This window comes from Sus scrofa, chromosome 4, assembly GCF_054392235.1.
Source record: "Sus scrofa isolate SSC_HxYL_T2T_F1_AM1 chromosome 4, Sscrofa_HxYL_maternal_Yorkshire_Landrace_v2.0, whole genome shotgun sequence".
In the NCBI taxonomy this organism is placed as follows: Eukaryota; Metazoa; Chordata; class Mammalia; order Artiodactyla; family Suidae; genus Sus; species Sus scrofa.
In genome coordinates this window covers 55,904,416-55,976,504 of record NC_139386.1, presented here as the reverse complement: position 1 = coordinate 55,976,504, position 72,089 = coordinate 55,904,416, and the positions used below count along the sequence as shown (strand labels likewise).

General features: G+C 37.3%; 2 protein-coding genes across 7 annotated transcripts; both read left to right on the top strand.

Moving 5' to 3' along the window:
• The first annotated feature begins 13,861 nt into the window (after positions 1–13,861).
• Positions 13,862–26,551, top strand: LOC100522735 (solute carrier family 7 member 13-like). 6 transcript variants are annotated; one of them, XM_085021157.1, is made up of 4 exons: positions 13,862–14,650; positions 16,847–16,978; positions 22,859–22,974; positions 26,245–26,551. In XM_085021157.1, exons 1-4 carry the CDS (start codon positions 13,966–13,968, stop codon positions 26,341–26,343), a joined length of 1,032 nt encoding a protein of 343 aa, XP_084877283.1. In that variant the 5' UTR covers positions 13,862–13,965; the 3' UTR covers positions 26,344–26,551. The 6 variants fall into 6 exon arrangements, with proteins under 6 accessions (XP_084877283.1, XP_020944830.1, XP_020944829.1 ...); XM_021089171.2 differs by having other exon boundaries at positions 26,053–26,551; XM_021089170.2 differs by having other exon boundaries at positions 22,613–22,974.
• A 9,760-nt stretch (positions 26,552–36,311) lies between these two features.
• On the top strand, positions 36,312–52,300 carry LOC100156775 (solute carrier family 7 member 12-like). Its single transcript, XM_085021155.1, has 5 exons — positions 36,312–36,365; positions 36,792–37,113; positions 45,310–45,441; positions 47,555–47,916; positions 51,128–52,300. The coding sequence occupies exons 1-5, from the start codon at positions 36,324–36,326 to the stop codon at positions 51,401–51,403; spliced, it is 1,134 nt and encodes a 377-aa protein (XP_084877281.1). The 5' UTR covers positions 36,312–36,323; the 3' UTR covers positions 51,404–52,300.
• Positions 52,301–72,089: the final 19,789 nt, after the last annotated feature.

Here is a 72,089-nt window from a genome sequence, read left to right as displayed (position 1 = left end):
CCATAAATGGTGCTGGGAAAACTGGACAGCCACATGGAAAAGAATGAAATTAGAATACTTCCTAACGCCACACAAAAATAAACTCAAAATGGGTTAAAGACTTAAATATAAGACCAGATACTCTAAAACACTTCAAGGAAAACATAGGCCAAACACTCTCTGACATAAATGACTGCAACATCTTCTAAGATCCACTGCCTAGAGTAATCACAACAAAAACAAAAATAAATAAATAGGACTTAATTAATCTTGAAATATTCTGCACAGCAAAGGAAACCCTAAACAAAATGAAAAGACAACCCACAGAATGGGAGAAATTATTTGCAAATGAATCAACTAACAAGGGATTAACCTCCAAAATTTAGAAATACCTCCTATAGCTCAATACCAAAAAAGAACAACCCCATCAAAAAATGGGCAGAAGATCTACATAGACAGTTCTCTAAAGAAGACATAAAGATGGCCAAAAAACATGAAAAGATGTTCAACATCACTCATTATTAGAGAAATGCAAATCAAAACCACTATGAGGTACCACCTTACACCAACCAGAATGGCCATCATCAAAAAGTCTACAAACAATAAGTGCTAGAGAGGGTGTGGAGAAAAAGGAACCCTAGTACACTGTTGGTGGGATTGTAAATTGGTGCAACCACTGTGGAAAACAGTGTGGACATTCCTCAGAAAAATAAAAATAGGACTACCGTTTGAACCAGCAATCCTATTCCTGGACATCTATCCAGAGAAAACCATGACTCACAAAGACACATGTCCTCCAATGTTTACTGAAGCATTATATACAATAGCCAAGACATGGAAACAACCTAAATGCCCGTTGACAGAGGAGTGGCTAAAGAAGATGTGGTACATATACACAATGGAATATTACTCAGCCTTAAAAGGAAAGAAATAACTGCTTTTGCAGCAACATGGATGGATTTAGAAATTATCATGCTAAGTGAAGTCAGTCAGACAATGAGACACCAACATCAAATGCTATCACTTCCATGTAAAATCTAAAAAAGGACACAATGAACTTCTTTACAGAACAGATTCTGACTCACACACTTTTAAAAACTTATGGTTTCCAAATGAGACAGTTTGGGAGGTGGGGAGGTGTACTGAGGGTTTGGGAAGGAAATGCTATAAAATTTGGTTGGGATGATAATTGTACAACTATAAATGTAATAAAATTCATTGAGTAATTTAAGAAAATGAAAAGTAAACATTATTCAGCCATATGACTTAATGATTACCTAAATATCAAGCCTACATTACAAATGTACATGTCAAAAGTAGAACTAATATCTCTAATAAATAAATGAATAAATACTTATTTAGAAGTTACATATGTATATATGTTTTGTTTTTATCTTTAACAAGTTCACACTTACAAAAAATTTACAAAGACAGTAAAAACAATTCCCATGTAGCCTTCAATCAGATTATTGTTAACATAGGATCACCTTTGCTTTATCATTCTCTCTCAAATATATAATCATCTGAGAGTCCACTATAGACATCTTATCTCTTTACCTCTAGTTGTTCATACACTCCAAGGAAAAAGGACATTCTTGTAGACAAGTGCAATACAAGAGCAATACATTTAACGAAATAACATTGATACAATGCTGTTATCAAATGCACAGCCCACATTCACACTATATCAATTGTCCCAATAATGTTCTTATGCCATTTTTTCCCAATCCAGGATCCCATTCAAAATCACACATTGCATTTATTTGTCATGGATTTTTAATCTCCTTAAATTAATAAATTACCTCAACCTTTGTTTTTCATTACATTAGCATTTTTTTAATTATAGTCACTTTCATAGAGTATTCCTTGATTTGAATTTTTCTGAAGTTTGTGGTTAGATTCAAGTTATGCATTTTGCAAGGAATAACAACTAGTTGTTATTGTTCCAACACTAGTTAGTTAGGTTAGCTTTTAAAAAACTTGGCTAAGATGGAATTCTCCCATTTTCTCTAATATGGTAGCTTTTTTCTTCCCTTTGATGTTAGTAAATAATTTATAGGGAGAAACTTTAAAACTATTGAAATATTTTATTATCCAATTTTTACCCAAATTTTAGCAGCCATTGAGCATTTTTGTCTGAATAATTATGATAATTTAAGCAAAACAATTTTTAACTTCATTATTTCTTGTAATTTTATTAATTGGCATTGAATTGTGCAGAGTTTTTAAGTTTCTGTAGGATTGGTTCCTTGTAAAAACCTCTCTGTGAAATTAAAAAAAAAAATACTGCTACTTGGCTTTAAATCTGATTTTATATAGCATTTTCTTCAAAAATTTTTAAAAGTTCTTTCAAGATAAATGTGAAGTCCAGCAAGTATAATGTTGGTAAAGTGTGAATCCAATATTTGTTTTATGTTAAATTTTAAATGCCAGCATTCCCCCTTTTTAATTTAGCTGTATTTCTTGTGTTCACTGGTTAACATGACCTATAAGACACATTAACCACAGTATTTCTGAAAAACATGAGAACCTGAGTAAAACTATATTTCCTAAGATGAGCACTTGGTTAAAGCTTAGAGGAGCTTACAGCCTCCAAATCTCCACATTTGTAGATGAAGAAACAAAGTCCCCAAATGGACAAGGTAACATCAATAATTAATTAAAAAAAAAAAAAAAAAAAAAAAAAAAAAAAAAAAGGGAGTTCCCGTCGTGGCGCAGTGGTTAACGAATCTGAGTGGGACCCATGAGGTTGCGGGTTCGGTCCCTGCCCTTGGTCAGTGGGTTAACGATCCGGCGTTTCCGTGAGCTGTGGTGTAGGTTGCAGACGCGGCTCGGATCCCGCGTTGCTGTGGCTCTGGCGTAGGCCGGTGGCTATAGCTCCGATTGGACCCCTAGCCTGGGAACCTCCATATGCCACGGGAGCGGCCCAAGAAATAGCAAAAAGAAAAAATAAATAAATTAATTAATTAAATAAAAAAAAAAACTTCCACAACAGAGCTCTCTTGTTTTCCATATATTAAATTATCTAAAAGTCATGTTAATTAACAAAAATAAAATTTCACAACACAGATAGTTATATGAGGTCTTTTAAGAGTCAGTTAAGACAAAATTATCATGACTAATGACCTTTTGAAAACTGTTAAAATTGCAAAATATAGAGCACCAAGCTCCCAAAAGGAAATGGAATTTTTTTCCCAGGAAGCAGCACTTTCAGAAAAATAGGTGTGGGAACCTTGCTATCTCCCAAAGAGATAGTGAAACTCTCCTCACTCAACGAAGGAATCATTCCAGCTGTTAGGGCAGCATGTTCAGTAATATCAATGCCATCTGCTCTTGGTCATGCAGAGACAGGACAGGACAGCTTTTCTAGAAGTGGAGCACAGTACGTTGTTCTCTATTTTCTGACCCCCTTACTGTCTCAGCAGCATGAGGTACCTGCAGAACTTCACCGCCAGTGGAGTTTATTACCCAGCCTTTCTATCGCTGGTATTCTAAAGTAAACCTCCTAAGAAAGGATTTTGTTTGATGATTTTGCACTCTTCAGAAATTTTGATTTTTTTTTTTTTTTTTTTTTTTAGGTTTCAGAACATAGTTTAGGTCTATATGGGAATAACAGTTACCCACTTTATTAACTGGAATTGTGCTCAGTTAGAGGAGGAAAAGAGTTGGAAGTAGACTTGTGAGTACTCTCAGTGATAGCTTTCCCAATCTTCCAATAGTACAGATGACTTTTTTGCCTATTCACATCTGGAAGTCCTAGTTCATGTAGCAAGGAATTACATTTCTCTGGACTAGGTAGTTTTCTTTTTTATTCTTTTATTCACTCAAAATTATGTGTGTATATATATTTGGCTATGTTCCAGCATGTAGAAATTTCCTGAGCCGGGGATCAAACCTGTAATATAGCAGTGACAATGACATAGCAGGGACAAGTCCTAAATAGCTAAGCCACCAGGGAACTCTCTCAAAAATGCATATTAGGAATTCCCTTGTGGCTCAGTGGGTCAAGGATCTGGTGTTGTCACTGCTGTGGCTCCAGTTCAATCCCTGGCCTGGGAACTTCCACATCACAGGGCATGGCCAAAAAAAGTGTTTACTAAATGCCTACTATTTGCCAGGCACTTTTCTATGAGTTGAACAGTCAGAAAATGTCTTTGTCTCCACAGAGCTTATATTCTAATAGAATGATAGAGGGAGACAGATAATAAATAATCAAATAAATATATAATGTCTCAGGAGATAGTACTTGCTATAAATATACATTGAGCAAGTTAAAGAAAGAGAGTGACAGCAATAAGACAACTTAGATAAAGTGCTCAGGGAGAACTCTCTGATTAGATTACATTTGAGTAGAGATAAGAAGTCAGAGAACAAAACCTCAGATATCAGGGGAAATGTTCTTCAGGAAGAACAGCATAGCCATAACTGAGAACATGACTCATGGATCAAAGATCAGTAAGAAGGCCTTTGTAGCTTGAGCAAAGCAAGCCAGGGAAAGAGAAGTAGGAGATGAGGTTAAGGAGGGAGCAAAGAAGGGGTGGAAATCAAATCATGCAGAATTTACACTCTGGTGCAAAGACTTTGGCTACTACACTGAGTGAGATAAGATGACTTTTGAAGCTATATGATCTGACAGAACGTCTCTAGCTTTTGTGTTGAAAAGAAACTTCAGATAACCGAAAATGGAAGATGGGAGACCGATTAGGAGCTGATTGCAGTACTAATAAATGGCACATTGACTAGGATAGTAAGAGTGGGGTGGTGAGACAGGATTAGAATGTTACTTACATTTTGAAACTACAGTCAACATGGTGCCCTGACAGAGTAGATGTGAGATATGATAGAAAAGAGTCACCAAGGATTATTTAAAGGCTTTGATTTCAACATAATGTAAATGATTGAGTTGCTGTTAATTAAGATGGGAAGATGGTTGATGCATCAGGTTTAGGGGAGAAGAATGAAACCAAGCAGGGGCCTGTGGGTCTCCTGGACACAAGGCTTTCTGTGTCCCCCACTTCCTGTTTTTAGGGAATAAGCTTCAGCTTCCACGATATTCCCTGAGTCCCAAAGGCCAGGTTCAGACAGTTGCTAATCAGGGAAGAGGGAGGATGCAGAGATAAGGGAGGAAAAGGTCAAGAAAGAATAGTGCAGGAGTTTCCATCGAGGCTCAGTGGTTAGTGAACCCGACTAGTATCCATGAGGATGTAGGTTCAATCCCTGGCCTTGCTCAGTGGGATAAGGATTTGGCATTGCCATGAGCTGTGGTGTAGGTTGCAGATGTGGCTGGGATCCCACGTTGCTGTGGCTGTGGCATAGGCTGGTGGCTACAGCTCCAACTGGACCCCTAACCTAGGAACCTCCATATGCCGCAGGTGCAGCCCTAAAAAGCCAAAAAAAAGAAAAGAAAGAAGAAAGAATAAAAGAAACAGTAGTGCAGCCTTGGGGCAGGATCCGTCTTCCTCCTCAAGGAATATATATAGAAGAACATCTTTGAGTTCTTCTGCAGAATTAAAACCCCCAACAAATGAAAACCAGAGGGGAGGACCACCAGAACCAGTCCTGTGCCAATAAATACCAACTTTGAAGAAGAATGAAAGCTTGCTTCTGCACTGATCCTTATATATGGCCCTCTTTTCTACTCCCAAAATATGAAACCACATCCTATTCTCTCCTATGGGAAGGTACAGGTCTTAGGGCATTAGCCTGCTGGGGCCTCCTTTTCCTGGTGAAGCCATAAAGCTATTTTTTTCTCCTTTGCCTAAAATTCTGTCTTCGTGTTTCTATTTGACACCATGGACAGAGGTCCAGTTTTGGCAACAAGATCAAGTGTGCAGTTTGAGACATGTTATGTTTGAAGAGCTTGTAAAATATCCAATTAGAAATGGAAAATATACTTAGATAAATTAATCAGACTTTTGAGGGAGAAGTTCAAGCACAAGAGATAAAATTCACAAGTAGAAAGTATACAGATGGAATTCCCATTGTGGCACAGCAGAAACAAATCTGACTAGTATCCTTGAGGATGCAGGTTTGGCCCCTGGCCTCGCTCAGTGGGCTAAGGATCTGGCATTGCTATGAGAAGTGGTACAGGTTGCAGATGCAGCTCAGATCCCATATTGCTGTGGCTATGGCATAGGCCAGCAGCTGTAGCTTATTTGACACTTACCCTGGAAATGTCCATTTGCTGTGGTTGTGGCCCTAAAAAGCAAAAAAGAAAAAGAAAATAGGAAAAGAAAGTATATGGATAACAATTAAAGCAGTGAAACTGGAGGACATCAGCTGGAAAGAAGTAAAGAAAGCAAAGAAGAGCTCCAAAATCTGAGCTCTGATTAATTTTAGAGATTTGTGGGTGGAAAAGAATCAGCAGAGAAGATGGAGAAGAAGCCATATATGAAATGAGAGGAAAACCTGAAGAATGTAGTGTCCTGTGTCAAGTGAAGAAAACTTATCAAGGACAAAAGAAGGTCCACAAATGCTGTTAATTAATCAAGTAAAATGAGGACTTAAAATCTCATCATTGGATTTAGTAATGTGGAGACCACTGGAGACCTTGACAAAAGTTTATCTGGAGCAGTGGAAAGTAACTTAAGATTTCCTAAAAATCTTAGGAAAGTGAATATAAGAGAAATTAAGAAAACCATCCTCTTTACAATTGCATCAAAATGAATAAAACACCTAGGATCAAATCTAACCAAGGAAGTAAAAGACCTCACACTGAAAACTATAAGACGTTGATGAAGTAAACTGAAGAAGATGCAACTAAATGGAAAGATAGTCTATGTTCATGGATTGGAAAAAGTAGTATTGTTAAATGTCCATGCCATCCTAAACAATCTACAGATCAATGTAATCCTTCTCAAAATTCCAATGGTATTTCACAGAAATAAAACAAACCATCATAAAATTTTATGGAACCACACAAGACCCCCAAATAGTCAAGGCAATCTTGAGAAAGAACAAACCTGGAGGCATTATGTTTCCTGATTTCAAACTATATTATAAAACTATATTATTTAAAGGATAACCATATTGGTATAAAAAGATCTTTGAAACAGAATAGAGAGCTCAGAAATAAACCCACATATATAATTAATTTATGTATTAGAATATTATTCAGCCATAAAAAAGCATGAAATCTGGTCATTTGCCATGACATGGATAGACCTAGAAGGCACTATACCAAGTCAGATAGAGAAAAGCAAGTACCACATGATCTCACTTACACATGGAATTTAAAAGCAAACTCATATAACAGATTGGTGGGGTTTGGGTGAAATGGGTGAGAGCGGTCAGAAGGTAAAAACTTACACCTGTAAGTAAGTCTTGGGTATATAATGTGCAGCCTAGTAGCTATAGTTAATAATACTATATTGTGTATTTAAAAGTTGCTAATAGATCTTAAAAGTTCTCTTCACAATCCTGCTGTATAGCACAGGGAACTATTACATCTAATCACTTGAGATGAAACATGATGGAGGATAATGTGAGAAAAAGAATATATATATATATGTATATATATATGCATGCATGCCTGGATCCCTTTGCTGTATAGTAGAAAATTGACAGAACACTATGAACCAACAATAATGGAAAAAATAAAAATCATTAAAAAATTAAAAAGTAAAATAAATTAAAAATAAAATAAAAAGTTCTCATCACAAGAAAAAAAATTTGTAACTATGCATGGTGATGGATGTGAACTAGGCTTACTGTGGTGATCATTTCACAACAAAAATGCTGTACCCCTGAAACTAATATAACATTTTGTTTCAATTACATGTCAGTTAAAACAAAAATAAAAACAAAAATAGAATGCTTTGGCATATTTTTAAATGGTTCCTTCCCTCTTCCCCCGATGAAAGCCTAAGGTTATTTTTCTCTGAAACTCATTGTGGGGACCTAGTAGAGTTCCCGGAAGTAAAACTCACAAAAGTGGGAGGGTCATCCTATGGGAGCTTTATCTCTGACTTGTCCACCCAGAGCCTCCAGCCATTAATCAACTACATTTTATTTGGTCCTTATAGAATTTCTGCTCAGGTTAACTTATGATTCTCCATATCTCCTTTTCTGTCTCTCATCTTTGTGGGCAATAGTTTTCCCTTTGACCTCACTTCTCTGACAGATCTAAGAAGAGTTGTTCATTTTTCAGCTATTGCTAGGACAAAGTGAAGTTCTTTACGTGCCATACAAGAAACCAGAAGTCTCAGGTCCATATTTTAATTACGTTCCTGAGCTTCTTAGTCTGGGTGTAGAGTCCAGAGTCTCTTTTTGCTCCACTGAACTGTTCAAACAGCTTGAGATCAGCATCTTCTCCTTCCTGTTAGCAGTACTGTTTTACATAGATTTTCTGTACAAATCTATTCCCTAATAGGATGAGGCTGCATAGGAACCTTTACCGCAGGATCATTGCTTCCATTTTGCCCCCAAAGTTTCCAGTCCCTGAGACCAGCACATCTAGCACCCAGTTCCTGGGTATCCAATAAAGTGAATAAAAGTTTTCCTGACTCTCTTACCAATCCCACACCTATCTCTCTCCTGTTCCTCTACTCCCTGTCTTCTAATCACAATATTTGGCTTTGGTAACAACAATACAGAGAAAATAGTAAAAGGACACACAATTCAGCCTCCCACCATATCTCCAGTCATAGGTGATTCCACATGCAACTTTCATTATGAAAACAAGACAATTTAGAGAAAAAAGGAGAGGGTCTGCGTAACTCAAAAATGTGTTCTATTTCTCTGAACCATGCTTCTGGAAGGAACATAGACCAACAGACCAGACTAAGAATGAGGGCCTCAAAACAATGCCCACCTAAAATTCAGTATAAATTCCTCATCTGAATTATGGAGTGACAATAATAACAGAAATGGCTTTCGTGTCATCCACTGCATCATCCCCTTCCTCACAGATGCAATACAAATACCAGCACAAAGGTCACAGACATAGCCACTGTTAGAACAGTCTGCTTTCTTTCTGCATGAACTGATTCCAAATGAGCATAAGAAATTTCCTGGAGTTCCCGCTGTGGCACAAAGGGTTAGAGATATGACTGCATTAACTTGGGTTGCTGAGGAGGTGCCCGTTCTCTCCCTTTCCTGGTGCAGTGGGTTAAAGATCCAGCGTTGCTGTAGCTTTAGCTGCGATTTCAGTCCCTGGCCCAGGAACTTCCATATACCATGGGTGTGGCCTTATAAATAAATAAGTAAATAAGTAAATAAATAAATAAGTTTCCTGATCATCGTCCCTACACTCAAGCCATGGATTTTAAATAATGACAAAAGAATTTAAGTTCAACTGTGTCTAGGATCTTTGTCTATTTTGTATGCTGATATATACAGAGCATCTAAAACAGTGTACATACGAGGCACTTCACAATATTTGTAGAGTGGCAGAGAGGACACTGGTTTAATATACCAAAACTTGAAATCAAGATTCTAAAGATATAGCTCAAAGATGCATTCTAATAACAACAGAAAAAAAAATCTGCATTAATAAAGAATCTGGAGTTCCCATCATGGCACAGTAGAAAGGAATCTGAATAGTATGCGTGAGGATGCAGGTTTGATCCATGACCTCATTTAGTGGGCTAAGGATCTGGCATTGCCGTGAGCTGTGGTGTAGGTTGCAGACATGGCTCAAATCTGGCATTGCTGTGGCTATGGGTAGGCCAGTGGCTACAGTTCCAATTCGACCCCTACCCTGGGAACCCCCATATGCCATAGGTGTGGCCCTGAAAAGACAAAAATAAATTAATTAGTTAATTTTAAAAAAGAATCTGACTCCACTTTTTTTCATCTTTTTTTTTTTTTTTTTTTTTTTTTTTTCCCTAAGGGCTGCACCTGCGCCTTATGGAAGTTCCCAGGCTAGGGGTCGAATCAGAGCTGCAGCTGCCCGCCTACGCCACAGCCACAGCAACATCAAATCTGAGCTGAACTACAGCACAGCTCATGGCAAAGCCAGACGGTTAATCCACTGAGCAAGTCCAGGGATCAAACCTGTGTCCTCATGCATACTAGTCAGGTTCATTACCACTTAGCCACAATGGGAACTCATCTCACCCCATTTGGATGTCTGACTGTTGACAGCTTTTAAGTCCCACCACTTCCCTTTCCCTTTCTGTCCACTCCAGGACAATCTGATAAGAAAGGCTGGTTTTCCCTCCACTGGCACCAACAGGAACTTAAAATCACACAAGCCCCATCCCATTCAATTGGGAACTCTCACCTCAGCCCTATTTCCTAACCACGATAGAACACCAAGCTAGTAGCTCCTGCCTGTCCTCTCAAGACAGTTTTGGACCTGCTTAGGACCCTGCTCTGGCCCTCTGAGAAGTTTCATTATGATAATAATGAACCCTCTCCTGCCCTCTTAATGCAGGTCTGTCATCGTCAGGCTTGATATCTGAACCAAATTTTGGATGATGGGGTAGAGTGTCCATCCATGTCAGTGGGGTGACTACATCTTTGAAGATTAGTTTTTTATCTTTAAAAAAATCATGATAATTTTATGTTTCATTTCATAATGTACAAATATTTAGAATAAGTGCTTCAAAATAAATTTTGAATGCATAAATAAATGCATGCAAATTTTTCCAAAATTGGAGTTCCCTCCAATTGGATGGTTTCCAGTTGTGGTACAACTGGATCAGTGGTGTCTCTGCAGCACCAGGATGCAGACTGAATATTCAGCCCAGCACAGTGGGTTATAGGGTCCGGTGTTGCTATAGTCGCAGTGTAGGTTACAACTGCAATTCTGATCTGATCCCTGGCACAGGAACTCCATATACTGCGGAGCAGCCAGAAAAAAAAAAAATTCAAAATAAAAGTGCTTTGAGTAAAGTTGGCACCTCAGGAAGATGTATAACATTTATCCCATGGCTTTACCTATTCCCTGGCATACAGTTATCTGAGCAATGAGTATTTCAGTTTGAGAATCATGCAGTCCCATTCCATTAATTTATAAATTAATGCAGAGAATATAAAGGAAATTTCTAAGGTTAGAGTCAGCCAGAAGAAAGATCCTGTGACTCCAGTATGTCAAATATTCCCCAAATTAGTTTATTTTTTTATATCTCTAACACTCAAAATCTAATGCAATCAGAGGGTCTATATAAGTTGTTTCAGAAGCACAAAGATAAATAACAACTAGAAATTACCACCTTAGGAATTAAAAATATAGAGGCAGAATTACAAGTAAACCAAAAAAAAAAAAAAAAAATCAGCGTCTTTTCATGTACCCGTTAGCCACTTATATGTCTTTTTGGGGAAAATTCTGTTCATCTCCTCTGTCCAGATTTTAATTCCATTGTTTTGATTTTTTGCTATTGAGTAGTATGAGTTCCTTATATATTTTGGATATTAACACTTACCAGATAGATGGTTTGCAAATATTTTCTCCCAGTCCATAAGTTACCTTTTCATTTTGTTGGTTGATTTTTTTGTTGTAAGAAAACTTTTTATTTTTTGTCTGCACTCCTCACAGGTGGCAGTTCCTGAGCCAGGGATCAAACTCAAGCTACAGTAGTGACAACACCAAGTTCTCAACCACTAGGCCATCAGGGAATTCCAGAAACTTTTTAGTTTGATATAGTCCCATTTGTTTATTTTTGCTTTTGTTTTTTCCACATTTGGTGTGATATCCAAAAAAAATCATTGGTAAGACTAATGTCAAGGAGCTTATTTTCTGTTTTCTTTTAGGAGTTTTAAAATATCAGGTCCTGTGTTTAAGTCTTTGATCCCATTTCAAGTCAGTTTTTGTGAGTTGTGTAAGATGGGGGTTTAATTTTGTGTTTGAATATTCTATTTTCCCAGTACCATTTATTGAAGAGACTATTCTTTCCCCATTGATTACTCTTGGCTTCTTTGGCAAACATTTGTTGATTTTATATGCATGCATTTATTTCTGGGCTCTCAATTCTATTCCATTGGTCTATATGTCTATTTTTATACTGGAGAAAAATGTATAGCCTATCCCCAAGGGTTTTGCTTATAACTGTAGTAATATGTCTAGAAATCTTCAGAATACTGTCCTCATAGCCAAGACTTGAATTAAAGTCTATTTATTGGTTTTCAATTATCTACACTGTCAGGCCACTGCAATTGTGCACTTGTGAAAGAATGAAGAGTGAGGCTAACACAACACTCATTCATGACCATGAGTCAGACTTGAGGGTTGCATCAATCCTAACACAGTCCCTGCACAAAAGGAGGCATCTCTGAGATTGGATAAATGCAGGACCCATGAGAAAGGTCACCAAGAAAAAAACAAACCAACTTTCCTGGTTTATATTTTCTCTGAGTTGTTTCTTGGTTTCTGTGGCTCTATGGATTTATCTATAAGTAAAATCATAATATATGTATAAACATATATGTGAAATACATTGCACTTAATTAATTATAGTGAATGGCTGGGTGATCTTGGCAAAATACTTAATTTCTTATTCCTTAATTTCTTTATCTATCTGTATCACAAGTGGTTGATTTGATTTAATGAGTTCATATAAGCGTTAAGCACAGTTCCTGGTACATAGTATGTGCCAGGTAAATGTTAGCTATTATTAGTATTACCATGTTGAAGTTCACAACTGGTATATTAAAAGTTTTGGTCTATATATGTATCTTCTCTAAATAGGAAATTCTGGAGGACAAGGATCATTAATTCAACATATTTCTGAGACATACTGTGTACCCCGAGCTGGACCAGGTGCCAGGGTTAAAACGGTAAGTGAGATCCAGACTGTGTCTTAGTTATTCCTGTACATGCACTGTTTCATACAGTACCTAGCAAAATTCAAGTGCTTAAAAGAATGTACTGTAAGTCAATAAGTAGCTGAAAATATAGAAAAAAATAAATAATGCTGAAAAGATGAATCATACCCTTACTAGAGTATTGACCAGGGAAATATAAAACCCTAAATATGTGTATTAAGTGACCTGTTTTATCAAAAATTAAATCTAATTTGCAACTAACTATAAAATATTTTTAAAGAACCTTAAAGATGCTGAACACTCTGTTTATAACGTAGAGAGTGATAACTTAAAAAACCAAATTGTGGAGAGTTCCCACTATGGCTCAGCAGAAACAAATCTGACTAGCATCCATGAGGACACAGATTTGATTCCTGGCCTTGCTCAATGGATTAAGGATCCAGTGTTGCCATGAGCTGTGGTGTAGGTCACAGATGGGGCTTTCATCTGGCATTGCTGTGGCTGTGGTGTAGGCCAGCAGCTACAGCTTTGATTCAACCTCTAGCCTGGGAATCTCCATATGCCCCCCCAGGTGTGGCCCTAAAAAGATAAAAAAAAAAAAAAATTGTGAAACTAACACTTATCAATCCCTAAGGTATGTTAGGTATCCTAACATATATGTTAGGTAACAGCTTTGTATTAGTATTTGCGTCATCGATAAATTATCTTTATTCTATTAAAGAAAAATAAGGATTAGCAGTCCCATTTTTTAAGATAACAAAGTCAAAAATCATTAAGTAACAAAGATTCTCTGGTAAGTGGCAGATAGGTGCGTGTTCAAGCCAACATCTGCTAAAAAGTGGCAAATGGGATTCAAACCTTGTACTTTTTGTCATTCTATACAAACTTCCTTATGGTCCAAACTTAAAGAATTACCTGTTTAAGGATCAAAATTAAAGAGGTTACAAGTCCATATAAGAAAGCTTACTTGGAATTGTTCATCTCTCATTCTCAATTAGCTGTGTCTAACCTGTTTAATTGTGCATAACTTTTAAAATGCCTAACACATAAAACATTTTAACTCTAATATTGAGATCTCAGAAACTTTAGCGGCATTTAACTCACAAGTTAATTTTTCTTTATTATGTTAAGTGCTGTGACAAAATCTATTTGAGTTAGAGAGGAAGAGGAAAGCAAAGCACTTAACTCTAAGGATATTGAATGAAGCCTTTCACAAATATAACAGAATAAAAACTGAATTTATGGTAGCTCTTTAAATTAAGCTCCAGACTTAAGAAAATGAAGATGGGAGAACATATTCAGCTTCAACGGGTAATAGGATATTTCCATGGAACAATTTTTTTATTCAGTATCATAATAGGTGCAGGAATATTTATTGCTCCTAAAGGGGTGTTAAAATACTCTTTGCTCAATGTGGGGGTCTCCCTAAGTATTTGGACTGCTTGTGCCCTAGTGTCTGTGGTGGCTGCTCTTAGTCACGCAGAGCTGGGGACAACCTTCCCTAGAAGTGGAGCACAGTATTACTTCCTCAAGAGATCTTTTGGACCCTTTATTGCTTTCTTCTACCTCTGGATCCATCTATTTAGTACCCCAGCAGGTATCGCTGCACGTGTCTTGTTACTAGCAGGATATATAACACAGCCTTTCTATCCTGGATGTTTCGTTCCTGAGGTGCCAAAGAAATGTTTAGCATTGGCCATTTTATTGTGCTTGGGAATTCTGAACGCTCGAGGAGTGAAAGAGGTAACTTGGTTTCAGACTGTCAGTACAGTGGTGAAAATTACAGTTCTCTGCTTCATATCTCTAACTGGAATTGTGTTGTTGGTGAGAGGAAAGAAAGAGAACCTAGCCAGGTTTGAGAAAGCTTTCGATGCTGAAGTTCCAGATGCCTCACAGATTGCGGAAGCCTTCTTACAAGGATTATATTCATATTCTGGCTGGGGAGTCCTTGTTCGAATAGCAGGTAAAGTTATTTATTTTTAAATTATAAAAAATACCACCAGGCTATAAACATATAAACGGTTAAGCAGCCTAATTCGAAGAAAGAAATACTACTTTGTTTTGCTATAAGTGTTTTTCTATTGCTTTATCAGATGGGTGGAAATGCATTTAACTCTGTATAAATGTTTTCCAGTTATTTACAAATTAAAACAAGTAAACGCAAAACAGATATGGTTTAAGAACTCCGCAGAAATTGCATTTTTTTACTAAACAAATATTTTAATAGTCTTTACTTCCTAATTATAATAGATCCTATCAGAGAAAAAGAAATTTAAGTACAGAAGATGTAAATTAAAGATTACTGATTATCTTGTATATACACACATGTAGGGGTCACACTATACATATACTCATAACTATTATGCTTAAAGCACATAATGAGAATTCATAAATATTATCAAGTATAAATATTTTTAATGAGTACACAATATTCTATCATATGCAATTGGCTATTTTTCAAATATTTTCCCTTTGTTGGACCCAAGAGTTGTTTCCAGTTTTTCACTTTGATTGTATATTTATTGTTTCAATCAGCATTCTTTTACATAAATCTTTGTGGTTTTCTCATTGTTTTATAAGAAAAAAAATCTTAAGTAAAATTGCTAAGTGAGGCATACAATGTTTAGAAGTGTCTTCAGAAATATTTTCAAATTGCCTTCCAGAAAAGCTTCACAAATATGTCTATTAGTATGAATTAAAATGACTACGCTGGCGTTATCATACCTTCTTCATTCTTTAATTACTTAGATTTGTGAAAAGCAAATTTCAGTGTTATAGCTCACTTTTTATTCAAGTGTTTTGCTAATGTTCATGCCCATTTATACTTCTTCCTTGTAAGAGAGGTAAATATTTTCCCAGTTTATTTTTTAATTTTGTTTATAAAGACCGGAATTTTAATACTTATATGATCAATACTTATAGCTATCAATCTTTTTTTTTTTTTTTTTTTGGCTTTTGCCTCTTGTCTTTTTAGAGCCGCACCCGCGGCATATGGAGGTTCCCAGGCTAGGGGTCGAAGTGGAGCTGTAGCCTCCAGCCTACGCTGGAGCCACAGCAACACCAGATCACAGCCATGTCTGCTTACCTACACCACAGCTCACGGCAACACCAGATCCTTAACCCATTGAGTGAGGCCAGGGATAGAACCCACAACCTCATGGTTCCTAGTTGGATTCGTTTCTGCTGCACCATGGCGGGAACTCCACTATCAATCTTTTTATTTTTCATTTTTCATACTTGAAAAGTCTTTCTCAAGATCTAGGTAAATATGTATCTATGCTTCTTTCTCTAAATCTTTATGGTCTTTACATTTTACTTTTTCATGCATATGAATTATTTTGGGGGAGTTGCATGGTGTGAATTAATAATGTAATTTTATATCTTCCAAATAGTTAAACATCTGTGTCAATTTTGGTGTTGGCAATATACACTTAAATTTACTCCAAGATTTTTCTTATCTAAAGAATTAATCTAAGGAGTAGAAGAGCAGAAGAGGCTACCCTAATGTCCTAGAATATTGTGAACAGATTTAACAGACGACCTGTTCTAGGCCTTCTTTAACATGTATTTATAGTTCTAGAGTGTTGGCCGTAAGGTTAGAGAAGACTTGCTCCAGTTCTCCTGGCCTAGAATCCAGGTTTTCTGAGTTTTTGGGTTTTTTTAATCCAAGAGGTTCGTGTTGAGTATACCAGAGATATAACATTGCAACCCAGAATTTAGCACAATTCTCTTGCTACTAGAATCAATAATTCACCCAAGGTATAGTAAATAACATTCAACAAAAATGAACACTTGTTGTGTGTAGTCTTTATTTATTTATTTATTGCTTTTTAGGGCCGCGCCTGCAGCATATGGAAGTTCCTAGACTGGGGTAGAATCAGAGCTGCAGCTCCTGGCCTACATCACAGTCACAGCAGCATGGGATCTGAGCCGCATCTGCAACCTACACCACAGCTCATGGCAATGCTGGATCCTTAACCCACTGAGCCAGGCCAGGAATGAAACCTGCATCCATATGGGTACTAGTTGGGTTTGTAACCTGCTGAGCCACAATAGGAACTTCCTCTTTTTCTTATTATATATTTTATTGAAACTATGTTCAGAGCTTATATTATTAGTTATTTTTTTATGAGTGGCTTATTTATTTTTTTTTTTACAGGAGAACTGAAAAACCCTGGTGAGAATATCCCCAAATGTGTGATTACTGCACTTACCCTTGTGGCACTGATTTACTTATTAGTTAACATTTCCTACCTAGCAGTCCTGACTCCAAAGGAAATCATGTCCTCAGGTATGGCTACACAGAATCACAGAGAACACCTTCTCTGGTTCATTCTCCTGAATAAAAGGAGTTTCTAATAGAGACTGGATCTTTTGCATATTTTAAGGGAATTATGCTACCTTGATTCATGTCTGTTATTCATTTATTGATTTATTTATAGATAAAGTTCAAACGGTTAAGCATTCTCTTTTAAGCATATGATAATGGGTAAAATCTAGCAGCAAAAAATATGGAAAACACCAAGAATTACAAAACGGAAAAAGGCAGAACACAATAGATGAATAGAATAGAATGGAATGGAATGGAATAGAATAGAATAGAATAGAATAGAATAGAATAGAATAGAATAGAATAGAATAGAATAGAATAGAAAATATAAGAATACTTATAAAAATCCCTTGAGATATACTTTGTAAGGACATCATGAGTGCTCTGGGTTAACATCTGCCACCAAGAAACATAACTCATATGCTTTGTCTCCAGGCATCTTCCCAAATTCTATACAGAGCTTGAGCACTTAACTTTTCTATTACTGAAATAGAAATGAATCCTATTTTATATATAATTATATATATATATATAATTTCAGTTTACCTTAAGAATTATTCATATTTTCAGAATTTTTGTCTTTATAGTAAAGAAACTGACTTTTTCCCCTAAAAATAAATTGAAAGAGCCTCAATTCTCAATGGAACTTAATATATCTGGAAAAATATAATAATAAAGTTTATATTTTTTAAATTTTACATTTCTAGTTATCATAGGGCTCTAAAGAGAAAGGAAAATCAGTAGTAGGCTCTCAATAAAAAGAAAAAGAATGTCTAAGAAGATTTTAGGCAATAACTCTGAAACAAGTATAAGATTTATAAAGTAGATTGCAATATAGATGACAGTAATAGCACAAAAAAGGAGAAAGAAATGAGCTTCCTGGAGCTCTGTTGCCGTAGTTTACTGAAATTAACTTGAAATTGATTTTGATGATTATAAAGGTGCATGTTGTAATTACCAAACCAACTACTGAGAAAATAACTCTAAAAATATAGATTAAGAAATCAATAGAAGAATTAGTAATTCCCATTGTGACTCAGCTCTAATGAACCCAACTAGCATCCAGGAAGACATGGCCCCACTCAGTGGGTTAAAGATCCAATGTTGCTGTGAGCTGCAGTATAGGTCACGGACATGGCTCAGATCTGGCATTGCTGTGGCTATGGTTTCGGCCAGCAGCCACAGCTCTGATTCTACCCCTATCCTGGGAACTTCCATATGCAGCGGGTATGGCCCTAAAAAAAAGAAAAAATGAAATCAACAGAGGAATTAAAATGACATATTAAGAATATTTTTTTTGTCTTTTTTGACTTTTTTTTAGGGCCACACCTGCAACACATGGGGGTTCCCAGGCTAGGGGTCAAATCTGAGCTGTAGCCTCCAGCCTATGCCAGAACCACAGCAACACAGAATCTGAGCTGAGTCTTCGACCTTACACCACAGCTCATGGCAATGCCAGATTCGTAACCCACTGAGCGAGGCCAGGGATCGAACCCACATCCTCATGGATGCTAGTCAGGTTCGTTAATCACTGAATCATGATGGGAACTTCCAAGAATATTTTTTTAACACTGAACGAACGAGGCAGAAAAGAATAGAAACACAAAACGACCTAAGAGATAAAAACAAATAGTAAAATGATATATTTAAATACAAAAGTATCAGTAATATTAAACAAGAATATTTTATAAATGCTAAAATTCAATAAAAAAGCAGAGATTGTCACACTAGATAAAATCATCAGTCTAACTATATGCTGCCTAAATGATACACTTTAGTTTCAAAACCATACTTGAGTATAAAGTAAAAGGGTGGGAAAATATACATGCAAACAGTAACTATGAGAAATAATAGTGATATTAATAAGACAAAATAACTCTAAAACAAAAAAAAATTAGTAGAGACAAAGTAAGGCTTTTCATAGTGATAAAAGAGTCAATATATGAGAAGACAGAACAATTATAAATATATGCGCACCTAACAACACAGCCTCCAAATATATGAAGACATATTAATGTAACTGAAAAGAGAAATAGACAAATCAACAACTATAGTTGCAACTGTCAGTACATTGCTCAATAACCAGATAGAAAATCAATAAGGATATAGAAGATCTGAGCAGTACTCTTAATCAAACTGATCTAATTGACATTTAGAGAGCACTCCACCAAAGAGAGGAAGAATATACATTTATTTCAAGTGCTTATGGGCCATTCTCTAGGGTAAAACTAGAATATAAAGCAAGTCTCAAAACATTTAAAATTTACATCATACAAAATATTTCCTTCAACAGCAATAGAAACAAAATATAAATCCACAACAGAATATAATTTGAGGAAAATCATATACTTGGAAATTAAACAACACACTTCTAAATAACCCATGTGTCATAAAAGAAATCACAAGACTCTCAACAAATAGTTGTTGAAGAGTCTGAGATTTAACCCTAACTGCAATCTTACAAGTTAGCCTGGCACAGTTTCATGGATGCTGGCAATGGAGTCAAAGACTATTTATTATTTATAACAAGAGCTGTACCTAGAATATCATTTTTATATTGGTTCCCCAAACCTCATTTCCCACAAGGCAAAACAAAGAATCTAAGATCTTATTTCCACATAAGTAGAAGATCCACAATATTTTTTGCCACACCCACAGCATGCAAGTTCCCAGGCCAGGGATTGAACCCAAGCCACAGCATGACACCCCTTAACTGCTAGTCCACCAGGGAACTCAATTTTAAGGAATCCATTTTTTAATATATTTTATGTCTTCCTTCATAGGGAAGGTCCCAGGAATGGCTCTGAAACACAAAAGACCTGTATTGTCCTCCCATACTCATATTCCCTAGTGTCTAAATGGTCCCTCCTGGGACCCCACAATTGCCACTGTAGGAGGAATTAGGAAAGAGTGTATTCAAACAAGTCATCATTATCCTTATAATCTAGGACAATGTCAATCCAACGAGAGACTCCAGGTGCATGTGATAAAAGGTATACAACTGTCAGATTTTGAAAGGCCAGACACGAAGCACAGCTTAGTTTCAAGGGCCACAGTGGTGTGGTCAGAGAGGGCTGATCAAATTGAGACAGCAACATTGTAATCTGAAGATGTGTCTCTTGGAAGCTGTCACTTCCAAGAGACGGTCAAAGGTGTCATGTAGTCAATCTGTCAGGCAGGAGCAGGGACAACATCTTCTGTAAGTGGCCTCCCTCACTGTGAACAAATGGTCAAATCTTGGCAGAAGTCACAGTGTGACATTCAGTGTTAGCCTCCATAACAAAAATGTAGAGTCCTTTTCCTTATGTCTTGCACATGTTGGGAAGTTGTTACTATGTCTAAAAAGATGATGGATTCAGACATCAGTCATGGCAATCTGGATAGCACAATATCAATCAACAGTTTGATTTTAATTATTCTCACTAGAGAAGGAGCTCAGTGGACAGAACTTTAAGGCTATTCTCATAGACCTGGCCTTTCCCTCCTTGATAAACCTTGCTATATTTCTAATGACTTGCCAATGGCCTGGGTGTTTGTTCTGTCATTGGAAAAATACAAACTGGCAGGTTAAACACACCCATCTCTGGGGCCATAAACTATGGAAAGAAATTATGGCTGCTGATTGAATAATCTGATGATTGGTCACTCATTACTGAGTAGAATATATTTATCTATTTTCCATTCTAAGCAGCTGGTGCAGAGGCTCACAGCTGTTCACACTACAGTGTAGTGAGCACCACAGTGTTTTGGCTTAGTCAAAGCATCAGTGCACCATGCTCAGGCACTTATGGGAACCCCAATAATTCAGCAACTTTGCTTCAATTAGCAAACTGGGGTGTGGCTTACAATTTTTTGTGCAAAACCAAGATACCACTGCACCAGGCTAGCTACGTTCTTGACTATGCAATTTACATTTGATATGAGAAATTTGTTGAATTCCTCACACCTTGCTAGTAGTTAAGTCCAATTTGATGTGCTCATCCCCAAATGTCTGGAAAAACCACAACCAGGGCTATAGGAGCCACAATTGATCAGTTGGTAATAATCTACTGTAAAGTTCCTGCTCCCAATATATTCTGTCCCTGGACATAGAGGGACATAGTTATATTGAGATACTCTATCTTTTAACCTCCTCTGCTGCCTTTAAGTTTTCAATCAGGTCTGTGATCTTTCTCCTACTTAGATTCTATATTATTTTTTGAAGGAAGGAGAAGGAGAGGGGTTTGGAAGGAACTTCCATGTCCCACTTGTATACGCATATACCTCTACCTGAACAGGAGAATCACCTCTAGATATTTCAAGCATCTAAAATAGCAATACCAATAATATATTCAACAACAGAAGCCATGAAAATACAGTATTTTGAATTGGCACAAATTGTTTTATCTACAAAGGAACTTCTGTGGCTAGAGGCCTTCCCTTCTGGACTGTGAGTTCTGCCCAAATCCCCTTTGCTGAATCTAGCTCTCACTCCACAGTACTGGGTTCATTGATGACTTGGGACAGATATCTAAAAGCCTCCATAAAGTTTCCCAGCATGCTTGGATGGGTATAGCCTTCATGACAGGGAGACCTCAGTCATATCCCTAACCATCTCAAACGCCTGTGGTTGAGGAGGTAGAGGGGAAAGGCCATGGAAAAAGAGAGAGTGTCTTTGTGCCACTGAGTAAGGTATATTTTTTAAATCTTGTATTAACAAAACTGTCTCCAGAAGAAATAGAATATCTGATTAGATCTATATTAACAAAACAAAGGAATAATTTAAAATCTTCCCATGAATCAAATCCCAGGCCCCAGGTAGTATCAAACATACAAGAATTAAGGAGTTCCCACTATGGCGAAGTGGGTTAAGAATCCAACTGCTGTAGTTTGAGTTGCTGAGGAGACACATAGTTCGATCCCTGGCCCAGTGCACTGGATTAAAGGATCCAGCGTTGCCATAGCTGCTGCATTAAGTCACAGCTGCAGCTCAGATTCACTCCCTGGCCATAAAAAATAAATAAATAAATAAAACAATTAGAGAATTTAAAAAAAATGCAACTCCTAAACAAAAGCTTTCAGAAATCAGAAAAAGAGAGAACACTTCCCAATGACTCATATGGAATCAGAGGCAAAATAAATCTTTTCACAAAGAAAGAAAATTCCATGCAAACATTATGTATAACATGTATTATTCTACGAATTACAATTCAACAATTCTTAAAAACATTAGTAAATTAAATCCAGCAACATAGAAAAAAGGTTTCTACACCATGAACAAGTGAAGTTTATCATTGATTGGTTTAACATCCCAAAATCAATTAGTGTTTTACTGTATTGATATAATAATAGACAAAAATCAAATTTAAGAGATTCATAAAAGCATTTGACAAAGGCCAACCTCATTTGTGATTTTTAGAAAATTTAAAAAAAAACAGAGATAGAAGGGAGTGTCCTCATTTTGATAAAGGGCAGCTTCAACCTACTGCTATCAGTCTTTTGCCTTTGCTATAATTACAATTTAATATTTGTTAAGTCAATTAATTAAAAATACTATACAGTATAAATATTACATCAATTATATAATGAGTGGCTTCTCTAATTTTTTTTTCACAGATGCTGTGGCTGTCACCTGGATAGATAGAATAATCCCTTCCATGCAATGGGCCATTTCAATTGGTGTTTCTTCCTCAATAGTTAGCTCCCTTAATTGCACCCTATTTTCAGCATCAAGGATATATTTTGTGGCAAGCCAGGAGGGTCAGCTGCCTTTGATCCTCTCAACTCTCAATATCCACTCCTGTCCAGTTGTAGCTGTCATTCAGATACTCATCTTTGCCTCCATTTTAATTATTCCCTCAGACTTAATCACTTTAATAAACTATGTGGGATTCACAGACTGGATTCTACTAGGGCTAATGATGACAGGCTTGATTAAACTGAGATTCCAGGAGCCCAACCTCTCCAGACCTTACAAGGTAAATCCAACCTTAAAAAAAATTCCCTTCATCTTTCTAAAGAGCATTTTGTACTTTGAGTATTTCTTCTTATAGCTGCATGTAAAATTTGTCTAGCCCATTGTAAGCCCATGTTAGGGACATTTGCTCTAGAGAACAGATTTATTATTTTTTGTTCATAAGCATCTTAGACCATTTCCAATTGGAAACCTCAAGAGAGAATGCAAAGGACTGATCCCTGTTATTAAAGGCAGAGGATCCTTATGCTTTTTTTATAGTATAATACAACTAGGAAATTTTAGTCAAAAAGAACTATATGTGGTATGAACGTATAATGTTTGTACTGGATCTCAGTGGAATAGATTGACCAATGTCCAGGGCCAATGATTATTTGAGTGTACTACCTTAGATTACTTGTAGGTTTTTGCCTAGGATTTTTCAGCCTTCTAAATTCAGATGTCTGTCAACATACAAGTTTCTAGCTTTATGGAATTTCCCATTATTGTACAGTGGGAACAGGTCCAACTAGTGTCCATGAGGATGAAGGTTCAATCCCTGGCCTCGCTTGGTGGGTTAAGGATCTGGTGTTGCCATGAGCTGTGGTGCAGGTCCAAGATGTGGCTCAGATGCCGCATTGCTCTGATTCGACCCCTAGCCTGGGAAATTCCATATGCCTCAGGTGTGTCCCTAAAAATCAAAACAAACAAAAAACAAATGTTTCTAGCTTTAATGGCCAATATAGAAGAGCTACATTCTAGATATTTGTCAAGGAGTATAATTGCAAACTCATTCATCTTTCAAAAGTTATCCAGAGGCAGAATATCTATGAAGGATTGACTGAGAGATAAGTAATCTGTTCATTCCTCAAATCATCGAAATTTCTCTCTACACTAACCATATCTAAAATGCTTTACATAAGACTGTGGAAGAATTTTTTTCTTCTAATTGCCCATCCAACTATACTGTGGATTTAACCAATATTGTGTTTAATCAAATGGCCTCTGGCAACTCATTCCTACATTTACTACATTTACTATGATATATGTTTAAGTTATTCTCTGTCAATATGTAGACACACTGAAGAAAATTCTTTCTAATATGTATATTAGAAATACTTGTGTTTCTAGGCAGATAACTTGGTTTTCTTTTCAGATACCTAGGCTTTGTAAGATCATGCCTCCCTTTTCATAGAAGCCTGCTAGAAAGCTTAAAGCTAAATTAGTAGTTAATCACAGAAAAGAAAATTATGGACATGGAGAACAGATTGGTGATTGCCAAGACGGAGTGGGAGGGAATGGGATGGATTGGGAATTTGGGGTTAATAGATGCAAACTACTGCCTTTGGAATGGATAAGCAATGAGATCCTGCTGTCCGGGAACTGTACCTAGTCACTTATGATGGAGCATGATAATGTGAGAAAAAAGAAAGTATACATGTATGTGTAACTGGGTTACCTTGCCGTACAGTAGAAAATTGACAGAACACTGTAAACCAGCCATAATGGAAAAAATGTCGTTATAAAAATATTAAAAAATTGGGAGTTCCCGTCGTGGCGCAGTGGTTAACGAATCCGACTAGGAACCATGAAGTTGCGGGTTCGGTCCCTGCCCTTGCTCAGTGGGTTAAGGATCCGGCGTTGCCGTGAGCTGTGGTGTAGGTCGCAGATGCGGCTCGGATCCCGCGTTGCTGTGGCTCTGGCTTAGGCCAGTGGCTACAGCTCCGATTGGACCCCTGGCCTGGGAACCTCCATATGCCACAGGAGTGGCCCTAGAAAAGGCAAAAAGACAAAAAAAAAAATAATAATAAAAAAATAAAAATATTAAAAAATAAATTAGTGGTTGATCACTCTCTTGTAAAAAGCCTTATGGAATGCATATCTTGCTATATAGCACTTACTATTGTTATCCCCATAAGTTATTTTTAATAATGTGGGTTCCAAACAATCCTTGTTGTATAATGAACCATATTCTAAAAACAATCAAGAGAACCCTTTTAGGATGTACCTTGTATAAGGCAAAAGCAGGTAGCAGAATACCAAGAAATACCTCAGCAGTACCCAAAGGTACAGAGGTGGACTCAAAAGTTCAAAAAGAAAACAAATACAGTTTATTGCTAAGATTTTCAAACTCTACTGTGGAAAAGAATAGTTTTGTGATTTTTTTTCGTAAATTCAGATTCCTGGATATCACCCCCTGGGGGTTCTAATTCTTAGAATGAGGACCAGAAATCTACATGTCAAAATTGAACAAAATGAAATAAAATGATAATTTTGCATCTGAGTCATTTCATGGTTCGATAAATATGTACTAGGCAACTACCATGTGGAAGACACTAGTCTAAACACCTTAAAGATATATGGATAATAAATTAGCCATTAATAATGTCATCAAAAACTTTACAGTATAATAGGAAAGAGAAGAGTTACACAAAATACAAATAGGCATAATCACTAGCATTTAATTAATCATTTATTGGTTGCACATACTATTCTTTAATTACATATATAATTGTGTGTTTGCATATTCTTTTATTGCCTGAATTACTTTGAAAGATATACATTGTTAAGACCCATTTTAAGGGAAAAGTGAGAATCAGAGAAAGTGAATACAAACCTTGTGGTTCTTTTAAGATAGAAATTTGCCTCCAAAGGAATTATATATAAGTAATATATTAGGTAATATGTAGAAAATGTATTAGATTAAGGAGTAGCAAATATTAACTTTGACATTGCCTGAAGATAGAAAAGTTAGAAAATTTTTACAGTGAAAAAATGCTTTATGGTAATAGTATGGGCTGTTTCACAATGTCTTCATTACAGAGATATGAATGGGCAGGTAGCATGGACTAAAAAAAAATGAGAAGATCAGCAAAATGGTGAATTATTAAGTCAAAGCCTTCCCTTCTGCTATTTTAACCCTAAAGACATTCCCAGCAGATTATTTTCCTTTGTATAAAACTGAGGAAGACCTGGTAAATATTTTTTATCAATGAAACCAATTTCCCCAATACTAAACAAATGTTTGTAGATAAAATGTTTTACATCCCTATTTGTAATAACCTCCAAGTCCTCTCTAATACAGATTTATGTTTGTTCTCAGGTACATTTGCCATTTGTATTTGGAACCCTGGCCATGTCTTTGTTCTTGGTTTTGACACCCATCATCAAGTCTCCTAAGATGCATCATATCTATGTCATTGTTTTTGTCCTCAGTGGACTTTTGTTTTATTTTCCTTTTGTTCACTTTAATTTGGGTTCTACATATTTTAACAAGATAACTTGCTTTTTGCAGTTACTATTAAATGTTTCACCTGCTGATGACGTTGAATATATTTCACCTGAAGGAGTTTTACAGAAAATTCCACCTGAAACTGCAACCAAGAAAGAATAAATTATGCACATTTGGAAAATGACTGATTTATTCAAAGCATCTTTCCATTACAACCAGAGTAATATCCTTATGTGTATGTATACACACACTGCATATGTAAAACACAACCGGCACAAGATAACTCATGTCCAGAACTTTCACACTTCAGCTCTCCTGGTTTGTAACTAAAGCCTTACTTCCCCAATAAAGCTTGCTCTTCTTAATCCCATAAGACTGCAGAAATGTCCCTCTTTGTGCACTGATGTTTCTGAGCTATTATGTAATAGACCACACTCTTTTTTAATTGCTTACTTTTTTTCCCCAAAGACAGAGAGCTGCTCTAAAGAAGGGGTTATTCTCTAACCATTTTTTAAATTTTTAAAATTTCATTCATTTATTTAAATGTATAGTCTCACTCCCTAAGACAATGTGTGGATAAGAACAGACATCTTTTAAAGTAATATCTGAGTATGCGGACGAATGAATGGATAATTGAATGAACAGTAGCTGCATATTCCTTTGGAGGGCATCTCCCTTGATACTCTACTGGCAGCACCTCAGAAGTATTCCATTATTGATTGCAGCTTTATATTTTGGCATGACTGAGACCGGAATGCTATATAGAGATAGTATCAGAGAAGAGTCTACACTAGTTCTTACCAAATATTTATCCTCTTTAACCATTTAACTGACTTCTCTGAAACTGCTTTTGTCAATATGACCCTATCAGTGTCAACATAAATGTATCCATTTGTATTTATCACAGTGGTCACTGCTGACCTGACATCACTATTCTAAACATAATTGTAATTGTAGTAATAGCCTTGAAATGATTAACACAAGATGAAAAGTAAATCCTAGAGCAAACAAATAGGTATCAGAGAACCTAGGCTGAAGGCAAAAAAAAAAAAAAAACTATGGGCAATTGAGGTTGAAATTGGATCCGTATATCCTTGGACTAGCTTACTACAGGAATAATACATGAAGAGTCTTTTGATGACCTAGTGAATGATTACTAGGTCAGAGACCATCTCCTCCTTTCAAATTTTATCTCAGTGAGATTTTTAACAAAATGTATCTGGTAAAGAAGTTCAAGAATAGCGGGTATCTCAAGGGCAGGTTGTCTATATTCTGTTTGAAAGTTGACTCAAATGTTCTAGAATACAGGCCTTTGAGTTAAAATGTTGATGTTTTACAATGATAATTAAGTCTTGTTTGTAGAACACAAGTCAAATGAGAATACCACATAAGATACTTTTTGCAGATTCAAAACAACTTACATACACAGGCTAGCAGACTATAGATGGTCGTGTAGATTCTGGACAGTCCAAGAAAATATGTTTGGTTGTGCATGGGACAGGTGGGGCTGGATGCACCAAAGGTGCCACTCTAGGAGAGGGACCTGATGGCCTGCCTCACATTTAATATGTTGGGGAATAGTAGGGATCATCCAATTGTGTAGAAGGACTCTGAGCTTGGCAGTTAAGGTGTCAACCCAGCAGATATGAGAAGATACAAATTAATCCCAAATACAACTAGTTTATTGCTCCTTAGACCAAGATTTCATTGCTTATTAAAGAGAGATGGGTGTTCCCACTGTAGCACAGCAGGACTGATGGTGTCTCTGCAGGGTGGCATCTCTGCAGCACCAGAACACAGGTTCAATCCCCAGCCCAGCTCAGGGAGTTAAAGGGATCTAGCATTGCCAAAGCTGTGGCATAGGTCATAACTGTGGCTCAGATCTGATCCCTAGCCAGGGAATTCCATGTGCCATGGAGCAGCCTAAAAAGAAAAGAGAGAGAGAGAGAAACGAAAAAGATATTTAGGGTTGATATGGAATGAAATGCTCAAAAGAGGCATTTTCCTTTAAATTTTCCCTTAAACTGCCTTTAAGGAGGCACTTCCCAGGTTCGTGAACTGTCCTTCTCTGATCAAAGTCTTTTATCCCACCCACAAAAAAGAGCCAGTCCATCCTTTCCATGGAGTAGTATCCACAATCTTCCTCAATTAGAATAAGTGAAAGCCCCCAGCCAAAGAGTAGGCATGAAAAAAAATGCCAGAATAGTATTCATGAATCTCTCATTAATAGGTAACATTCATAATTTACAGCACAAAAGAGGAATTCACTCACTGTGGGCTTTCTAGAATTTCTGGATATCTATTTCTAGGGATAATAGTCACTAAGGAGTCCATCCTCATTAACACTTGTTATTTCTTGTCTTTGGTCTTTTTGATAGCTCTCCTTACAGGTGTGAGGTGATAGCTCATTGTTTTAATTTGAAAACAAATCAATTTCTTTTTTTTATGCCCACACTAGCAACATATGAAAGTTCCTGGGCCAGGGATCGAATCTGAGCTTCAACTGTGACCTAGACCACAGCTGTGGCAAAGCCAGATCCTTAACCCACTGAGCCACACTGGGAACTCCCCCTGCCCAAAAAGAAAAAAGAAAAAAGAAAAAAAAAAAAACATTTTCTGGTGCAGGAACCCAGCAGTAATGAACTGCTCTCACTGCTCCACACACCATAATCATCCTCATAATTCCCAGGTTTCCCTTGTACGGAAGATTCGCAGTTCCAGAGCTTCACATCCAAATGTCCTAAAACCACTGTGTCACTGGCTAGCCCTTCTTGTCAAGTGTCCTGCCCTTGACTCTAAGAGGAATGCTTCCCAAACCCTGTAGGTCATCACTGACCATGGTGCTGCTTCTAAAAGGCCATTTTACCAGGAAAACAATCCACATTTATGTATTTTAAGGTGCATAAGTCAAAGTCACTAATAACATAAGCTATAGTACAAGATTAAAGAAGTTTACAGATGAAGTCTGTGGGTACAGGCAGGTCCCCAGATTCCTGACAATCTATGAATAGATGTTCTTAGGATTCTACTAAGAATGTGCCAGGATTCTACTCCAGAAAAAGGGGCCCCAGTACTCTGAAGATGTATGCATTTATGGGAGCAGGAATCATCTAAAAAAGCCCAAACCTCTGAGGATCCTAGTATTCCCTTCACATTCACCCACATTGAAGCAAATACAAAATTTGTTCAGCTGAAATTTAAAGTCAGTCCCTTCACCAACAACCAGAAATCAAGACACCAATGAACGAAAGGAATGGGTACTACTGCCAACTTTAGCATTCAATCACTTAAAATTGTTCTGCTATGTAATTATAATGCTATATTTTGACCAAAGACTCTCAAAATGAAACCAGTTATCTAAAAATATCTATATGAAATTTAACAGGGGTGTTATAAATATGAACACTTAGCAGGTTAATTTTTCTGAGGTTTTGCATAAAGATTAAGAGAAAAATGCTCTATATAAAGAAGAGATGTTTCAAAAATTATCTAACTGGCTTTGGCTGAGATTTCTATGACCATTTGATCCATATTTCTAACATGTAAGGAGAAAATAAAGTGATCTAATGGTTTGAACAGAATGAAAATCATTTTGCAAATGCTCAATTATAGACAACTAATTTTAAAATCTGTAAGAAAAGGACATACAACAAATACTAACTTTTCATCTTGCCACTTACTTGGAAAGGGTATTTAACGACTATGGGAATGCAGGATAGCGCAATGATTTAGAGCATGAAATTTAGACTCAGAAGACCTAGGTTCAATTCTTGACTCTAAAATGGAATGTGGGTATTTGACACATTAGGAAAGTTCTCTGAGCCTATTTATTCATCTCTAAAATGAGGTTAACAATAAGATCACTTTGAGTAAATATTAAAAGAAATAATTCCTGGAAATTCCTTGGCATAGACAGGCATAAAGTATTATTATATACCTTTATTTCTTTTTAGAGAATCCACACAACAAGGAAAATGCAAATATTTGACTTTCAGAAATTAGTACTATATGGATGCTATAACTTCAAGTGGACATGAACACCAAAGTTGGACAAAGCTAATTTACCTGGGCCGCAATACAGCATGGCTTATCATTTCTTTGGTCAGATTCCAAGCCTAGTCATCTTAAGTTCAAAGAGGCTTGAGAAGGAGTCAATCACTGCTAATAATAACAGCACTCTGGCCTGCCCAGTTCCTGAGGCATTAAAAACAAGAGGAATGTATTCATTATCTTCCATTTCACCAGCTGGGAGGAACTAAACTACATTCTTCTGTTAATTGAGTCCAGAGATACTTCCTGGGCACCTGTGTGGCCTCTGACTTATGCCTTCCCATACCCACTACTATATTGTACCCACCAGATCCCACTCCCTTTGCCCTGGTATTATTGAGGTTCCTAGTGTAGTAATGTAGTGATAGGTATATTACTTATTTATTATTGTATAGCAAAAATGCCCTCAATATTTAGTGATTATGTGGAATTTTTAGAAAATGATAGAAATGAACTTATTTGCAAAACAGAAGTAGACTCACAGACAAAGAAAACAAACTTATGGTTACCAAATGGGATAGTGAGGGTGGGAGAAAGATAAATTACGAGTTATGATAAACATATATACTCTACTATATAGCACAGGTAACTACACTCACTATCTTCTAATAATGGAAAATATTCTTAAAGAGAATGTATGTGTGTGTGTGTGTGTGTGTGTGTGTGTGTATAACTGAATCACTTTCCTGTGCACTTGAAACACAACATTGTAAACTAACTTTACTTCAATTTTTTTAAAAAAGGAGTTTCTGCTGTGTCTTGGCAAGTTGAGAACACAACGTTTTCTCTCTGAGGATGCAGTCTCAATCCCTGGCCTTGCTCAGTGGATTAAGGAATTGGCATTGCCTCAAGCTGCAGAGTAGGTTGCAGATGCAGCTTGGATCAGTGTTGCTGTGACTGTGCTGCAGGCTGGCAGCTGTAAATCTGATTAGATCCCTAGCCCAGGAACTTCCATATGCCAGGTGCAGTCCTAAAAAGAAAAAAAACAGAACAACCAAAGAGAGACCAACCTTGAAAAATCCTTGAGCAGGCAAAACTAGTTGAGTTACAGAAATAAAGCTTAATTTAGCTTATTTTGGAAGACTAACCTGATCTGGGTCATTTCTTGCTTATGCCTCTGGAAATCATAAGCAAAACTTGAACTGTTTCCCAAGGTCGATGTAGCATAACCACTGAAAATTCTAATGTTGTAACCAACCACAGCAAAGAATAAATGGTATAGTTTTCTACTACATAAGCTGTTTTATAACAGTATACCCCTGAGCCTCATTCCATATTTTAGTTTCAGCGCTTCCAGTTTGAAATCTGTCTTTTTGGTGTGTGCCCAGTGAAGTTTAACTAATTACTAAAAAAAGAAAAAAATAGTGATTAAAATCAAATATTTATTATCTCATATTTTCTGTCAGTAATTTGAAAGAGCATTAGCTGGCTGGACTGAATCAGAGTATATCATGATTTCAGTCAATGTATAGTACATGAAGGCTTGATTGAGGTTGGGAGATCTTCTTCCAAGATGGCTCAGTCACATGCTTTTGATGAGAGTTCCCCACCAGGTGTCTCCCAATAAAATTTCCTTTTGACATGGCCAATGGCTTTCCAGGAGCAAGTAACCTGAGAGAGAGAGGTTGCGGGGAGGTTGGGGAACAGAAGCTTCCCTGCCTTTTATAACACAATCTTATAATTGACAGACCATCCCTTCTCTATTCTGTGGTCACATAGACCAGCAGTAGTGCTAGCACAATATGGGAAGGAGGTACACAAGAGTTTATGGATCATTCCAGAGATTGGCTACTCCAGGCAGAAACTACCTGAGTTACAGTACAAATACAACACCCATTATTATACAACTTTGTAAGGTATAAACTAAAAGACCCTCTTGGGTCATTTCTCTCTCACTTGCTTCCTTCACTCACTCCACTCCAGCCATAGTACCTATCTTTCAATTCATGAGTACACCAAGTTACTTTTCACCTAAAAGTCTTCGCAGGAGTTCCTGTCATGGAGCAGCAGAAATGAATCCAACTAGGAACCATGAGGTTACAGGTTCGATCCCTGGCCTCCCTCTGTGGGTTAAGAATCCGGTGTTGCTGTGAGCTGTGGTGTAGGTTGCAGACTCGGCTCAGATCTGGCATTGCTGTGGCTCTGGTGTAGGCCAGCAGCTGTAGCTCAGATGAGACCCCTAGCCTGGGAACCTCCATATGCCGAGGGTGAGGCCCTAAATAGGCAAAAAGACAAAAAAAGCAAAAAACAAAAAGCCTTCACGTACCTCTTCCTTCTGCCTAGAGCTCTCCTCCCTCCCTATCTCTTCATTTTAATTTCTCAGTTTAAATATCACTTCCACTTAAAGGTCTTTATGATCAAATTATGTCATCAGTGATGCTTATAATAACAATGGTAATTGTTAATATTCACTCTATGCCAGGTACTATTGCAAGAACTATTTATGTTCTAACATATTTAATCCCCGCAGCAACCCAATGAGATAGATACATTTATTTTCCAAATGAGCAAAGAGACACAAAGAAGTAACTTCTCTAAGAAAAGAAAGTTAGAAACTTGCAGAGGCTTTGAGGAAAAGGGCAAAATTTCCTGAATAAGAAGAGAGGGGAATGAGAGGAGACTGAAAAGAATAGTCATGAAACACCTTGTAAAGCCTTGTAGACTATGTTATGCAGATATTTTATTCTAAAGGCATTGGAGAGTTGTAAGCGGGAGATATGATCTGATAAAGTAATACTTAAATATTTTTAAATATAAAGAATAACATTCAATCTAAAAAATTAAACACTACAAATATTATTGAAAAACCCTATGCAACTCCCCTTTCGCATTTTCCTACTTCCCCTCAGAAGCAGCCCCTCTCTGGAATATTATTATATTTTTTATTTTATGTGTACGTATTCATATGTAATAGATGGCATTCTTTTTTTAATATTTAATATTATATAGTCACATGCCATATATATGAATATATAGGGCAACTTGCTCTTTTGTTCAATTTTATGTTTTAGATATATACATGTTAACACTACTATCTCTAGTTCATTCATATTGAGTACTTTGTGATATTACATTGTGTAAATGTAGTAAAATTTATATTTTGATTCTCCTGTAAATGTCTCCGGACATTTACATGGCTTTAAATTTTTTACAAAGAGAAACAATACTGCTGTGATCATTCTTGTATATTTATCTCTGTAAAATAGGTCCTAGGTATAAAAAGATTTTAAAACAATAGAAAGGAAAAGAAAAGGGAAAAAACACCAACAAGGTCATTACCTACAGACTAAATGATTGTCAATATATTAGAATAAATAAGTAAAGAATTATTAAGCAAACAAGCTGAATCTAAGGTCAATTATGAAATACACACCAGCATCAAATAGTATGAAAATGTTTAAAGACAGAATTTATAAGTGAAAATAAATACAATGTACCTAATTCTAAATGTAATCAAAAGATGAAAGGACATTAAGATTTACTTTTAGAGTATTCTACCTTTATCTGTGGAGAATAGATTGAGAAAATATAGGAACTAAAGCAGAAAGATGAGTTCAGAGTTTTCTGCCATTGCCTAAGAGAAAAAAAATGATACTGGCTAAGATCAAGATATGTGTAGTAGAATCAGAAATGCATGGCTAAATAAAGATATGATTTGGCAACAGAACCAAGGGGACTTGGCGATGGATTGGATGTAGAGGATGGAGGAAAGTACCAAGGATATTTGGACATAGTTTTGATCAATCGAGTGAGTGATAGTGAAATCTACTAAGGCAAATCTACTAAGACAAATTAGAATGAGTTCCACCTTAATACATCAGTACTGAAATTGCCTGTTATACACAAGTAGGTATAAGTAGACTTCTGCTTCCAATTGAGTGGACTAAGTTGTAGCAAAACAACATTCTACCAATAACAATAAAAAAGATGTTTAAAATATAAAAATGTCTATTTTATAAAAATTAAAAATATATCAAAGCAGCAAGGGTTTAAGGAATCGAACCCTTGAAGAAAAAAGAAAACTGGAGAGGTGAACCTGACATTTAGCCTCACCTCTCCTCTAGCAGCATTTGACAATACGTAATTGGTGAGCCAGAAGATACATCAAAATAAAATATCTAAACAGAAACATAGAGAAATAAAAATGGAATACAGAAAACAGAATAAACATGTATAACATAGGCAAAAATCTAATATACTTTTGGGATATAATTTCACATCCATCATATCACCAAAATAAATCTGATAATATTAACTGTTGACAAAGATGTGAAATTTGGAATCGTCTAATAAAACAACAGTACCCTGTGACCCAGCAATTCCACTCATATGAATATCCAAGAAAAACTCAAACATGCATTAAAGAAGTTGTAAAAAATGTTCATGCCTCATTGAATTTAATAGTGAAAAATCTCATCAAAAGTCAAATGAATACATTCATAAATAGAAAAAGGTAAAGGCACTTTCATTATTCCAGTTGCCAGGTCCACATAATTTGATCAGTCTTATTCCTGTCAATATCTCACAACCCCATATCTAATCCATCAGCAAATTCTGTAGGGTCTACTTTAAAAATATATCAAAAATCCAAGATGTTCAACATGGCTAATTATTAGAGAAATGTAATCAAAACTTCGGTGAGGTACCATCTCAAACCGGTCAGAATGACCATCAACAAAAAGTCTACAAACCATAAATGCTGGAAAGGGTATGGAGAAAAGGGAACTCTCCTACACTGTTAGTGGGTATATAAATTGGTAAACCATTATGGAAAACAGTGTAGAGTTTCCTCAAAAACCTAAAGAGAGAACTTCCATATGATCCAGCAATCCCCACTCCTAGGCACCTATCCAGAGAAAAGCATAATTCAAAAAGATGCATGCACCCCAATGTTCATTACAGCACTATTTACAATAGCCAAGACATGGAAGAAACCTAAATGTCCATCACCAGAAAAATGGATAAAGAAGACCTGGTGTATATACAATAGAATAGACAATATATACAATACATACAATAGAATATTACTGAGCCTTAAAAAGAACAAAATAATGTCATTTGTAGCAACATGAATGGAACTAGAGATTCTCATGCTAAGTGAAGTAAGTCAGAAAGAGAAAGACAAATACCAAATGCTATCACTTATATGAAATCTAAAATATGACACAGATGAATTTATCTATGAAACAGAATCAGACCCATGAACACAGAGAACAGACTTGTGGTTGCCAAGGGAGTGGGGGTGGGGAGGAATGGAGTTGGAGTTTGGGGTTGGATGATGCAAACTACCATATGTAGGATGGACAAACAGCAAGGTCCTACTATATAGCACATGGAATTACGTTCAATATTCTTTGATAAACCAAAATGGAAAAGAATATAAAAAAGAAATATATATTCTTTTTTATGTGTATCTGAATCACTGCTGTACGAGACACTAAAATACACTGTAAATCAGCTACACTTCAATTTAAAAAAGAAAAAAATATATACCAAGAATCCAATCACTTCTAACCTCCAATGCCAATCAACATTCTTGTCCCTGAGCTCGAAATAGTTCTACGTACTTAGAGTGGTCCATGCTCAGCTCCTTTTCATGTGTGAAGCTCTAATGCCAAAACTACAAGTTATGCAAGAAATAATCCAGGCAATCAGCTACTGCATGCTTAGGAACATTCCTGGAGCAGTAATCAGTAAACAGAAACCCTGGCCAAACACTCATTTATCTCCAACTGCCATAAACTCAACTCAGGGTACAACTTTCCTCAAGGGAACCTGTGGTTGAAACATAATTCACATACCACAGGACTCATCCATTTAAAGAGTACAATTGGATGGGGTTTTGTATATTACATTATTAACTTTTTTAAACCTATGGTAAAAAATACATTTAACACAAAATGTGCAACTTTAACCATTCTCAAGTGTGCAATGTTGTGCAACCATCACAGGCATACCTGAATTTTTAAATAATTAACATGTGAAACATTTTAACTCTGGCCTTAAAAGAGTTCACAACATCTTAGCGACAATTCTCAAGTTAATCATTTTTAAAACAAAGTTAAGTGCAGTAATAAAATGCTTATGTAAGGATGATGGCTAAATCAAGAAAGCATATTGCAGGAATCATGAGGGTGTGTACAAATTAGCAATCCACATTGAATTTTAAAATTATTTTTTCAGGATTAAAAAAAAAAAAAAAAAACGAAAAAGGCATGCAACTCCTGAGGGCAATAGGATTCTTCCGTGGAAACATTTTAATATTTAGTGCCACAATAGGAGCAGGGATCTTTGTGTCTCCTAAAGGGGTGTTAAAGTATTCCTCACTGAATGTAGCCGTCTCCCTGAGTATTTGGGCGGTTTGTGCCGTTCTGACTTTGATCTCCGCTCTCAGTCACGCAGAGCTAGGGACGACCTTCCCTAGAAGCGGAGCCCAGTATTATTTTCTCAAACGGTCTCTTGGGTCGTCTGTGGCTTTCCTCAGTCTTTGGATAAAACTCTTTACTCATCCTTTAAGACTAGCTACTGAATCTTTGTTATTATCTACCTACACAATTCAGCCTTTCTACGCCGGGTGCCCAGCCCCAGAGCTACCGAAGAGATGTCTTGCTTTGGCTATTTTGTGGTCTTTGGGACTTGTAAATACTCGAGGGGTGCGAACGGTGACTTGGTTTCAAACTATCAGTACTTTGGCGAAGATGACTGTCCTTTGCTTCATTTCCCTCACGGGAATTGTGCTGTTAGCGATTGGGGAAAAGGAGAATGTGGCCAGGTTTGAGAACGCTTTGGACGCTGAACTTCCTGACGTCTCACGCATTGCAGAAGCCTTCCTGCAAGGATTGTTTGCATATTCTGGCACATCAATCCTGATCAGCATAGCAGGTAAATCTCTCTCTTTAGAAATACTTTTGTCACATGGCATACTTTTGTCTACAACTCTGTGGAGGAAGATGTATTTGGTTGGGGTCTTTTTGGAGCTGGGGGTGATTGAACTTAATCTGCTCTGCACTACATGCAGGTAGTTTAATCAACATTAAGCCTTGGTAGATAATTATCTATAAAAAAAATACAGAGAATTGAGTGCTTTTCAGGTCATTTCCCTATAACAAGCTTGGGAATTTTATAAAGTTTTCAACAGAAAATTAAGATCACCCTCAGATTTTACTGCATTTTGTTCTAGCAATTTTTCAAGACATTTTGAGTTAAATATCAATTACAAGAGAAATATATTAATAATAGCTATTTGTTAAAAAAAATTAAACTATCACAGATTTTATACATCCTCTACCACAATGGTTAAATTCCACGTCTTAATTCTGATTCCACAATACATCTTGAGAACTTTTTGTTGTTGTTGTTGTCTTTTTAGGGCCGAACCTGGGGCACATGGAAGTTCCCAGGCCAAATTGGAGCTGTAGCTGCTGGCCTGTGCCACAGCCACGGCAACACAGATCCGAGCCCACACTACAACCACAGCAACGCCAGGTCCTAGCTGCGCCTGTGACCTACACCACAGCTCATGACAATGCCATAGCCTTAACCCACTGAGCAAGGTCAGGGATCAAACCCACATCCTCATGGATACTAGCTGGGTTCCTTTCCACTGAACCACAACAGGAACTCCCTTTCTCTTTTTTTTTTTGAGAACTTTCCATATTAGTTCTTAGTGACCTAACACATTATTTGAACTGCTGAATAATAATAATTAGTATGGCTTTACTGCACTTTCACATTAGTAGATAGTTAAAGGGCTTCTCATTTTTCACGATTACGAGGCCTGGTGTAATGTCCACACTCCCCTGTATATGTGCACTGTTGTTTCTGAAAGGCAGTGCTTCCCCTCCAATGTCATGGTACCTAAAGAATTTGATAATAGTCACACAGCTTTCTAGAGTAAACAAAGTAACTAAAGAAAAGATAATTCACTATATTTCTTTCATATTGTAAAATTATAACAGTATTAAATATTAAGGACTATATTAAACACTGAAGTTATTGAAAACCTCCAAAATCTTTTCAAAAATTTTAATAATTTTAATAATAATGGAATTTTTCCCCTAGATACAACACTGTTATAGATTTTATGCTTGAAATGTCCTTAATATTTTATCAAAAATTTTAATGATGTTTCTTCAAATTCTCCATTCTTTTTATATATATATATATATATATTTTGTTTGTTTGTTTGTTTTGTTGTTTGTTTTGTTTTTTGTCTTTTTGCTATTTCTTGGGCCGCTCCCGCGGCATATGGAGGTTCCCAGGCTAGGGGTCTAATCGGAGCTGTAGTCTGCGACCTACACCACAGCTTACACCACAGCTCATGGCAACGCTGGATTGTTAACCCACTGAGCAAGCGCAGGGACCAAACCCGCAACCTCATGGTTCCTAGTCGGATTCGTTAACCACTGCACCACGACGGGAACTCCCAAATTCTCCATTCTTAAATTATTGAAATTTTTTTTATGTTCCCTGGTCAATGAAACACTGCTCACTCATGTAGATTATTAAAAATTTAACAGCTGATATGATTTTTAAGTACTTTAACAATTTCCTTTATTGTCAACAAATCTAACATTGAAATCTTGCAATAAAATTAATGAATTTTTAAACCAATATCAAGGCTTTTAAAGCAATTAATGAATTTTAAACCAATAATAAGGCTTTAATTTTCCTAGCACAAATTAATTATGGCAGCAGTTGCCTCAAAGTTAGCTTGGGCATTAAAAATGCACAGGAAGTGAAACTATTGGATATACATGGAGGCAGGGTTTCACAGGTCACTGCTTTGGGAACTGCAACCCCCAGGGGGCACCTGGTCTCCTCACTTCCCCAGACTTGTTGGGTTATGAGCCATGATCCTTGGATACCTGAATCTGATTTCCTCCAGCAGCTCCCCAGGGCCTTCTTCTGCATGGGCAGCAGTAGGTTCTGCAAAAATAAGTGGCCAGATGTTGGTGCCCCACCTCCGCTAAAGTAAAGCATCACACTAGAGTAAGCACATCAATTACCTGAAGATGGTCCTAGTAGCCATCATTACCTGAAGATGGTAGCTCTCGACCCAATTCTGTTTGGAGTACTCATCTCATTCTCCGTCTACTCCTTGGTTTGATTTGTTATCAAACAAGTTAAACCTTAAAAAAAAAAGATGAGAAATCCAGTAATTGAAACTGATAGCAAAATGTGAGTAACTTCAGGTCAGTTTGGTTGTGTTTGAAAAGGCTAGTGAAATTTTCTGAATCTGCAGATTATTAGCGCTTAGGAGGTCTAATGAGAGGAGGAGACCTTAGGAGGTCTATTAGCCAGTTACATCTTGTGGCTAATCAAATGAGGTGGCTATCAGAACCAACACTTCATTAACTTTCCAGATTTAAAGATCTGGCTTCTTGCATGTCAAAAGGGGGTGATCCTGGCCAGAAAGAACTTTCACCCTCAAGTTTGGTCCTCAGAGTTTCTGATTTGTCATATTCCTGACCAACTGTAAACAGAATAGACAGCTTGTGTCTACACTTTTATGCCAGGGTTCCTAAAAGGACACACAATCTCAGGCACCACTATACATCATTTATATTCGCCTCTGAAATAAGGAATTATAGTAGGTCTCCAAGCTATCAGTACATTCATCTCAGTAGCAGATCTGACAACATTTAAAGGAATCTCTAGTGAAATAGAGAACTGCTAGGACTCAAGTTCTTTATACTTAATTACGAAAAGACAAAAGCCCTCTGCTTCCATAACATGACTTGTGTGACTTTTGCAAGGAACCATCAGACAATATTCCATGATATGCTGTTTAGAAAATCAGGATCATTTGAAGCACATTAAATTGGGAGCAATTTAAAGAGACCCTCAGATTTCATAATCTGCCCAGAATTCCTATTGTTAGTGAAGTGTGTTTAGGAGAATAAGTAGGTAGATACGGTATTGGCTGACTGAGGAATCTGCATTAATTATGGCCCAACCAGCTTAGATTTGCATCCACTCTTCAGCAAAAACCCTAAAAGGAGACTTAAAAAGCCAATTCCCCAGCTCTGCGTACAAGGTTACCTAAAACAAGTGGTCTCCTCTGGCCTAAGCAACCCCCTGATTTGCTTCCTATTAGAACTTTTCAAAGTCAGAATACACATGAATACTTAGGAACTCTCCTCCTCATACATAGCATGTTGCAGTGTACAGAAGTCCGCATTTATCCATGGGGACTACATTCCAAGACCCTCAGTGGATGCCTGAAACTGTGGTTAGGACTGAATCCTATATATACCATGGTTTTTAAATTTTTTATTGGGATATAGTTGATTTACAATGTTGTATTAGCTTCAGATTTATAGCAAAGTGAATTAGTTATGCATATTTCTGTTCTTTATTTCCTGTAGAGATTATTACAGAATTGAGTAGACCTCCCGGTGCTATACAGTAGTTCCTTATTAGTTATCTATTTTGTATATAGTATTGTGTATACTATGTTCTTTTCTGTACTAAGGGTTAGGCCAGTAGTATACATACCACGGATACTACATAAAAGAACAGTTCTCATCCTAGGCAAGACAAACAGGATGGCATAAGATTTCATCACACTACTCAGAACAGTGTGCAATTTTAAATTTATGAATTGCTTATTTCCGGAATGTGCCATTTAATATTTTCAGACCATGGTTAACCACAGGTAACTGAAACCATGGAAACTGAAACTGTGGATGTAAAATGGGAGGCACTATATGTCAGTTTCATGGGGAAAGGGGGGGTTTTGTAAGGACTGGTGAGCCTGAAGCACCCATTCTCCTAATTAAGTTGCTGCAAGATGTAAATCTATGGCAGCTCTCACTCACCCTTACAAAATCCACCTTAGTCCTGCAGAAACTAAAGTTGGGCACATATTAGAAAAAAAAAGGTATCATCAGACAAAGCTTTCCCCTCCCTTTATGGGGAAAGGAGGAGAGTCTAAGCAGGCAGGGCTCCCACCTAATTTCTGTGATTGGAGATCAGAGGCCCTGGTCTTAGTTTGCACTGAAAACAGGAATATGGCAGGACACACAAGCTAAAGAGTCTACCACTTTCCTGGACACACTTAAAATTCGATAATACTCCCTGGCTCTAAGGATTTGACCAAAGCTTGGACCTGTTAGGGAGGATTAGGAATTTTTCACACTGAAAACAACCACGTTGAACCAAGAGACAATATTCTCAAAGACCTCTTTACAAAGGATGCTGTTTATTTGAACAGTGGTGGGAAAGGCTAGGATGAGGAAGAAAGCATTAAGTTGACATGTTAAATTTTTTCTTCTTTTACGCTTCCCTTCTAAGAGAAAAAAAAAATCTATTAGATGTGAGTTTTATGACTTTCCAAAGTTGGACTTTAAATTATCAGTCAAGGGAGTTCCCATTGTGGCTCAGTGGAAACGAACCTGACTAGGATCCATGAGGATGTGGGTTTGATCCCTGGTCTCTCTCAGTAGGTTAAGGATTCGGGATCGTGTAGGTCGAAGATGCAGCTCAGCTCTGGCGTTGCTGTGGCTGTGGCTAGGCCGGCAGCTGTAGCTCTAATTTGACCCCCTACTGTGGGAACTTCGATATGCTGCACCTGCGGCCCTAAAAAAGAAAAAAAAGTTTATATATGTATATGTCAAATACATTATGGTATCAACTCAGAATCATAGATTTTCACAAACCATTAAATTTAACTTATAAATAATGATATACACATAGAAAACTAAAAGTTGTGTATGAAATTCACTTATTTAATAAGCTGATTAATAAATTTAACATTAAATTTCACTAATGTATAAAACCTCATTCACAATTTATGTCTTTTAGATCCTTTTAATTGCACGTTAAAATGTATTTAACTTTTAAACACTGAAAATATTTGACTTTCATAACTTTCTCATCACTTATATTCTGTAACTCTAAAATTTTAAGTGTTAAATATGATGACTTTAAGTTCTCTTAAAGACCTCAAATATTGTTAATAAATACTGGCAACTTAAAATCACACATTGGAAAATTCATTTACATTTCAAATTTAAATCAAAAAGGCTGTTCTTTCGGATTATCCCATATGCCAGGTTCTCATAAAAATTAGACACTTTAGACATTCTTGCTGTGACATAGTGTGTTAAAGAGCTTCAATCCCTGGCCCAGCACAGTGGGTTAAGGATCCAGTGTGGTGTAGGTTGCAGCTGTGGTGTAGGTTGTAGCTGGTGCTTGGGTTAGATCCCTAGATCACAGACGCAGCTCGGATCTGGCGTTAGTGTGGCCCTGACGTCAGCCAGTGATTACAACTCTGATTGGACCCCCTAGCCTGGGAACCTCCATATGCCACGGGTGTGGCCCTACAAAGACTTAAATAAAAGGAATGGGCTTCCGTAGTCTTTTTTTTTTTTTTCTTTTTAGGGCTGCACCCTCGGCATATGGAGGTTCCTAGACTCGGAGTCCAATTGGAGCTATAAATACCGGCCTTCACCACAGCCACAGCAACACTGGATCCGAGCTATGTCTGCAACCTACACCACAGCTCATGGCAACGCTGGATCCTTAACCCACTGAGCAAGGCCAGGGATCGAACCTTCGTCCTCATGGATTCCTGCTGAATTCTCTAACCACTGAGCCACAACAGGAACTCCAAGGCTTCTGTCCTCTTTATCAGTGGCTGTGGGCTGCCTCTGAGGGGAGAATGTAAACTTCTTGAATTTTCTCAGCAAGGAAGCTTCCTTCCTTCCTGCCAATCTACTCAAGGACCCAAGGCAATTCCTAGGAGAAGGGTTCAGCTGTGGGAACTAGCAGCCATTACTCACAGAAGCTGGAGGATTGGAGAACACACTGGTCAAGGGGGTCTGGGTGAGACTCACTTTCCAAAGTTGCAGACTCATTTACTCATGCCGGTGATCACGGTCAGCATCTCAGGTGAATGAAGTTGCTTAATGGAAGATCCCGACTTACACCGTTCCTCACACTTCACAGATTCAAGTCAGGATGCATGATCGAAGTACTTCATGCTTCCAGTCACACATGCACAGGCTTGTTCCGTCGCACCATTGCTATGGTAATAGGGGACCCAGAGACCTCACAATTCAACTGATATTGATTTTATATCTACACCTCCTGATTTCTTTCCAGTTAGAATTCGGGTTGACAGATTGCCTTGCTTCCACATGACTTACAACAAATTTCCTTCACCTCTTGAGTAGAGTCAAACAATCTCTTGACTGCCTGATTGGACGCTAAATTGTTTTCGTCTTGTTATTTTATTCATGTCCCTTAAGATCCTGAATTCCATTCACACTTTTCTTATTTGTCATGACCCTGTAGTCATTTCAATACAGTGAATTTGCCTAGGTAAGAAGTTTGCTTGGAAGGGTAAGGATGAGAAAGGAACTTCCTCAGAGCTCAATTTCTTGGGGGAAAGACGAGATGAGAGAACCACTATTTAACCTGAAAAAATAGAGAGAAATTATATATCTTGGTGTGGGGGATGAAGACATATGATACATACCAGTCTTTTTTTTTTTTTCTTAACAATTGTATATTTTTTATTTGTCCAAATCTGTGAGCTGGAAGTATTGTTGCCAACTACAAAGCCTGTTTCCCAAGGTCCGACTAGCTAGTCAGCGTCAGAGCTGGGTTCAAGCCCCAGATCCTTTAGCTCCTAAAGTTCATACTCTTAACCACTCCCCTGAACTTCCTTCTTAGGAAGAGCAGTATGGGAGTTACCATTGTGGCTCAGTGGATTAAGGATCCGATGTCTCCATGAGGATGGCCCTGCTCAGTGGGTTAAGGATCCCGCTTTGCCATAAGCTGTGGCATAAGTCTCAGATAGAACTCTGATCCTGCATTGCTGTGGCTGTGGTGTAGGCCTGCAGCTGCAGCTCTGATTCAACCCCTGGCCTAGGAACTTCCATATGCTACAGGTGCAGCAGTTAAAAAAAAAAAAGAAGAAGAAGAAGAAGAAGAAAAGAAAAGAAAAAAAAGCAGTATGATGCTTAGTAATTTTGAGATAATATGTCAATTTTCAGAATCAAGGCCCCTGCAATTGACAGAAAATAACCAAAACACTCACTCTTGGTTTCAAAATGTTATTACGCATCAGAGCTTAAAACTTTTCCCAACTGAGGACTTTTGTCCACCTTCTCTCTGGACTTATGAATGAAGGAAAGAGAGGGTGAGAGTAAGTATCAAAAAGGACTCTGTACCTTCTGTCCAAGAAATCCATCACCTCCAGGTCCAGGAGATCTAGCTAAACCCAGACTAAAAAGTGCAGTGGTTACGGTCTAGTGTCTAACCAAATGTGGTTAATATCCTGACCTCACCACTTATTTGCTATATGACCTTGGAGAAATCTCTTAAATTCTGAGTCCCTGCAGTTTCCTCTGTATTTGAAATGCAGGCAAAGTGCAATCTGTTCTTAGGGCTATCGTAGGTATTCAATACCATGCAGTGGCAAAGGCTCTGTGACAGAGCAAGACATAGATCCACTCACAAAAGGTAGGCAGAGCCTGTTTTTCTTTTGCAGCAACACTGCCTTGGTATCCAAGGCTCCCCACTGAGATCTTCATATAACTCCCTCCCTCACTTCCTTTCAGTCTTCTCTCACATGTCATTTCTCTGTCATCTGATTTAATGCAAACTTTTTGCCCCATTCTGCTCTCATCTCTGCTTCATTTCTCTTTTTTTAATTGAGATACAGTTAATTTAGGTTATGTAAGTTTCAGGTGTACGATATAGTGATTCACGGTTTTTAAAAGTTATACTCCATTTAGTTACAAAATATCAGCTCTATTCCCTGTTCTGTGAAATATATCCTTGTAGCTTATCATTTTACACATAGCAGTTTGTATCAAATAGTCTTTCCCATCACTATAAGCCTATAATCACAAAATGGTTGGAATAATTGGATTTTTTGTATGAGGTGATGAGAAATTCAGGCTTTCAGGCAAAGTTTGCACTGGACCAACGTCAAATCAGTCAAGCCAATGAGGAAACAACAAACACATGAATGATACTTTCTCCTCCTTTTTGTTACAAAGAAGTCTTCAAAAGTCTCGTCATCATTTGCCCTTTTCTGATAGTTTGTTTTGTGTTTTTTAGGAGAGATTAAAAATCCTGGTGAGAATATTCCCAAATCTCTGATTACTGTCCTTCCCATTGTGGCTGTGATTTATTTACTGGTTAATGTATCGTACCTGGCAGTTTTGACCCCCAAGGAGATCATCTCTGCAGGTATGAATGTGTCTGGACAAAGAGGAAATAGTCACTACTATCTACTCTGAATAATATTGGGGACTTTATACTGTTGATTTGTTTGACTCATAGGAGTATAAACATGATATGTTCCTGCTTTGGCTTTCATAAGGAAAGAAAAATAATCAGCCTAAACAATCTATAAAAAAATGAACAGATGCTAAGACTAAAGTCGAAAGGTAGAAGAATGTGATACAGCAAGAACTAGAAAAGCAAGAAGAGGAAGGGTGGGAGAGAGATATGGAAAAGAAAGAGGAAAAAGATAAGGAGAAACAGGAGCAAACAAGGCAACAAGGAAATACTTTGTTAGAAGATGTTCCACCCTTTAGGGTGCACCCAGATACCTACCCTCAAAATTTCGGTTTGGAACAGGCAGTACCATCTTCATTTCTCAGATGAGGAAACTGTAGCACAGGGAAGTTAAGTAAGGAACAGAGGTTTTTTTTTGTTTTTTTGTTTTGTTTTGTTTTGTTTTTTATTTTCCCACTGTACAGCAAGGGGGTCAGGTTATCCTTACATGTATACATTACAGTTACAGTAGTTAATTAAGATTTAAAAATAGGTATCAGTCATGTTCTTCTCATGATAAAAGATTGCTTCATATCCAGGTTATTGCTAGAAATGGATGTAAATGTGGACAGCAATTTGCAGGATCTAACCTTCAAAAATATATTTTTTCCCAGAGTTCCTGTTGTGGCTCAGCAGGTTACAAACCCAGCTGGTATCCATGATGATGTGGGTTCAATCCCTGTCCTCACTCAATGGGTTAAGGATCCAGCAATGCCCTGAGCTGTGGTATATGCTGCAGATGAGGCTCAGATCCTGTGTTGCCATGGCTATGGCAGAGACTGACAGCTAGCTATCAAATTTGACCCCTAGCCTGAGAACTTCCACATGCCACAAATGCAAGCCTAAAAAGCAAAAAAAAAAAAAAATCATCAATAACTTTGGAGAAATTCTGAGGCACGTTTTATACTCATAACATAATTTCTTATGCTTCTAGTGTCAGTTATTTGTCTAAGTTAAGCAAATAACATCTCCCACCAAAAATCTTTTGTTTTTATTTTTATTTAATCAGAGTATTCATGACTATCATTGCTTGTTGTTGCCTTACAAGCTTCCCCCAAATTTACTAGCTTAAAACAACCATTATTTAGTTCACAATTCTGCAAGTTGGCAATTGAGGCTGGGTTCAGCAGAGCAGTTCTTCTGTCTCTGCTGGTAGTTCTCTACTAGAGTCTTTCATGTGTCTGCAGTGCCCTGCAATTTGGGTTAGCAGCTTTACTGAGGTGGATCATGCTCTCCCATATCTTTGGACTCTAGCTGGTAGGTTCTTTTGTCTCCTTTGAGAAGCAAATGCCAAGTATAAAGTTTTTGGGTTTTTGTTTTGTTTTTTTTTTAAGGAAAATATTAGTGTTAGGGAAAACAGGAAGGAAAATAGGTAAAGCTGAGAGGGGATCAAAATGCAAAATCCAAAATGAAGAAGAAACAGAGGGAAACATGGGTAAAAACATCCTATACTGTCAGGCAGTATGAGGAAGATTTGGCATGTCTACTGGGGAGCCCCTTGTCCAAAGTGGGCCCTCAAATAAAAGTGTGTTTTTTGGTATTTCTGCTTTGCAAACTCATTAGGAGGCAAGGCTTCGGCAGGAAATGCCACAAGGGAAGTCATAGTGCGGTAGCTGTTCCCTGCATTTGGAAGTCTATGAACTACATTTTCATGGCTTGTCTTTATCCTCTGATAGACTTGGTTGATCTTTTGTTTTGTTTCTTAAAAATTTTATTGAAGATCTTGTTCATATGCTTGCTGGGCCATGTTCGCAGAGAGCAAGCAGAAGTCTGTGATGCTTCTCAAGATGTAGGCTCTTCCCTGGCAAACCTCCCTCCTCCCTCCCAATGCATCCTACTGGCCAAAACAGACCACAAGACCAGACCATATTCAACAATGAGTAAAGAGACTTCCTTTCTTGGAAGCAGCTACAAAGTCATATTACTAAGGGTATGAATGCAGGAGGAAGTGAGGAATTATTGCCATATTATCAATCAAGCAAAAGTGACTGACTTTTTCAAAATTTTTCTGAAATTTTCATAGATGCTGTTGCTGTCACCTGGACGGACAAAATAATCCCTTCCATGCAATGGGTCATTTCTTTTGGGATTTCAACCTCAATACTTAGCAACATGTGTTGTACAGTGCTTTCAGCATCAAGGATGATCTACACAGCAAGCCAGGAAGGACAACTGCCTTCAATATTCTCTATGCTCAATAACCACTCCTGTCCAAGCATGGCTGTCGGCCAGATAATCATTTTAACTTCTATTGTTATTATAACATCAGATTTAATCAACTTAATAAGATATTCAGTATTAGCAATATGGTTTTTAAGAGGGCTACATATGATAGGTTTACTTAAACTAAGGTACCAGGAACCCAGTCTGCCTAGACCTTATAAGGTAAATCAAGACTAAAATGTTAATATTAAATTTCTACTCTCTTTCTAGGAATATAATTTTTTACTCTATCTGGGATGCTTTTAACTAAATATGAGTCACATTTATGAAACATAAAAGTCTGAACCAGACCTCCATTTTCCAGCTTACTGGCATGTAATTGGCTGTATGGGCTGCATTTGGTTTGATTTCTATAGAATAAAAAAATCAAATGTTATCCATCTTGTCATGTTTCAAGAGCTAGGCTATAACACTTTTGAGGGGAGAATACTGGCCCTGCTCAAAAGCCACAACCCAATGTAGATGATATGGCATTCTCTTCTTGCTTACATTCTTGATAGTGTCTTCATTTTATACAGTAAGACATTAATCTGAGCTCAGTTTAGGTGATTATAAAAATTTTGAATGGGGTTCCTGCTGTGGTTCAGCAGCTCAGGTTGCTGCAGAGGTGTAGGTTCAATCCCAGGCCCTGCACAGTGGGTTAAAGGATCTAGAGTTGCTGCAGGTATAGCATAGGTTACAGATTTAGTCAGATTCAGTTCCTGGCCCAGGAACTTTCATATTGGCAGGCACAGCCATTTAAAAAAAAAAATGATCCTGAACATAACTAGCAAGACAGAATAACCATCCTCTAGGTAAAAATGTCAGCAGGACTACTGTAGGTCCCTAGAGTGTCTTTGTGCAAAATAGAATAAAGCACCCCTACCCTAGGGCAGACACAGAGCCTGGTGACCAGAGCACAAGCTGATATCAGTCACCTTTTGCCCTCTCAGATGGGCATGTTTATGTAAATAGTGAACTGCCTAAGCAACCATATGCAAAAGAAATAAAATCGGACTCTCATTTGAAAAAACCATTCTGAAAATAATATAGAAAGTGAATTAGAAAGGTACGAACAGTTTCAGGTCAAACAACTGGCATAAATTCTCTTAGTTACCCTATTTAACTCAAAAAAATTCCAGAGCTCAGAGATTAATTTACCCTAGCTAAAAGAATCAGGGCTGGGATTTAAACCACACATTCTCATTCCAGAGACCAAATTTTTGTTATATATTACTGAAAAGATAGTGATGAAATTTGTATTTGGTAAAAGGCCCACTGAGGATATTTTCTCTGTTAGTAGCATCAGGAATACTTGTACCTCTCCTAAACAACTGTTTTTCTTATGTCTTATGGTGGCGGGCTTTCAGAATCTATGTTGGGCTTTGAGCATGCATCTGGTGAAGCAAATTTATTCTTTATCCATATTTCTTTATTTCCTTCATTTCTCTTTCTGTTTTTATTTAATTTGTCTTGGTATAAAAAAAGCTATTCCTTGCTATCACGTAAATCCTAAAAGGTTCCAAACAGTTTTTGTTTTATTCTTTAATCGTGTTATAAATACGATCCAGTGGCCCAAATAAAGAAGATATTTCCTGGTTTTAGTGATTATGTGGAAAATAAAGTGAGAGTTCCATACTTCAAGCCAGTGACCATAAAACCACTTGAATGTGCTCGTTAAAATCTGAATTCCCAGACTCACCCCATGGGATCTAGTTTAGTAGATCTTAGTTGGGCCCAAGGGATCCAGATATTTATCAATAATTTTTGGGATTCTTCTGCAGAGAGGTCCATTGGACCTATTTTAAGAAACCCTGTCATAGACAATTTTGACTTTCTTCCCCCAAAAATGGTTCCCTCTTGGTCATATCCCATGTTGAAAAAATTGAACAATGATATATTGGATTTCAGTCATCCATTTATTATACAAATATTCAATGTCCACCTGCTACGTTTCAGGCATTCTACTAGGCAGTTCAGAGAAATAAAGACAAATCTTGTCAAGAATCTTAGATTAGAAGAGTAAGAGATATTCAAAATCATTGTCATAAAGTTAAGAAATCCTATTTTGTTGAGCACATTCTACTGAAGCAAATTGTATGCAATTCTGACAAGACTTTAAAAGACTAGCATTAGATAAAACTCTCATTTTGCAAATGAGTCCAGAAGAACCCTTTTTTTCAACACTCCAACTTTATATTTAACAATAACAACACACAAAACACATGAATTTCAGGAATATTTTATTAAAAACCTCTGAACACATTTATCACCAAGCACTTGCTGGCCCCCTATGGGCTTCCTTCTCTTGTGCAGAACCCTGAGAGTTTCACTGTGCAACAGGGACAACCCTGGGCACTGGTGCCGGGGATCCCCATGGGTTGGGCACTTGGGGAGCAACCTTCTGGCTCCTCTCTACTAGTGGATCTGAAGACCAGATTAATGAAGTAGACCAAAGTTATACTCTAAACAGTGGCACCCTAAGCTCGCTGGAGAAGAAACCTCTTTATCTGTCCCAAATACCTCTGTATGGCTAAAAAGACGCTACCATACAGAAATGTGGTGACTATTTCTTGAAGGAATGAGTGATTAAAATAGTAGAGTTTGCATTTCAAATCAGACTTTTCCGAATCCAGTGTTTCTGCTGTTTCTATTACATGATTGTGTTGCCATAAGAAAGATTGGTACATGCCCCATTATAGGAGTTCCCGTCATGGTGCAGTGGAACCAAATCCTACTAGGAACCATGAGGTTGCGTGTTCGATCCCTGCCTTGCTCAGTGGGTTAAGGATCCGGCGTTACTGTGAGCTGTGGTGTTGGTCATAGACACGGCTCGGATCCCATATTGTTGTGGCTGTGGTGTAGGCCAGCAGCTGTAGCTCTGATTTGACCACTAGCCTGGGAAACTCCACATGCCACCAGTGCAGCCCTAAAAAGAAAAAAAAATTACAGTTATGACATGATTGAGTTTTCAAATTCCCAAAAATAAGAATGCTTCAATAATTCATACTAGAATGACATCATTAATTTCTGATTTATGATAATGATGTTAAATGTATCTTTTCTCCTATGCCTAAAAACGAAGCACTAATTTGAGTCAATAAATGGCAGTATCCAATGACTAGAGTAGGCATTCATGAAAACAATAGAATGAATAAAATTAAATAAATACAATTCCGCTTTTTTACAGTCATTCAGTCTGCCATTGATTTACTTTCTGTAATGTAATAGTGACACTGTCTCTCTAAATATATTTGAAAATATATCTGTAGTTTTCCCCCTAAAGTTTGGGAACGTCTTTCCAAAAGAAAGCGAATGTTCTTATGTATTTATAGAAGCTTTTGAGGACAACATCATCATTAGTCTTAACCTTTTTTTTTTTTTTTAATTTCAGGTGCCTTTGCCATTTGTATTTGGAAGCATAGCTATATCTTTGTTTCTGATTTTGACACCATTGATTCAGGCTCCTAAATTAGAGCATATCTATGGGCTTGTCTTTATATGCAGTGGACTTCTGTGTTACTGGATTCATGTTCACCTTAATCAACATTCTGTCTGTTTTTTCAAAATCACTTGTTCTTTACAATTACTGTTTAATGTTTCACCACCTGAAGACCATGATGAACGTATTTCAACAAGCAAAAAAGACCTTAAATCTTTTTGTAAATAAGAAACTTTAAAATGTAAAATGTGGAGTTCCCATTGTGGCTCAGCAGACTAAGAACCTGACGTCCCCATGATGATGCAGGTTCGATCCTTGGCCTCACTCAGTGGGTTAATTATCCGGTGTTGTAGCAATCTATAGTATAAGTCACAGAGGCAGCTCTGACCAGTGTTACTGTGACTGTGGTGCAGGCCTCAGCTGAAGCTCCAAGTCAATCCCTAGCCTGGGAACTTCCATATGCCCAGGTACGGACATAAAAAGAAAAGAAATAAATTTTTAATATAAAATGTTTAATGAATGTATACATTCTTAAAGTTATCTTTGCTTTAAAATATACATTCATAAATACAAAACCTCCCCCTTCTGCCCAATCTCCAGCTACACATATTAAAGCCATGCCCTCCCAGCTGCATATTCAAACTCTTTACAATTCAGATTATTTTCCATGTAATTGAAGCCTTAGATCCCTAGTACATAACATTTCTCACTATTTTCTTCCTTGTCAGAAATTTTAAATGCATGCACAGACACACACCCACCCCACAAAATTTAAAGGGCATAATTCGTCATAATCACTTTATTATTGCCACTTCTATGTATAAAAAATACAATGTTGTACACCATTATATCAAAACTAGTATAATGTTGTCTATCAATGAAATAAACAGGTAAACAAAAAGCCAAAAACTCAGTGCCAGGAAAATAAGTTCGTAGGTGAAAAGTGTTTAGTGTATAACAGATACTTAATATTTATTGAATGAATGAACATAAGATGCGTCTGCAAAATAAAACAAAATATTGTAAATCTGAAATTTATATTAATAAATACTGTGCATTACTTCCTATTCATTGATCTAAACTCTTTACAGTGATACCAATTAAAAGAATATATTTTACTTTCAAGCCTCTGTGTTTACTTTTATAAAGTGCGATGTGCTAAATCATGGCCCTCAAAAATATGTCCAGGTAAATTAGTTTCATATCGGGCAAAGGAAGTTTATCAAACCATTTTCTAAATTCTGTGGGACCCTAAACCAATAAATACATCAGGTAGCATTTAAAGAGAAGAAAAGAACATAAAGACAATGAAGTTTCTAAAATCCAATAATACTTAATTGATAATGACTTTATTGTATTTTGCTTCCAATAAAAATAAAAATAAACAAGGGATTATTTTTTTTAAAAAGATGGAGGAGCAAGAGGGTCATGAAAAACTGTGCTTAAAACTTTGAAATGGGGGAGGGGATTACCAGATGGCCTGCTTAGTGCACCTTTCTGAGTTACTTGTGCCTTTTATTGTCTTTAAGCTATTTTACAACTCTATAAGTTGCAGAAAACTCATAATAATGCAAATTACTTTTGATAACAGAAATATAAGTAAATTTTGTCTAGTGACATGCAGTGATTATCACTCATGGATGCTGACTACTTTCACATCTATTTGTAAATTTATTTTAGCATTCCAGATTGCCTATATGTGCACAGTTTGAATTCTCTTTTAAACTGGTTATAACATCTTACTAGTTCCCTCATTAAATAATGAGCTAAATATTTTTTAAATATGCATATACATGCATACATATATATATATACATCTCCAAGTTCTAACCCCTGGAACCTCTGAATCTTATTTTATATTGAAAAAGAGATTTTACAGATGTGATTAAGGATCTTGAGATGAGCATTTTACTGGATTATCTAGGTAGGCCCTAAATGCAATCACAGATATCTTTATAAAAGGGCAGAAAAAAATAGAAAATAATGTGATAAAAAGTGAATGAGAAGTAATGATGGAGGAGTTTATGACTTAAAATTTTATGGAAATTTTAAGCTTTAGGCATCCTCAACTCCTTTATGTCATCTGCTACCTGGGCTAAATTCATGTGCTCGTGTTGCCTAAAAGTCTTCATTTAGTGCCTGTTCAATGCTTTTGACTCATCCAGAAGAGACAAGACTAATGTGGAAAGAAATGAAACTTGGGACACTTGGTTTAACTTTAAAGTTAAATATCTTCCATCTTCGTATGCTTTCAAAAGAACTAACGCCTTTCCTAGACTCTCTTCAGTCTATTGCTTCAATCATTTCAAATATTAGCACAGCATCCCCCTGGATTTTTATTCTGAATGTTAATTACATGTTAACAGAAGAACCAGAAATAAATAGCATTTATGTTTTTAGAAATTAATTTTAAAAAAAGGGAGATAGAGAAAGCAATATGGCCATGGAGGCAGAGATTAGAATAATGGGGTCACAACCTGAGAAATGCCAGCAGTCATGGGAAGCTGGAAGAAAAACAGATTTTCTTCTAGAGTGTCTGGAGGGACTATGGCCCTGCCAGACATACTGATTGTTGAATTCAGTTTGCTAGTGCTTTGTTAAGAATTTACATCTATGTGCTTCAGGGATATTGGCCTATAGATTTTTTTTGTTGTTGGTTTCTTGTCTGGTTTTGTATCAGGTTAATGTTGGATTCACAAAATGAGTTTGGAAGTGTTCCCTCCTCTTCAAATTTTGGTGGTAGGAGTTTGAGAATTAGTGTTTAATTATTTAAGTGTTTAGAATAATGTACTCCTGAAGCCATCTTGTCCTGGGATTTTCTTTGTTGGGAAGTTCATTATTACTGATTCAAATTCCATAGCAAGTTATAGGCCTTTTCAGATTTTCTATTCCTTCAGGATTTGGTCTTGTTGTATATTTCTAGGAATTGATTGATTTCTTCCAGGTTATCCAGTTTATTGGTGTATAATTGTTCATAGTAGTTTCTAGTGATCCTTTGTATTTATAATGTCTCCTCTTTCATTTCCCATTTTATTTATTTGAATCTGCTCTTTATTAATGAAGTTAAAGGTTTTCAATTTTATGTTTTCAAAAATCCAGCTCTTAGTTTCATTGATTTTTTTTTCTATTGCATTTCTCATCTCTATTTCATTTTTTATGCTTTGTGATTTCCTCCTTCCACTAAGTTTGTTTTCTTTTTCAGCTTCATTGACATATAAAAAGCTAGACTGCTTATTTGATATCTTTCTTTTTTCTTAAGGTAGGCATTTATCACTGTAAACTTCTATTTTAGAACTGCTTTTGCCATATCCTGTAAGTTTTGGTTTTCTGGTTTTCCATTTTTGTTTACAAATTTTTTTTAAATTTTAAGTTCTTTGATCCATTGGTTTTAAGCAGTATTTTTTTATTTTATGCATATTTGTGAATTTTGTAATTTTCCTCCTCTTATTAATTTCTAGTTTCATACCATTTCAATTAGAAAATATACATAGTAAAATTTTAGTCTTCTTAAATTTGCTAAGACTTGTTTTGTAGCATAACATATGATGTATCCTAAAGAATGTTTCATGTGTGCTTGAGAAGAATGTGTACTGTCTTGCTACAAGTTGGAATGTTCTATGTATGTCTTTTAGGCCCATTTGGTCAAAAGTATAGTTCAAGTCCAGCTTCCCATTGATTTTTTTGTCTGTATGATCTATCCATTGTTGAAAATGGGATATTTAAGAACCTTACTAATATTGTCTTGTTTCTTCCTCCAAATCTATTAGTATTTGCTTCATATATTCTGATGCTCTGATATTGGGAACATATTTACAATTGTTATACCTCGTGATGAGTTTATATTTTCATGATTATATGCTGACCCTGTTTCTTGTTGCAGTATTAAGTCTGTTTTGCATGAGTTTTAAGTATGGTTATGCTTGCATTTGATTTCCATTTGCATGGGCTATCTCATTCCATCTCTTTACTTTCAGTCTATGTGTGTGCTTAAAATCATAGTGAGTCTCTTGCAGGCAGCAAATAATTGGGTTCTGTTTTTTATTCATTCAACCCTTTTATGACTTTTGACTGGAGGATTTAACCCATTTATGTTTAAAGTTATTGTGACAGGTAAGAATTATCTGGCTGTTTTGTAGTTTCTTTGTTCCCTTCTTCCTCTTATGCTGTCTTTGTGAATTATAATTTTCTATAAAGGTAAACTTTGATTCCCTTCTCTTTATTTTTTGTGTGTCTACTGTAGGTTTTTGCTTTGTGGTTAGCATGCATATGCAGTTAGTATATGCATATTTAAAACATAGATATAACAGTCTAATTAATCTGATAAATTTTTTTCTGGGTAATGATATTATATCTTAACTTTTTTTCTTTTTTATATATTTACATACATGCAAAGTACTTTTGCCTTCCTTTTTATCATGATATATTTGATTTACAATATTGCATAAGTTGCAGGTGTACAATATAGTGATTCACAATTTTTAAAAGTTATACTCCAGTTATATTTATCATAAAATATTATTCTTATATTGTACAATATATCCTTGTAGCTTATTTTATTCATAGTAGTTTGTACCTCTTAATCCTCTACCCCTATTTTACCCATCCCCCTTCCCTCTCCCCACTGGCGACCACTAGTTTGTTTCCTGTAACTGTGACTCTATTTCAATTATATTACATTCACTAGTTTGATTTATTTTTTAGAGTCCACATAAAGGCAATATCATACAGTATTTGTCTTGCTCTGTATGAGTTATTTCAGTAAGCATAATAACCTCCCAAATCCATTCATGTTGTTACAAATGGCAAATTTTCATTCCTTTTTATAGCTGAGTAGTATTCTGTTTATCCATTCATCTGTTGATGGACACTTAAGTTGCTTTGATATATTGGCTATGTAAGTAATGTTGCTATGAACACAGGGGTGCAAGTATCTTTGTTAACTAGTGTTTTCATTTTCTTCAGATATATACTCAGGCATGGAATTTCTAGATCATATGGTAGTTCTATTTTCAGTTTCTTGAGGAACCTCCATACTGTTTTTCACAGTGGCTGCACCAATTTACATTCCCAATAACAGTGTGCTAGGGTTTCCTTTTTTCTTTACAACTTCTCTAACATTTGTTATTTGTTGTCTTTTTGGTGATGGCCATTCTGGCAGGTGTGAAGTGATATGTCATTTTGGTTTTTATTTGCATTTTTATGATGATTAGTGATATTGAGCATCTTTTCATGTGCCTGTTGGCCGTCTCTGCATCTTTAGAAAATTGTCTATTCAAATCTTCTGCTCAATTTCTAATGTTGTCCCATCATCTCTTTTCATTTTTTCTGTTCATCTTCAGTGACTTCCACTATTCTGTCTTCCAGGTCACTGATCATCATTTAGGCTACTGTTGATTTCTTCTAGTGTATTTTTCATTTTGGTTATTATATTCTTCATCTCTGTTTGGTTGTTCTTTATATTTTTCAACTCTTTCTTAAGAACTCTAATTTCTCACTCTGTACATTAAATTCTCTCCCAGTCTTCTTTGATCATCCTTACAATCATTACTCAGAACTCTTTCTCAGATAGTTTACCTATCTCTACTTCACTTAGTTCTTCTTCTGGGGTTGTATTTTATTCCTCCATTTGGAATGTGTTCCTCAGTCATCTCATCTTGCCCATCTTCCCATTTTTATTTCCGTGTACCTGATAAGTTGTTACATGTACTGACTTGGAGAGGTGGGTGATGTCCTATGTATCTAGACAGCACACTCCCCTCAGGTCACCAGAGCTATATGCTCCCTACATGGGCTATGTGGTTCCTTCTGCTGTGGCAGGCTGACCACTGTGGGTGGTCTGGTAGGCTTGGCTGGACCTCCATCTGGTTGGTTTCTAGGCCCTGCCTCATGCAGAGGCTGTCAGCCACCAGTTGGCAGGGCCATGTCATGAGGCAGCTGACTGTGGAACTTCAGGGTCCCCTGGGACTAGTGCTTGCTCACTGGTAGACAAAGTTGGGGTCCAGGAGACCTTATGTTATGCCCACCCTCTGGTAGGTGAGGACAGATGCTGAGCCAAGTGCAGGCCCACAGGCAGGTAGAACCAAGTCCTAGAGGCTAGGTGCAAGGGTCTCAGAGTGGTGTTAGGCTTATTTCTGACACAGCTGGCTGTGGAGTTTAGGATGTCCTGAGGCTTGTGTTGGCCTGCTGTAAGGGGGACTGTGACTTAGCCAGTCCCAGGGGTGGTGCTGGTCTCTTGGTGGATGGGCTGAATCTACAGGCTGCAAAGCTAACAACAGCCCAGTTGTTCTAGGGCTGGTATCCACTGATTGGTGGATGAAGGTTGTCTCAAGGCTAGAACAGATTCACTTGGAGGCAGGACCATGGCCCAGGTGGTTGCAGGACTGGTGCTGGTGTGCCAGTGGGTGGGCTGGGTTCCACTGTCTGTGGAGCTTTGATTGTCCCAGGGCTTGTGTCCACCTGCTAGTGAGTGAGAAGTGTCCCAAAGGTAGAGTAGGCTCAGTGGTGGGTGGGGCCAGAGCCCAGTTTGTCCCAGGGCAGGTGCTGACCTGCTGGTGGATGGATTAGGTCTGTAGGCTGTGGGCTTTGTATGTCCTATGTCTGGTGTCCACACACTGGTAGGTAAGGTTAGTCACCAACACTAGGGAAGACTAGCTGGTAGGTGGGTTCAGAGATTCTTGGGCTTGTTCCTACCCACTCACCTGTAGGTGGACCATGGTCTGGGGTCTCTGAGTGCAGGGCCCTGAGGGTCCTGGGTCTAGTGCCTAGGCCCTGGTGTATAGATCCAGGTCCTGAGCACTCCACAGGTGGCCATGGCCTCAGGGATTCTTAAGGAAGGCTATCTGCTGGTGAGTGGGGCTGTATCCCTACCTAGTTGATTGCTTGGCCTGAGGCATCTCAGTACTGGTGCCTACAGGCTATTGGGAGGGAGCAGGGTTAGGTCCTAAGGCTAATATGCTAGGGAGACGAGTCCAAATTGGCACTTGCCAGCGCCAGTTCCATGTGGTATAAAGAATGCCCCAAAATGGCCACCAGTGTTTATAGCCCTGGGGTGAGATGTAGTTGTCCCTGCCTCTCCAGGTAGGTCTGAACCAGGCTTTCAAATTACCAGATCCCAGAGCATGTGTGTGTCCCTTTAAGAGTAGAGTCTCTACCCCCTGCCCCCAGCTCTCTGGGACTCCCCAGAATAAGCCCCTGTTCTTCAAAGCCAGATGTTCTGAGGGCTTGTCTTCCCAGGGCAGGACCATTGGGCTGGGGAGCCCAATGTGGGGCTGGTTCCTCACTCCTTTGGGAGAACCTCTTCAATTGTAATTATTCTATTTCATGGATGAGGAAATGTGAATTCTAAAAAAAAAAAAAATGACACTCAAGAGTTCCCATCGTGGCTCAGTGGAAATGAATCTGACTAGCATTCATAAGGACTGAGGTTCGATCCCTGGCCCCACTCAGTGGGTTAAGAATCCAGTGTTACCATGAGCTGTGGTGTAGGTTGCAGATGCAGCTCAGATCTGGCATCGCTGTGGCTGTGGTGTAGGTCGGCAGCTACAGCTCTGATTTGATCCCTAGCCTGGGAACTTCCATATGCCTCAGGGAAAACCCTGAAAAAAGACAAAAAATAAAAAATACAAATAAAAAAAATTTTAAATGACACAACTTAGAAAAAACAGGCTGCAAGTAAGTGGCAGAGTGGGATCCAAACCTTTGCTCACTTGAATGCAAAGTTGACATTCTTTCCATTAAACTACAACTTCTTCCCTTAATATTCATCTACAGGGTATTAGTTCAGAGTTAAATAATTATTGTTACACCTCCAGAGGAGACTTCTCTACCCAGAACTTTTGAATCTTCCTTTTTTAATTAGCTGTGACTAAATTGTTCAGTGGCATAGGTAATTTTTTAAAATGATTAACATGTGCAATATTTTAACTCTGGACTTAGAAGAGGTCACAAAATCATAGAATGATTCACAGGTAATCATTTTTACCTTTTTTTTTTTTTTTTTTTTTTTTAAGGGCCGCACTCATGGCATATGGAGTTTCCCAGGCTAGAGGTCAAATCGGAGCTACAGCAGCTGGCCGACATCACAGCCACAGCAATGCCCATTCCAAGCCACGTCTGTGACCTACACCACAGCTCACGTCAATGCCGGATCCTTAACCCACTGAGCGAGGTCAGGGATCGAACCCACAACCTCATGGTTCCTAGTCGGATTCGTTTCTGCTGCGCTATGATGGAACTCTCACTTTTAAAACCAAATTAGGTTTAATAAATAAAATGTTTGCAGAAGGATAATATGGCTAAATTAAGGGAATGTCACTGTTAAAACACAACAATCCACATGAAATTTTAAAATTATTTTTCAGGATTAAAAATAAAAGGAAAAGGGAGTTCTCATTGTGGCTCAGTAAGCTAAGAACCCAACAGTGTTCATGAAGATGCAGGTTCTATCCTGGGCCTGGATCACCAGGTCAAGTATCCAGCATTGCTGCAAGCTGTGGCATGGGTCACAGATGTGGCTCAATCTGGTGTTGCCATGACTGTGGTATAGAGGCTATATCTGTAGCTCTGATTTGATCCCTAGCTTGAGAACTTCCATATGGTGCAGGTGTAGCCATAAAAATAAAAAAATAAAAAGGAAAAAGCATGAAAATTCTGAGGGCAATCAGATTCTTCTGTGGAAACATTTTAATATTTAATGCCACAATAGGGACATGAATCTTTGCATCTCCTAAGGGGGTATTAAAATACTCCTTAGTGAACATAGCCAGCCCCTCGAGGGTTCGGGCTGCTTGTGCTGTACTAGGATCACAGCTCTCACTCACACAGCACTGGGGTGACCTTCCCTAGAAGTGGATTCTTTCCTCAAAAGATCTCTTGAAGGAGTTTCCTGGCATATCCATGGCTTAAGGACCCCTGCATTGTCATTGCTGTGAATGGGGTAACTGCTGTGGCCTGGGTTCAATCCTGGCCCAAGAACTTCCACATGCTCTGGGTGTGGCCGAAAAAAAAAAAAAGATCTCTTGGGACCTATGTTACTTTCCTCAGTATTTGAATCAAACTTTCTGTTATCCCTTAAGAATGGCTCCCTAAACGTTATTACTGGCTGGCTATATATTTCAGCCTTTCATGCCAGGTTCTAGGTGTCCATGGAGCATAGATGGGAAAGCAGTGAGGCTGAATAGGAGTCAGGGATGGTATAGCAACAGAGGATTGTGGAAAACATAATTTAATAAATTTATTTTATTGTTTACTGTGTGAACAAAGTTTCTTATTGATGAGGACCATCAAGAATTTGAAGGGATCATCATTAAAAATCTTTTGAAAAAAAATTTAGTCATCTCAGATATAAATTCACTTTTTCACTTTCAAAATTAATTTTTAAAACAATACACATTTTAGAATAACTTCATCACCTTACATAAAAGATTCAGTTGGGATTCTCATGATGGAATTTCATTTGAAGTATATATATATGCAAAACTGACATCTTTATAATAAAGATTAAAGGTTTCTCTTGATTAAACTTGTGGGGGTGGGGAGTCCTTCTATAAACTTCAGTTTTCTCCACAAAATTCAGCACACTTCCTGATAGACTTACTGAAAGGCTTATAATTTTTGTTCCTATATTGATTTGGAAAATTCAAGAGAATCTATGGAGATAATTAAATCCCCTGAAAATAAACACAGTTTTTCTTCTGTTTAAATTCTTAAAATACATTTTTCTTTATTGCAGCATTGATTCTAGTTCATTTTATTTTTTAATATACTGATTTGTATTTTTTTCCATTATAGCTGGTTTACAGTGTTCTGTTAATTAACTACTGTACAGCGTAGTGACCCAGTTACACATACATGTATAAATTCTTTGTTCTCACATTATCATGCTCCATCATAAGTGACCAGACATAGTTCCCAGTGCTACACAACAGGATCTCATTGCTAATCCATTCCAAAGGCAATAGTTTGCATTCTATTAACCCCAAGCTCCCAATCCATCCCACTCCCTTCCCCTCCCCCTCCCCATTGGCAACGACAAGTCTATTCTCCAAGTCCATGATTTTCTTTTCTATGGAAAGGTTCACTTGTGCCATATATTAGGTTCCAGATATAAGTGATATCATACGGTATTTATCTTTCTCTTTCTAACTTACTTCACTCAGTATGAGAGTCTCTAGTTCCATCCATGTTGCTGCAAATAGCACTATTTTGTTCTTTTTATGGCTGAGTAGTATTCCATTGTGTATATATACCACATCTTCCTAATCTGATCAGCTGTTGATGGACATTTGGGTTGTTTCCATGTCTTGGCTATTGTGAATAGTGCTGCAATGAACATGCGGGTGCATGTATCTTTTTTAAGGAAAGTTCTGTCCAGATATATGGCCATGAGTGGGATTGCTGGGTCATATGGTAGTTCTAGGTATAGTTTTCTAAGGTACCTCCATACTGGTCTCCATAGTGGTTGTACCAATTTACATTCCCACCAGCAGTGCAGGAGGGTCCCCTTTTCTCCACACCCCCTCCAGCATTTGTTATTTGTGACTTATTAAGGATGGCCATGCTGACTGGTGTGAGGTGGTATCTCGTGATAGTTTTGATTTGCATTTCTCTAATAATCAGGGATGTTGAGCATTTTTTCACATGCTTATTGGCCATCTGTACATCTTCCTTGGAAAAAAATGTCTATTCAGGTCTTTTGTCCATTTTTCCATTGGGTGGTTGGATTTTTTGCTGTTGAGTTGTATACGTTGCTTGTATAGTCTAAAGATTAAGCCCTTGTCAGTTGCATCATCTGAAACTATTTTCTCCCACTCTGTAAGTTGTCTTTTTGTTTTCTTTTTGGTTTCCTTTGCTGTGCAAAAGCTTGCCAGTTTGATTAGGTCCCATTGGTTTATTTTTGCTTTTATTTCTGTTGCTTTGGGAGACTGACCTGAGAAAACATTTGTAAAGTTGATGTCAGGGAATGCTTTGCCCATATTCTCTTTCACCAGGAGTTTGATGGTGTCTTGTCTTATATTTAAGTCTTTCAGCCATTTTGAGTTTATTTTTGTGCATGGTGTGAAGGTGCATTCTAGTTTCATTGATTTGCATGCACTGACCAGGTTTCCCAGCAGTACTTGCTGAATAGACTTTCTTTTTCCCATTGGATGTTCTGGGGCCTCCTTTGTCAAAGATTAATTGACCATAGGTGTCTGGGTTTATTTCAGGGTTCTCTATTCTGTTCCATTGGTCTGTATGTCTGTTTTGGTACCAGTACCACACTGTCTTGATGACTGTGGCTTTGTAATAGTGCCTGAAGTCTGGGAGAGTTATGCCTCCTGCTTGGTTTTTGTTCCTCAGGATTGCTGTGGCAATTCTTGGTCTTTTGTGGTTCCATATAAATTTTTGGATTGTTTGTTCTAGTTCTGTGAAAAATGGCATGGGTAATTTGATAGGGATTGCATTGAATCTGTAGATTGCACTTGGCCATTTTGGAAAGCAGAGAGTTGCAATACTCATATCAGAAAAAGTAGGCTTTAAAACAAAGGCCACACAACTTAGAATAGATTTACAAGGAGATCCTGCTGAATAGCATTGAGAACTATGTCTAGATACTCATGTTGCAACAGAAGAAAGGGTGGGGGAAAAATGTAATTGTAATGTATATGTGTAAGGATTACCTGACCCCCTTGCTGTACAGTGGGAAAATAAAAAAAAATATTAAAAAAAAAGAACCCAAACAGAATAAATCATCAAATTATAAAAAAAAAAAAAAAACAAAGGCCATAAAGAAAGACAAAGAAGGACACTATTTCTAATGGTTAAAGGATCCAGTCAAGAAGAGGGTATTACAATAGTCAATATATATGCCCCTAATATAGGAGCACCCAGATACTTACAACAAATACTAGCAGACATAAAAGGAGAAATTGATGAGAATACAATCATAATAGGAGATTTTAACACCCCACTCACATCAATGGACAGATCCTCCAGACAGAAAATCAATAAGGCAACAGAGATCCTAAATGGTGCAATAGAAAAGTTAGATTTAATCAACATTTTTAGGAGAATACATCCAAAAAATCAGAATATACATTCTTCTCAAGTGCACATGGAACGTTCTCAAGAATTGATCACATCCTGGGGCACAAAGCTAACCTCAACAAATTTAAAAGTATATAAAATACTTCAAGTATCTTTTCTGACCAAAATAGCATGAAACTAGAAATCAATCACAGGAAAAGACATGAGAAAAAACTGACTACGTGGAGACTAAACAACATGCTACTAAAAAACCAATGGGTCAATGAAGAAATCAAGAAGGAAATTAAAAAATACCTCAGGATAGATGATAATGAAGACACAACCACTCAAAATTTATGGGATGCCACAAAAGCAGTGCTCAGAGGGAATTTCCTCAAAAAAGAAGAAAAATTTCAAATCGACAATTAAACCACCACCTAAATGAATTATAAAAAGAACAACAACAACAAAAAAAAAAAAACCCTAAAGTCAGCAGAAGGAAGGAAATCATAAAAATCAGAGAGGAAATCAATAAAATAGACATTCAAAAAACAGTAGAAAAAATAAATAAAACAAAGAGCTGGTTCTTTGAAAAGGTAAACAAAATTGACAAACCTCTGGCCAGACTCACTAAGAAGAGGAGAGAAAAAACGCAAACAAAATAAGAAATGAAAAAGGAGAAGTCACAATGGATACTACAGAAATACAAAACACCATGAGAGAATACTATGAACAATTGTATGCTAATGAATTTGACAACCTAGAAGAAATGGACAATTTTCTAGAGACATACAGCCTGCCCAAAATAAATCAAGAAGAAATAGCTCAACTGAACAGATGGATCACTAGAAATGAAATTGAATATGTCATAAAAACATTCCCTACAAATAAAACTCCAGGACCAGATGGCTTCACAGGTGAATTCTACCAAACATACAAAGAGGAACTTATACCTATCCTCCTTAAACTTTTTCAAATGGTTGAAGAAGGAACACTCCCAAAGACATTCTAGGATGCCACTCTCACCCTAATTCCAAAACCAGACAAAGATACCACCAAAAAAGAAAACTATAGGCCAATATCTCTGATGACTATAGACACAAAAATTCTCAACAAAATTTTAGCCAACCGAATCCAACAACATATCAAAAATATCAGACAACACGACCAGGTGGGATTCATCCCAGGTGCACAAGGATGGTTCAACATAGGCAAATCAATCAACATCATACACCACATTAACAAACGAAAAGTCAAAAACCACACGATCATCTCAATAGATGCAGAAAGAGCATTTGACAAAGTCCAATATCCATTCATGAGCAAAACCCTTACCAAAGTGGGTATAGAGGGAACATACCTTAACATAATCAAAGCCATTTATGACAAACCCACAGCAAATATGATACTCAATGGAGAAAAGCTGAAAGCCTTCCCACTAAAATCTGGAACAAGGCAAGGATGCCCACTCTCACCACTGTTACTCAACATAGTATTGGAAATCCTAGCCACAGGAATCAGGCAAACAAAAGAAATAAAAGGCATCCAAATAGGAAGAGAAGAGGTAAAACTGTTTCTGTATGCAGATGACATACTATATAGAGAAAACCCCAAGGACTCAACCCCAAAACTACTTGAACTGATCAACAAATTCAGCAAAGTAGCAGGATATAAGATTACCATTCAGAAATCAGTTGCATTTCTGTATACTAACAATGAAATATTAGAAAAGGAATACAAAAATACCTTTCAAAATTGCACCCCCCAAAATCAAATACCTGGGAATCTACCTGACCAGGGAGGTAAAAGACTTATATGTTGAGAACTATAAAACATTCATCAGGGAAATTAAAGAAGATGTAAAGAAATGGAAATATATTCCATGCTTCTGGGTTGGAAAAATTAATATTGTAATAATGGCCATACTACCCAAAGCAATCTACAGATTCAATGGTTCTAGTTCATTTTAAAAGAAGAAGAGGAACACTTACCTTGCTCATGATTCTAAAAAGAACATTTCTAATGCTTCGCATTAAGAATAACTTTTGCTGTAGGTATTTGGAAAATGCTCTTTAGTTAAGGCACCATTTGCTACTCTTCACTTGCTAAAATCTTAATTATGAAAGTATACTGAATCTACTAATTAACCTCTGGCTGCGTTAAGATAACTAGGCTGGTTTTCTTCTTAACTAATGAAGGGTATATTTTGCCCTTTTTTTAGTTTATTGAGTCTTCTCTATTTTTTCTGTTAGTCTAACTGTCCATTTTATTTTTTCAAAAAAATCAATTCTGTTTTGCAGAATTTTCATACTGTTTTTCTAGTCTAGTTCTTCCAGGAACCCATAGTCTCTTTCTCCCTCTGGTGTCCAACTTGTGTACTGACTAGGGGCCAGGACAAGAACGCAGCTTCACTGCTCTCTGGCTGCTTTCCTAGAAGCCATCTCCCAATCTAGCAGAGCTGTGCCTGGATGAACAGCAAACTTCTCTTGTCCCTTTTCCTTTGTTCCTAGCTGCACCCACAAACTATGCCTAAACCAGCCCTTCCGACAGCGCCATGAGAGGACAGGACTCTCTGGTATGCTCTACTCTTTTTTTCCCCTAGAGAAAAATCTCAGGCTAAAGTGCTCTCTCCTGATGTTGAGCTGTACTAGCTTGGGAAGGATGAAAAGAGGCAACGTGAAATTTGTTCTTAGCCTTTTCACTGTGGCTGTCCTTGCTTTGTGCCAGTCTCAAGTACTGCAACTTTTTAACAGTATTCTGGACACTCCTTACAGAATATGTATTAAGGGGCACATACCATTATTAAATCAGTGTTTTCCGTGGGGGAATGAGGGCTGGTACTTCCTCTACTATCTTGCTGATGGCATTCTCTACAGCTTACTGAATTGAAAGTTTTTTTCATTAATTTTCAGTCTTTTGTTGCTTTGTTGTTATCCAATAATCGACGTTCTAGTTTTCTCCTGAAAAATTTTTGGCCAAATTCCACAGATTTTAATATGGATTGCTTTGATTATCATACAGCTATAAACTGCAATTTACATTCATTTAAGTGAATAATTTTTAAATGTCAAGTTACAAAGCCCTCAATTTGGATGAGAACTTCTTTATTTAACTCAAGCATAAGTTATTGTGATTAGTGACTGTGTCCCATATGACTCCAAACTTTTTTAACATTTGTTGAGATTTCTTTCCAGTGAATGTTTGATTTTATTACAACAAATTCTGTTGTTGCTGTGTTCACATACATGTACATGCATAGACATGACTAAATGGAGATTTATGAAATGATTAATGGCCATGTCTTTGTCTTTTTCTTAACGGTAAGATTACAAGTGATCTTTATTTCATTTTTTAATACTTTTCAATGTTTTCTTTTTTGTAATAGTTTTTATTTTGTGTATTTATGCATTTTTTCTTTTTCCCTTTTTTAAATTAGTTGATTTGCAATGTTGTGCCAATTTCTGCTCAACATTTTCTATAATTAGCATATATTATTTTTTATCAGAAAAAATAGTTGTCTAATTCCAAAAATTACATGTCCATAAATTACGGTAATGAATTTTTATGATAATAATGACTAATAATATGTTAAATGATATCATATAATTTAAGAAAGCAGGATGGTATAAGGACTACATTACAAAATATTCTGGAGTTCCCGTCATGGCACAGTGGAAACGAATCCGACTAGGAACCCTGAGGTTGCTCAGGTTTGATCCCTGGGCTCACTCAGCGGGCTAAGCATCCAGTGTTACGGTGAGCTGTGGTGTAGGTCGTAAATGTGACTCAGATCCCATGTTGCTGTGGCTGTGGCATAGCCAGGCAGCTACAGCTCCGATTAGACCCCTAGCCTGGGAACTTCCATATCCTGTGGGTGCTGCCCTAAAAAGCAAAAAAACAAACAAACAAAAATATTCCACCAAAATTTAAATTTTAAGAACTAGTTATTTCTGAAAGAAGTTCAATTATCTGGAAAATTCATTTTTTTGAAAAGACCTAACTCTCCAAATACTCTGGATAAATAAAGTAATATACCAACGAAACACAAATTACAAAAATACCGTATAGAAAGCTTGACAAAGAGATGTACAAAGAACATGTGTTTGGAGGGGGTGGTGTATACAATGAAGTAACTAGAGTTCATGAGTAATATAAATTTTTTCAAGGCCAAGAGTCACAAAGGGAACACTGACCTGTTGTTCTGCACTGGGATGTGAACGTACCAAGTCATCATAAAATTGTAAAAGCTTTGGGTTTTATTTTGGAAAAGGCTTATATATATTTTAGCTGATTAAAAAGCCAAATGATAGCTGTGGGTAGATATCTTGTCTGAGAAATTAGCCTAAAAGTGCTAGTTGATACTAAAAGAAAAAGTCAAATGTAAATTACAGAATGTAATACCATTATATTTTGATCTCATAGGAATGTGGTAAAACTATCAAGATGAAGAAGGAAACAACTACAGTTGCCTTATACCCAGCATCCAAATCAGTCAGCAAAGTTTACAAAACCTATCTTATTAACACCTCCTCAGGTATTTTCCTCTCTTCTCAGTCCTACCACTAGTGCCTTTGTCCAGGCCTTCATTTTTCTCTCCTGGTTTACTGCAACTATCTCTTAATTTATACACACACCACCAATCTTTTTCCCTCCAATTTAGCCTCCACTCTGTTTCTAAAAATCATGTTATTAAACACAAATCTAATCCTGTCATTTTCCTGCTTAAATACTTATTTTCTTGCATCTCCTCCCAATCTCACTCTCACAACTGCTACAACCGCCACAGCATCATCCCATCACCACCTTCCTTCAGACCAGTCATCAAATCCTAAGCTGACTGTTGCGGGTTCTCCAAAATCTGATTCCAGCCTAACTTTCTGTCCTCATCTCTTGCCTCCTGGTGCACACACACCTCGCCACACATCAGCCTTTCTAAACAACTTATTATTTCCAGAATAGATACTCTTCTCTCTGCCTCCCAACAATGCCACCTCACTGGCTCCAGCCTGACTGCCTATCTCATGCTTGATGTCATTCTAGTAAGATTTTTTCCAATTATATTACCCATTTCACACCGAGGAATACTTCATAGATATCATGTAAAGGCAAATCCAAGGCAGGCTGAAGTGCAATTTAAAAACATAAAATATAAGAGTTCACATTGTGGCTCACCAGGTTAAGAACCTGAAATAGTATCTTGAAGATTCAGTTTCAATACATAGCCTCAATCAGTGGATTAAAGAGATGGCATTGCAACAAGCTGCAGCTTAGGTCGCAGCTTCGTCTTGGATCCAGTGTCACTATGGCTGTGGCATAGGCCAGCAGGTGCAGCTCTCATTCAATCCCTAGCCTGGGAACTTCCATATGCTTCAGGTGCAGCCATAAAAATGAAATAAAATATAAAATAAACCTACAGAGAATTCCTCTGTGGCTCAGCAGTTTAAGGACCTGGCATTGTCACTGCAGCAGCTCCAGTCGCTACTATAGTATGAATTTGATCCTGGGCCCAGGAACTTCCATATGCCAAGGGCCCAGCCAAAAAATAAAACAAAAATAAAAGTAAAAGAAAATAAATCTACAGAGTGTGGTTATTGAAGTGATGATTAGAGATTATTTGCAATATTAGTAATAGGTTTTTTTAATTTTAGAACTGAGCTCTTTTATAGAAACTAGTTCAACAGTTTTTGCTTTGAAGTTAAAGAATTAGCAAAACTGCAGGTTTATAATAAGCATTTGTGATTTTAACAGGCAAATAAGAGAAATACAGAAATGAACAAATAAGTTCATCAAATAATCATTTTGAAAAGACAATCAACCTTTAAATGCTGAGGCAACTCAAATAAAATCTACAATTTTTAAACTCTAACTATAATCAATAGTTTGATCAATTAATTAAATTATTGCCCATAATTTTAGAGGAAAAATCCAGTACATTTAATACCATTACAGAATATTTTGTTTCTTAAATCAGTTATGTTAGACTACAACACTTATCCACATTGAAAATAACCTCATTTTGATATTCAGTTATAGTTTTTGTAACCTATCAATCAGTCATCTAATCTTATCTTCTCCAGAAATTGCTGATTTAGAACCCTTAATTTATCTCCTATTTCTCTTATTTGGCAATTTGGCCTGGGTTTAAGTGCTTCTAGTTAAGTGATTCATGCATGTATCTATGTGTCCTTAGCTGGGGTGACTTGTTTCTGCTCTATATAACTTGCTCAAATGGCAGCTCAGGCAGTCTTCCAAAAGAGGGAGCAGAAACATGCAAGATGTCTTGAGGCCTAGCGCTAGATATCTTGGGAATAGCACTAGAATTCCAGTGCATTCTCCTTGCCAAAACAAAAAAGTCACATCTAATCCTAGAATCAAGGAGCCAGTAGAGTTTGTACCTCCACCTCTTGTTGGAAGGAGCTGCAAACACATGGCAAAGCATGTGGTTATAAGAAATAGTAACTTTATGGCTAGAGGTTTTCGAATATGATAGGTACAGGTAAACAAAAGGAGACTAATAAGAGTTAAGTCTGGAAATTTCTTCAACATTAGATAAGAAAGTTAGGTTTTTATTTGATGGTTAATGTCAATACAAATAATCAATAAATGATCTACGACATGACAGGTAAAGAGCTTTATTTGAGCCAAACTAAGGACTATAACCTGGGCAATACAGATTCAAGAAGCATTTGAAATATGTTCTGCCAGACTACAAAATGGGAAAGGCTTGTTATATAGGCAAAAACCACAAAATTACATAACATGTGTGTAAGGAATTAGGTTTGGAGCTGGCAAGAAGTATGGGTGGTTATTAAGCAAGGATTGCTTGGGGTCTGAAATGGGTGCATAATTACAAGGGGAGAACTTGAGACCATAATATTGCAGCTAGCAGCTGCTAGCATATATTGTTTTGAAAACCAGTGGTGTCTTTGAGATTGATATAGTTCAGAATATTCAAGTTCTCAAAGACGCAGGAACTTGTTTGAAACCATATCCACAATGGCCACCCAGCTCCATCTTGAATGCCTGAACCAGTTACTCCATTTTGATTTTTAAATGCATTCTTTCCCTTAATGGTTAATGCAGATATACCATGCAGGTGTGACATAAGTTAGGCTATTCTAGTTAGCATAAAGCTAAATCATGTATACATGACTTCTGCATACTGAAACCGTATAAAGGCCCTATCTCCTTGTGTTTTGAAGTAAAAGACTTTCCTTTTAGCCTCCCAGACTTCCCCTCAGTCTCAAATGGCTGACTTCAGAGTTAATGATTAAGGAGTTCCCATCATGACACTGGTTAACGAATCCAACTAGGAACCATGAGGTTGTGGGTTTGATCCCTGGCCTTGCTCAGTGGGTTAAGGATCTGGCGTTGCCGTGAGCTGTGGTGTAGGTCGCAGACGTGTCTTGGATCCCAAGTTGCTCTGACTCTGACATAGGCTGGTGGCTACAGCTTCAATTAGACCCTAGCCTGGGAACCTCCATATGCTGTGGGTACAGCCCTAAAAGGACAAAAGACCCAAAAAAAAAAAAAAAAAAAAGAGTTAATGATTAAGAAATATTATTACAGGAGTTCCCGTTGTGGCGCAGTGGTTAACGAATCTGACTAGGAACCATGAGGTTGTAGGTTCGATCCCTGGCCTTGCTCAGTGGGTTAACGATCCAGTGTTGCCGTGAGCTGTGGTGTAGGTCACACGCAGCTCGGATCCTGCGTTGCTGTGGCTCTGGCGTAGGCCGGCAGCTACAGCTCCGATTCGACCCCCAGCCTGGGAACCTCCATATGCTGCGGGAGCGGCCCAAGAAATGGCAAAAAGACAAAAAAAAAAAAAAAAGGAAATATTATTACAGCTAAAAACTATTTAAAACACACTCTCCATTATATTATGCCGTGCCTTGGCCCACTAACTTAACTCTAACCATCTTTTCACAAATGATTTCTTCCTTGCTTATTTGCTTTCTTTTCATTGATGATTACTTTCTAGTTAAGAGTTATATTGCCTGTCTAGTGTTTTCTTTTCCTGTGAAACACTCCCTAACGCCCCCTTCCTTTTGTGAGCAGAAAGGTCAAGGTCTGATAACCCCAAAGACCACCAGAAACCATCACCAGACCATCTGACTCCAGCCTTGATGACTCTGAAGTGATCTATTCAGGGAAAAGAAAGCAGGCACCCTGATCCTTATCAATAGCCCTAAACCTTTTTTGAGCTAAACCTATAAAATCCCTTGCTAGCCCTTCTCAAGAAAGAACACAGTTTTGAGGGTATTAGACTACTGGGGCCTCCTTCACCTGGCAAAGCAATAGTGCTGTTCTTTTCGCTTCACCCAAAACTCTTGTCTCCAAGACTTAGCCAGTACCATTGTGCAGAGGCCAAGTTTTGGCTACACAATCTCAATATGTGAAAATTTCTTCCATCACTAATGAGGAACCACTTAAGATTTTAGTTCAGGATAGTGACAGGTCCAGAGTTGAACTATACCTTTCGCCTCCATTTAAAAATATTTCCATGACTCAGAAAGCAATCTAACCAGAAGAGTTCTTGGATCTTACAGTCAAGTCTCTGATCAGTCATCAGTAACTTCCTTTTAGAAAACGTTCCCATTACCTACGAAAATATAAAGTTCGCTTAAATGCTATTCCTCGCACTAGCCCTGTTGCACAGCATATCTTTGTTTCCTGCACTGACCTATGAATGCTTCCAGAACAAGAACAGGTTTCATCTTAGTCCTCATTGCATAGGGAGGTACCTGGCACAAGTAAGGCACCCCATCGTGTTTGTGGAATCAACAGTAGATGCAGTGGCCCATGGGAGAACAACTTATAGATATGTAAAACTATAGGTCTGTAAAAACAAACTGCTGTGACGAAATTACTTTCAAGTCAGTCACCCACAACGCAAAAATGATACCCAACG

Excerpts from the sequence above, each read along its gene's own strand:
- LOC100522735 (XM_021089169.2), top strand. The coding sequence starts at position 13,966 with ATGAAGATGGGAGAACATATTCAGCTTCAACGGGTAATAGGATATTTC. Across the intron at positions 14,651-16,846 it reads AGTCCTTGTTCGAATAGCAG|GAGAACTGAAAAACCCTGGT; the intron begins GTAAAGTTATTT and ends TTTTTTTTACAG. Across the intron at positions 22,975-26,052 it reads ACCTCTCCAGACCTTACAAG|GTACATTTGCCATTTGTATT; the intron begins GTAAATCCAACC and ends GTTTGTTCTCAG.
- LOC100156775 (XM_085021155.1), top strand. The coding sequence starts at position 36,324 with ATGATGGCTAAATCAAGAAAGCATATTGCAGGAATCATGAGG. Across the intron at positions 37,114-45,309 it reads AATCCTGATCAGCATAGCAG|GAGAGATTAAAAATCCTGGT; the intron begins GTAAATCTCTCT and ends TGTGTTTTTTAG. Across the intron at positions 47,917-51,127 it reads GTCTGCCTAGACCTTATAAG|GTGCCTTTGCCATTTGTATT; the intron begins GTAAATCAAGAC and ends TTTTAATTTCAG.